General features: G+C 44.4%; 2 protein-coding genes across 4 annotated transcripts in view; one reads left to right on the plus strand and one right to left on the minus strand.

The window, feature by feature from the left end:
* Positions 1–14,148: 14,148 nt before the first annotated feature.
* LOC121569492 (G protein-activated inward rectifier potassium channel 1-like) lies at positions 14,149–40,769 on the minus strand. 3 transcript variants are annotated; one of them, XM_041880486.2, is made up of 3 exons: positions 39,776–40,769; positions 22,798–23,014; positions 14,149–15,280 (listed from the first exon to the last, which is right to left on the minus strand). In XM_041880486.2, the coding sequence occupies exons 1-3, from the start codon at positions 40,442–40,444 to the stop codon at positions 14,634–14,636; spliced, it is 1,533 nt and encodes a 510-aa protein (XP_041736420.1). In that variant the 5' UTR covers positions 40,445–40,769; the 3' UTR covers positions 14,149–14,633. The 3 variants fall into 3 exon arrangements, with proteins under 3 accessions (XP_041736420.1, XP_041736422.1, XP_041736421.1); XM_041880487.2 differs by lacking the exon at positions 14,149–15,280 and adding an exon at positions 20,230–21,312; XM_041880488.1 differs by lacking the exon at positions 22,798–23,014 and having other exon boundaries at positions 15,202–15,280.
* Positions 40,770–60,424: 19,655 nt separating this feature from the next.
* Positions 60,425–72,089, plus strand: part of LOC121569491 (zinc finger protein 281) — an 11,756-nt gene continuing 91 nt past the window's right edge. The window contains exons 1-7 of the mRNA XM_041880485.2: positions 60,425–60,584; positions 63,027–63,489; positions 66,344–66,439; positions 66,777–66,900; positions 67,309–67,392; positions 67,538–67,656; positions 67,984–72,089. The exon at positions 67,984–72,089 is cut by the window's right edge and continues 91 nt beyond it. Coding sequence (XP_041736419.2) covers positions 63,082–63,489; positions 66,344–66,439; positions 66,777–66,900; positions 67,309–67,392; positions 67,538–67,656; positions 67,984–69,588 — 2,436 coding nt within the window. The 5' untranslated portion in view covers positions 60,425–60,584; positions 63,027–63,081 and the 3' untranslated portion in view covers positions 69,589–72,089. The remainder of the gene's footprint in view (positions 60,585–63,026; positions 63,490–66,343; positions 66,440–66,776; positions 66,901–67,308; positions 67,393–67,537; positions 67,657–67,983) is intronic.

Genomic DNA, 72,089 nt, shown 5'->3' on the forward strand with positions numbered 1-72,089 from the left:
TGTCCTCTATCTATTATTCGTTCATCTTCATCTCTGATGCAATAATCACCCTCCTGGATGATCACTGGTAGCTGAGGATAAACATCCCTAAGCTCTACTTCCTTCTCATAAGGTGGGTGTCTTTTTGCTGAATCCGTGTGTGAGAAAGGTGTACTAACTTCTGCCATTCGTTTTTCTGTCGCCTTCTCTTCCTTTAGCATTTTCTCTATACCTTTGTTTATCTTATCGCTGGAATCTTTTATCCGTTTTTATTTGAGAATGAAGGGCAACTTTTGTTTCATTTGCCGGATAACCTTGCAATACTTTAGTTAAAGGATTACTATTTTGTACTATATCAACAGGTGTAATCACCTTCATAGCCTTGCTGTCCTTTCTCCCCATTGTAACTACTCTTTTATATTCCTTTATTGTGAATTATTTTATTTTAGACTATATAGCCTATGGCTTCCCCCCTTTAATTATTAATATAAACCTAAACAACAACAAAACATTTTTATTTTTTTATTTTTTTAAATCAATCAACCAAAATATGAATATTACAAATTCAATTAAAAATTTTATTCAAAAAATATTTTAAAAATTATGAATAATTAAAACCAATTTTTTATTTCTATATCCTATCTTACCAATTTATCAATTAGTGGCTATCTTACCACAACCCATCAAATGCAAGTAGTCAACTTCAGACTAATAATAATAATAATAATATGCCACTTAGCAGACGCTTTTATCCAAAGCGACTTACAGTCATGCGTGCATACATATTTTTGTGTGTGTATGGGTGGTCCCGGGGATCGAACCCACTACCTTAGCGTTACAAGCGCCGTGCTCTACCAGCTGAGCTACAAAGGTGTGTATGGGAAACCATCCCTATAAGTATCAATGTATCAGAAGGCCTTACGTTGCCTAGGCTAAGGTCATGCACCAGCAGGTTCTGGTGGTTGCCCATGGACACCTCCAGGTGCTCTGTGCTCTTCCCCGGGCCTCCAGGGTACAGCGGCAGACGGTAATCATGTTCTGTCATCTTCTCCTGCTTGATGTCCATGGCATGAGCGTAGTCCCCCACCCCTCCATACCCCCCCAGGCCGCCCACCCCGGCCATGCTGCAGTCTGGAGAGTCCCGCTCCTTCTTCAGGATCATCTCGTGGGGGCCTGGCAGGTCCTGCATAACGGACTGGGCGGCCAGCCGGGTGAAGCTGGTCACAGGGGGCAGGTGACTGAACATGATCATGCCAGGGGAGAAGTTTGAGACTACAATCCTAAAAACAAAGCCCTCTAATCCTACACTACAATTCCCATAAACCCCCTTGCTCTATAAGCACCTAATTATCTTAATTTTACAGAATAATGTCAGTACTTGATTTCCAACACAACTGCAATCAAACCCAAGTGATGCCAGAGACTCTAAAATGCAAATTTTATTCAAATTATCAGTCTGTTGCCAAGCCTCTGTGAAATTGTCATAACATCAAATATCCTGTAGGGGAAGATTTTGCAAAGAGACCAGTACCAAAACCTTTTTGACTCGATCCTCCGTCGCGTCACGTGACGTGATGTATACGTCAGCACCCCCTCTCTTTCTCTCTCTCTCTCCATCGTTCCTCTCATATGACAAAAGAACAGAGACACAGAAAAAGATTTTAGTAGTTAATGCAATACTGAGTTATTTCAACCATATTCAATATTCCCCCACTCATATTCGCTCTAAGACTTAACTCACGACTAAATAGCTCAATAACATCTTTATTTATTTTAATCCGTCATTTAATTTAATTTATTATAATCCGTCAACATATATCTAATTTATAAATTCACTACATCCTAACAAATAGTTTCATTTTCAAACCAACAGCCGATGTAACAACCAAAATACACCATTAGACTCTAAAATGTCTAATTCTTTGTTCCTTTTTGTTTGTCTCAGCCTCCCCGCAACACAGTGTAACAGAGTGTCGTAAAATTAAACGCATGCGCAAATACATTTAACGATACGATTCCCAGACAATAGAACGCTAGCATTCCGCTACAGCTTCACCATTTTATACCTTATAATCAAACAATGACACTTAACAGAGCTCACAATTGCATAGAACACTGAATTCTACACACACAAACATATTTTAAGAGGCTTTATTCCATCGCAATGGCCCCCTAAGGACACCCGTTAGCATGTAGCACGCAACACAATTAGCATTTAGCATTAGCATTTAGCATTAGCCGCTATGTACAATGTGGCATGAAACACTACCAGCATTTAGCATCAGCATTAGCAGTAGCCTGTGGCTTGCACCACGCAACAGGTACCCTGCATTGTGCCTAAATTATTTTCCATTTTCCACTAACTTTATGCTGCCGTGAGTTCATGGATATCCTATGAGAGGTTACGTCAGACAAATGCTTCGTCAACCACCAGCTGAGAGATAACATCAATAGAATATATTCCAAAAACCCCAGTCCCAGACTGACCTTCAACACCTAATGCGTTAGAGGATTTTATGGCCCATCCTATATGATGGCCCCGTTTCGAGGTCTTATCAGATTCACAATGCCCTAATGTATACGTATCTCTGCCTTTAATATCTGCCTCAATATCTGCCTTTAATATCTGCCTTCAATTGCTGTACCATTTTAGAATAATTATGACAGACCCCTAGTCGACAGCAATAACGCCACACGAGGCACATTTCGGTCGTAATGGTACATTTCTCCAGTGCACACTCACATAGCATCCAAACTAACAACCTCCAAAGCGGTAAGAAAAACTCACCCTTGTCTGGCCATGACTTCAGAACGAGTTAGCTTGGCGGCAACGAATGAAACAAAGAAGATTTGCAGACCAGCCCCACGTTGGGCGCCATTTGTCGTATCGAGTAAATGCTGGCAATTATTGCTGATAAACAAAGGAGTCCGCTCATACTGAACCTTTGATCATAAGTTTTATTCATATCACAAGCTTTCAGCATGAGTTACAGGAGTCAAGATCCCCCGGAGAGCAGTGTCCTCGAATTGTAATGGCTGCTCTAACCCCCTATCCCTCCAGCATATACTTATAAACAATGTGAAAATATGGGTTGCTCCCCCTGCTGTCCAATCACCAGTCTCCCCTGGGGCGTCACCCTACAACTGGCTACTTTTGAACTAACATAAACAACATTCTTTCAGTTCCACTTAAAAAACCATTAACAAAGACATAATCCTAATACACTACACTGCAGAACAGCTGTAAGTTGTTAACCCATTACTTGTTCCCTGTTTATAACTCTGAAATGTACAAATGAACTGCTTAAATTCCAATTAAAACTTTTGACCAGTAATGCATATAACACTGAATCCCCATAGAGATATCCAACATCGAACTAACTTTACCATGGTCGCACACTGGCTGAAGCTAATTTGCTAAAGTTTGCTAGCTTGCTAGTTACTTCCAACCACAAATGAGAGAACGCCTCACTCTGATCATTTTGCTTGCCCTAGCAGAGCTGGTTAGACTGTTTACAAGTTATCTCAAACTGGTCTCAGAGCATTTCAAATTATTCTGTATGTAAATCCGGGACACTCCATTTAGTATGATATGTTACGTTTCGTATGGTATGTATTCATTTGTGGATGTCCATCACCCATTTTGTATTATTATGTTACGAATTTGCAAAACATAGAGGTCTTGTGGATGTGGTTGCTCAGCCAGGCACACATCCCTTTGTAAACACACTGATGTGATGGCAACTCTGTGTGACAGCATCAATCTATAGGAGAAATGGAATAACTCGACTCCCTCCCACCTCCACCAAACTTGGTGACATTACAGCAGGTATACAGTGGGGGAAAAAAGTATTTAGTCAGCCACCAATTGTGCAAGTTCTCCCACTTAAAAAGATGAGAGAGGCCTGTAATTTTCATCATAGGTACACGTCAACTATGACAGACAAAATGAGGAAAAAAAATCCAGAAAATCACATTGTAGGATTTTTAATGAATTTATTGGCATATGATGGTGGAAAATAAGTATTTGGTCAATAACAAAAGTTTCTCAATACTTTGTTATATACCCTTTGTTGGCAATGACACAGGTCAAACGTTTTCTGTAAGTCTTCACAAGGTTTTCACACACTGTTGCTGGTATTTTGGCCCATTCCTCCATGCAGATCTCCTCTAGAGCAGTGATGTTTTGGGGCTGTCGCTGGGCAACACAGACTTTCAACTCCCCTCCAAAGATTTTCTATGGGGTTGAGATCTGGAGACTGGCTAGGCCACTCCAGGACCTTGAAATGCTTCTTACGAAGCCACTCCTTCGTTGCCCGGGCGGTGTGTTTGGGATCATTGTCATGCTGAAAGACCCAGCCACGTTTCATCTTCAATGCCCTTGCTGATGGAAGGAGGGTTTCACTCAAAATCTCACGATACATGGCCCCATTCATTCTTTCCTTTACACGGATCAGTCGTCCTGGTCCCTTTGCAGAAAAACAGCCCCAAAGCATGATGTTTCCAACCCCATGCTTCACAGTAGGTATGGTGTTCTTTGGATGCAACTCAGCATTCTTTGTCCTCCAAACATGACGAGTTGAGTTTTTACCAAAAAATTATATTTTGGTTCATCTGACCATATGACATTCTCCCAATCCTCTTCTGGATTATCCAAATGCACTTCAGACGGGCCTGGACATGTACTGGCTTAAGCAGGGGGACACGTCTCGCACTGCAGGATTTGAGTCCCTGGCGGCGTTTTATTTTTTTTTTATTTATTTCACCTTTATTTAACCAGGTAAACCAGTTGAGAACAAGTTCTCATTTACAACTGCGACCTGGCCAAGATAAAGCATAGCAGTGCGATAAAAACAACAACACAGAGTTACATATGGGGTAAAACAAAACAAAAATCAAAAAAATACAACAGAAATACAATTAATATACAGTGTGCAAATTTAGCAAGTTATGGAGGTAAGGCAATAAAATAGGCTATAGTGCAAAATAATTACAATTTAGTATTAACACTGGAATGATGTGCAAGAGATGATGTGCAAATAGAGATACTGGGGTACAGATGAGCAAAATAAATAACAATATAGGGATGAGGTAGTTGGGCGGGCTAATTTCAGATGGGCTGTGTACAGGTGCAGTGATCGGTAAGGTGCTCTGACAACTGATGCCTAAAGTTAGTGAGGGAGATAAGCGTCTCCAGCTTCAGAGATTTTTGCAGTTTGTTCCAGTCATTGGCAGCAGAGAACTGGAAGGAATTGCGGCCAAAGGAGGTGTTGGCTTTGGGGATGACCAGTGAGATATACCCGCTGGAGCGCAGACTACGGGTGGGTGTTGCTATGGTGACCAATGAGCTAAGATAAGGCGGGGATTTGCCTAGCAGTGATTTATAGATGGCCTGGAGCCAGTGGGTTTGGCGACGAATATGTAGTGAGGACCAGCCAACAAGAGCGTACAGGTCACAGTGGTGGGTATTATATGGGGCTTTGGAGACAAAACGGATGGCACTGTGATAGACAACATCCAATTTGCTGAGTAGAGTGTTGGAGGCTATTTTGTAAATGACATCGCCGAAGTCAAGGATCGGTAGGATAGTCAGTTTTACAAGGGCATGTTTGGCAGCATGAGTGAAGGAGGCTTTGTTGCGAAATAGGAAACCGATTCTAGATTTAACTTTGGATTGGAGATTCTTAATGTGAGTCTGGAAGGAGAGTTTACAGTCTAACCAGACACCTAGATATTTGTAGTTGTCCACGTACTCTAGGTCAGACCCGTCTAGAGTAGTGATTCTAGTCGGGTGGGCGGGTGCAAGCAGCGTTCGGTTGAAGAGCATGCATTTTGTTTTACTAGTGTTTAAGAGCAGTTGGAGGCTACTGAAGGAGTGTTGTATGGAATTGAAGCTCGTTTGGAGGTTTGTTAACACAGTGTCCAATGAAGGGCCAGATGTATACAAAAATGGTGTCGTCTGCGTAGAGGTGGATCTGAGAGTCACCAGCAGCAAGAGCGACGTCATTGATATACACAGAGAAAAGAGTTGGCCCAAGAATTGAACCCTGTGGCACCCCCATAGAGACTGCCATAGGTCCAGACAACAGGCCCTCCGATTTGACACATTGAACTCTATCTGAGAAGTAGTTGGTGAACCAGGCGAGGCAGTCATTAGAGAAACCAAGGCTATTTAGTCTGCCAATAAGAATGCGGTGGTTGACAGAGTCGAAAGCCTTGGCCAGGTCAATGAAAACGGCTGCACAGTACTGTCTATTATCGATCGCGGTTATAATATCATTTAGGACCTTGAGCGTGGCTGAAGTGCACCCATGACCAGCTCGGAAACCGGATTGCATAGCAGAGAAGGTACAGTGGGATTCGAAATGGTTGGTGATCTGTTTGTTGACTTGGCTTTCAAAAACTTTTGAAAGGCAGGGCAGGATGGATATGGGTCTGTAACAGTTTGGATCTAGAGTGTCACCCCCCTTTGAAGAGGGGGATGACCGCGGCAGCTTTCCAATCTCTGGGGATCTCAGACGTTACGAAAGAGAGGTTGAACAGGCTAGTAATAGGGGTTGCGACAATTTCGCGGCTAGTTTTAGAAAGAAAGGGTCCAGATTGTCTAGTCCAGATGATTTGTAGGGGTCCAGATTTTGCAGCTCTTTTAGAACATCAGCTGTCTGGATTTGTGTGAAGGAGAAGCGGGGGGGCATGGGCAAGTTGCAGCGGAGGGTGCAGAGCTGGTGGCCGGGGTAGTGGTAGCCAGGTGGAAAGCATGGCCAGCCGTAGCAAAATGCTTGTTGAAATTCTCGATTATTGTAGATTTATCGGTGGTGATAGTGTTTCCTAGCCTCAGTGCAGTGGGCAGCTGGGAGGAAGTGCTCTTATTTTCCATGGACTTTACAGTGTCCCAAAACTTTTTGGAGTTAGTGCTACAGGATGCAAATTTCTGTTTGAAAAAGTTAGCCTTTGCTTTCCTAACTGCTTGTGTATATTGGTTCCTAACTTCCCTGAAAAGTTGCATATCACGGGGCTATTTGATGCTAATGCAGTACGCCACAGGATGTTTTTGTGCTGGTCAAGGGCAGTCAAGTCTGAGGAGAACCAGGGGCTATATCTGTTCTTAGTTCTGTATTTTTTGAATGGGGCATGTCTATTTAAGATTGAGAGGAAATTACTTTTAAAGAACAACCAGGCATCCTCTACTGACGGAATGAGATCTATATCCATCCAGGATACCTGGGCCAGGTCAATTAGGAAGGCCTGCTCGCTGAAGTGTTTTTGGGAGCGTTTGACAGTGATGAGGGGTGGTCGTTTGACCGCGGACCCGTTACGGACGCAGGCAATAAGGCAGTGATCGCTGAGATCCTGGTTGAAGACAGCGGAGGTGTATTTAGAGGGTAAGTTAGTCAGGATGATATCTATGAGGGTACCCATGTTTACGGATTTAGGGTTGTACCTGGTAGGTTCGTTGATAATTTGCGTGAGGTTGAGGGCATCTAGCTTGGATTGTAGGATGGCTGGGGTATTAAGCATATCCCAATTTAGGTCACCAAGCAGTACGAACTCTGAGGATAGATGGGGGGCAATCAGTTCACATATGGTGTCCAGGGCACAGCTGGGGGCTGAGGGGGGTCTGTAGCAAGCGGCAACAGTGAGAGATTTATTTCTGGAAAGGTGGATTTTTAGAACTAAAAGCTCAAACTGTTTGGGCACAGACCTGGATAGTATGATGGAGCTCTGCAGGCTATCTCTACAGTAGATTGCAACTCCACCCCCTTTGGCAGTTCTATCTAGACGGAAAATGTTATAGTTGGGGATGGAAATTTCAGAATTTTTGGTGGCCTTCCTAAGCCAGGATTCAGACACTGCTAGAACATCAGGGTTGGCGGAGTGTGCTAACGCAGTGAATAACTCAAACTTAGGAAGGAGGCTTCTGATATTTATGTGCAGAAAACCAAGACTTTTACGGTTACAGAAGTCAATAAATGATAGCTCCTGGGGAGTAGGAGTGATACTGGGGGCTGCAGGGCCTGGGTTAGCCTCTACATCACCAGAGGAACAGAGGAGGAGTAGAATAAGGATACGACTAAAGGCTTTAAGAACTGGTCTTCTAGTGCGTTGGGTACATAGAATAAAGGGGGCAGTTCTCCGGGCGTTGTAGAAAAGATTCAGGGCATTATGTACAGAAAAGGATATGGAAGGATATGAGTACAGTTCAGGTAATCCTAAGTGTTGGGTAACAATGAAAGAGATAGCATCATTGGAGGCATCGATTGAGCCGGTCTCGGCGTGTATGGGGGGAACAAAGGAACTATATGAGACAGTTTGAGAGGGACTAGGGGTTCTACATTGAAATTGTATAATAAGAACTAACCCAAACAGCAATAGGCAAGGCATAATTGACATAGGAGAGAGGCATAAAGCAGTCACGTGTTATTAGAGAGAGCTAAGACACAACTGGAAATAGCGATAACGTTTGGGCTAAGACTAAACAGAAAAAACAGGACAGAGTACCGTGTAAAGGAACAGTCCAGCAGGCATCAGCTGTGCAGCTGAGTGATCATAAGGTCCAGTGAACAGCAATATGTGAGTCCGAGAGCAGTTCAAATTGGTGCTTCAGCACAGCTAGCAGGGAGCTAGCAGGCTAGCTCAAGGCTAACTGGTGCTTGCTATATGGCAATGGTATCAGCCAGCAACAGGTTGCAGCTAGCTAGCTGGTTGTGATGATCCGGCGTAGTGTGCTACTTATGGTAGGCTTTGTTACTTTGGTCCCAGCACTCTGCAGGTCATTCACTAGGTCCCCCCGTGTGGTTCTGGGATTTTTGCTCACTGTTCTTGTGATCATTTTGACCCCACGGGGTGAGATCTTGCGTGGAGCCCCAGATCGAGGGAGATTATCAGTGGTCTTGTATGTCTTCCATTTCCTAATAATTGCTCCCACAGTTGATTTCTTCAAACCAAGCTGCTTACCTATTGCAGATTCAGTCTTCCCAGCCTGGTGCAGGTCTACAATTTTGTTTTTGGTGTCCTTTGACAGCTCTTTGGTCTTGGCCATTGTGGAGTTTGGAGTGTGACTGTTTGAGGTTGTGGACAGGTGTCTTTTATACTGATAACAAGTTCAAACAGGTGCCATTAATACAGGTAACGAGTGGAGGACAGAGGAGCCTCTTAAAGAAGAAGTTACAGGTCTGTGAGAGCCAGAAATCTTGCTTGTTTGTAGGTGACCAAATACTTATTTTCCACCATAATTTGCAAATAAATTCATTAAAAATCCTACAATGGGATTTTCTGGATTTTTTTTTCTCAATTTGTCTGTCATAGTTGACGTGTACCTATGATGAAAATTACAGGCCTCTCTCATCTTTTTAAGTGGGAGAACTTGCACAATTGGTGGCTGACTAAATACTTTTTTTCCCCACTGTATATATCTCACTGGTCATCCCCAAAGCCAACACCTCCTTTGGCCGCCATTCCTTCCAGTTCTCTGCTGCCAATGACTGGAACGAACTGCAAAAATCTCTTAAGCTGGAGACTCTTATCTCCCTCACTAACTTTAAGCATCAGTTGTCAGAGCACCTTACCGATCACTGCACCTGTACACATCCCATCTGAAATTAGTCCACCCAACTACCTCATCCCCATATTGTTATTTATTTTGCTCATTTGCACCCCAGTATCTCTATTTGCACATCATCTCTTGCACATCTATCATTCCAGTGTTAATACTAAATTGTAATTATTTTGCACTATGACCTATTTATTGCCTTACCTCCATAACTTGTTACATTTGCACACACTGTATATATATTTTCTGTTGTATTTTTGACTTTATGTTTTGTTTACCCCATATGTAACTCTGTGTTGTTGTTTTTGTCGCACTGCTTTGCTTTATCTTGGCCAGGTCGCTGTTGTAAATGAGAACTTGTTCTCAACTGGCTTACCTGGTTAAATAAAGGTAAAAAAATAAAAAAATAAAGTGTGTGTGTGTGTGTTTCTGTGTCTGTGTGTAGTGTATGGATGTGTTGAGAAGTTGCTTAACTAACTATAATTCCAGTACAGCTACGTAAAAAAAAATCATTATTGTTATTAAAGTACATAATGTGCCTAGTGAAAGTGTACACATCCCTTCGACAGTCTTCACATTTTGCTGCCTTAAAATGTTGTGCAAGGTTTGTAGAATCGTATTAAAAATTATTCACAGCTGGAATGGCTGCCAAAGGTGCTTCCACCAAGTATTAACTCTGGGGTGTGAAGATATACACAATCAATACATCCTAATTGTCATGGATCCCCCTGGTACTGTTGCTCATTCCGTTCACCAGTTCTGGAGGTCTACGTCACCAGCTTTCTAGGCGTCACTGACATGGATCATTACCACCAACCCCGGACTTGTCTCATTACGCACACCTGTTTCCCATTCCCCCTGATTAGTATGTGTATATATGTGCCCTCTGTTCCCCATTGTCCTTGTTGATTATTGTCCCATGTCCGTTGGTCTCGTGAGTACTGTGTATTGTGCTCTGGTTGTTTACGGGTCTCGTCCCGTGTATTGTGTCGAGGTTACACCTTGCTCTTTGTTTGGGTTACATCCCTTTTGTATATATACTGTATACGTGTTTGTGTTGGGTGGAGTAATAAAACCCCTAATACGTATTTCTGCGCCTGTCTTCAAATCATTATACAATGTGACAGAATAATCAACCCATAAAAATGGAGACAGCGGGAAAGGCTGAGCTGGCAACCATCATAGAGACAGTCCAGCATCACGAGGTCCACAGAATACCCCTGTCCCTCCCGGAGCGCTTTGACGGACTGTACCTCGCTCGCTACACCGAGGCTGTCTCCGGGAGAGACAGGGTTGCCACAGTCATCTCGGCACTGACCGGACGGGCCCTGGACTGGGGTGACGCGGTTTGGGAAACGGGCGGACCCGAGGTCGAGTCCTACGAGCGCTTCACCCTCCTCTTCTGCTCGGTGTTTGATCATCCTGTGGAGGACCGAGAGGGGGGTGAGCGTCTACTCCGACTACGCCAGGGATCTAGGACTGCCTCGGAGTTCGCCCTGGAGTTCCGGACCATCGCGGCCTCCTCCGGATGGAACGAGTCGGCTCTGGTCACCGTGTTCCGCAGCGGACTGTAGGAGGAGGTACAGATGGAGTTAGCCTGCCGTGATGACAACCTGTCACTCGCTGTCACTCGACCAGCTCATCAGCATGGCGATCCGGTTGGCGAACCTTCTGCGGTCCGGACAAAGACCTGCACAAAATCCGATGGAGGTTTGCTCTGCACGTTTGCCAGAGGCAGGGTGTAGGAGAAGGAGGAATCTGGGCCTCTGCTCCTATGGTGGAGAAAGGGGTCATTTCTCCCCGACCTGCCCTCTATCCACTAATAGGCGAGGAGGTGACAAGCCAGGGAATTCCCATGCTCCAACCCAGGCAGAGGAGAGGCAGGAAGAGGAGACCCCCATCATCCCTCCGTTCCGTATCATCGCGCCAGTGGTGTGGGACGTGGACACCGACATACGGCAGGCCCTGCGTACGGAACCCGCACCTGCACAGTGCCATCGGGTGTGCGGGACCGCCTCCTTTCCTGGGCGCACACGCCGCCTGTGTCGGGTCATCCTGGTATAGGCCGTACCATCGCCTGCCTGACTGAGAAGTACTGGTTCCACCTTGGCTAGGGACGTCCGGCTTTACGTCTCTTCCTGCTCCATCTGTGCCCAGTCTAAGACACCCAGACACCTCCCTTATTGAAAGCTCCTTCCCCTTCCACAATGACCCTGGTCTCACCTCTCGGTGGACTTTGTCACTGACCTTCCCCCCTCCCAGGGGAACACCACCGTTCTCGTTGTTGTGGACCGGTTTTCCAAAGCTTGTCACCTCCTAATGATGCATTCCAAATGGCAGCCTATTCCCTATGGGCCCTGGTCAAAAGTAGTGTACTAAATAGGGAATAGGGTGCCATTTGGGACACATCCCAAGTATTCATGCTCCTGGTATTTTTACCCAGTGGAGGTGTTATCTCTGAGACAGATCTTTACCTAAATCACCTCTGACACTCCTGAATAAGATATCAAAATAAGGAGCAGGAAATGATGGAGCACAGGACAGGTCTTCAATATCCTTATTTTTAGCACATAGCGAGTTTCGACAGACCTTTGTATCAGTCTTTTGAGGACTGATAAGAATGTGTAATGTCCATAGGTCCAGAGTATCTTCTAGCTTGATTTCCAGTCTGCTCGCGCTATCGCTGCTAACTCCATGTCACTCATTGTCATGCCAACCATGTATCTCCAGTCAGAGCGTTTACATCAGTCTCTAATAGTGAGATTGACTAAGTGATGTACAGATGAAGGATCTTAATTTCAGCCAGTTTGTCACAGCAGGATAATAATCCTGCTTCAACAGGAAATGTGAATCACAATATTATGTGGATTATAATTAATGGACATTTTTGTAGGGGTTGATACATTTTTCATAAGGGAAAATTAAGTCTGACATTTTCAAAGTGATAATTATTTCAGAAGCCTTTTAAAATCTCAAATACACTACAAGTTCAACATTTTCTTTACTGCAGGAAAGTTCTCCTGCAACAGGGTGATCAAATGAAGAGCCTGCATCTGTATATGAGAGTAATGCGCTCTTGTGTGGTGCATCGATTCGTTCACACAGTATGTCATCTTTGTTAAGTGCATATGGTCTGTGAACATAATATTAGAGTGTATTGTAATCATCTTCTGAAGAGGTGTAGATTGAGCTCAGTCCCGGTCACTCGGCCCCTTCCTCTTATTGTAATGAGGCTATTTCTATTCATTGTTGTAGTGTGATTGGGTGACTTATCCTCTGCTGAGCCAGTGGAAGGAGTGTAGTGTTTAAGTGTGTAAGCGCTGAGATACACACACACACACACACACACACACACACACACACACACACTTACAGACTCTTTATGCTGCTAAATGAAAAGGTTGGATCGTGTGGATCAGGTTAGGCTCTAGCATAAACTCTGAGTGGGCGAACGCAGTGAGGAATTCATTACCAGAGGCTAGAGATCGCTCCACGCATGTCCCTTCAGGCGTGCCACTCAAGCAGGGAAAATCAAATTCCCCTGATCGATTCTCCTCCCTTTGTGGCGTTGGTGGAGAAATTAGGGCTTGGTGGGTGGGTGGGTGTAACTATCATACATCCATTGGTCTGACCCCTCTACTCATAGGAGTGCTAAATCCCACTGAGGCCTGTATTGGTTGCGTGCCAAATAGCACCTCATTCCCCTTTATAGTGCAATATATTTAAACAGAGCCCTATGGGCCATTTGGTAAGCAGACATGGACTAATCCTCCCAAAGCCTACGCTGCTCTCTGTCCCTGAGCTCAGGTGACCAGCTCCACTCTTTCTTTTCTCTCTGTCCTCCTCCCTTGCTCTCTCCCTTTCCACTTTTTCCTCTCCATTTGTTCGGAGGAGTAAAAGGTTGTGCCCATTTCAAAGCTTCTGTCCTTAAAGTCTGCCGTTGGACTTTATCATGGAGACTTCATTGTGAGAGAAGTCTTGTGACTAATGTATATCCTATTCTATATAATAATCATTATTCCCTTCAGCTACCATGGGTTAAAAGACAATTGAAAGAGTGTGTGTGTTTGTGTGTGTCTGTATGTCTGTTTGTGTTTGTTTAGCCATGCTGCTTGTCTCTGCCCGTCTGAAGGGAACGGACACTTCCTCCACTGTATCACTCCCCATCCTCCACTCCCAAACACCAGCCAATCACCACCAAGGATAAGCCTCTGTCTGCATCTCAAATGGCACCCTATTCCCTATGGGCCCTGGTCAAAAGTAGTGCACTCCACTATATATGGAATAGGGTGCCATTTGGGATGAAGACTCTGTGTTTCTCTCTGGTATCAGCAAAGCCCATAATCCACTGTGTCTGACTCACTCTGTTCAAAGGAGTTATGGAACTGTTATGGAAAGTGTTTCTCTCCAGCAGCTAAGATTAGGCCATCAACAACCTATTGAATGTAAAAACAAAGGTATTATATAAACTAACGAGTAACAGATTACTATAACATACTGCCCCAATGATGAATAATAACAAAATAGTTAGATTGCATTTTGACTGTATTTCTTAGCTAAGTAGATGTTCCCGTTGATGGAAACTAGAATATAGACAAAGGAAGTATTATCATCTTAAATATATTTTATTTGTTTAAAACTAAGAGAGGGGGTATGCAGTGCATTCAGATGGATTGATTGTATACATGCACAATTGTGTAGAGTGTGTGGGTGATGACGGAAAGATGAGCGTGTGAGCATGTGTGCGTGTGTGTGTTTGTGTGTGTGACCAGTATGAACACTGTTGCTATAAAACACCCAAAAATCACAGTAATTCCAGTAAAGGTTGTGTTTGAAAAACCAGAAAATAGTGACACAACGCCCATCATATATATTTTTCCTTCCATGTCATTGTCTTTCAGTATATTCAGTCACATTCCATTTTCTGTCTCTCCATAGTTCAAAGAGAAGTTAGACTCTGGGGATGCGTCCCAAATGACACCCTATTCCCTACATAGTGCATTACTTTTGACCAGAGCCTCCTATGGGCCCTTGTCAAAAGTAGTGCACTATATAGGGAATAGGGTTCCATTTGGGATGCAACCAAAGTCTGGTCATGATGACCTCAGCGGTCAGCATTCATCCTGCGTAATTTGGCCGGCAGGTTGTCCTCTGGTCGGCCCCCTCCTGAGGGCAGAGGGGTGTGGATGCGGGCTGGGACGGGGGCTGGGGTGTGGGGCAGCTGCAGGTCTCCAGTGGACTGGGTCATGGGTTCAAAGCCCACCTTCAAGGCCTTGAGCTGCAGCTGAGCTGCAGCCTCTGGGCCGGGGGAGGAGCTGAGACGCTGCAGCTTGAGAGGCAGGTCTCCAGTACTGCAGGCCTTCTCAGAGTGCTGGGAGCTCAGCATCAGAACCTTCCTCTGTAGGTCCTCCTTCCCAGACGAGCTCATCCTCTGAAGCTTACTGGGCAACCTGGACTGCCCTGCCCGCTCCTCCCGGTCCGTAGTGTTGATGCAGTCCACAGAGAAGACACGGGCACGTCGGGCGGCACCGTGGCTCTCACCCAGCGTGGGGGTGGAGAGGGGCGAAGGCAGGGAGGACTTCTCATCATGCTCCTTGACGCTGTAGGGTGGGGTGTTGACCTCGAAAGTGCTGTGGAACTGGGAGTAGTCCACCCTGAAGAATCCCTCCTCCAGAGACATGACGGGCAGGAAGCGGTGGCCCCACAACACCTCATCCTCAGTGTACGACGTCCGCGCCTGACACGTCATACCTGAGAGACAGGGAGAAAGAGTGAAACTCAGCCTCTAGCATTGACTAGGCAGCACAAACACAGGTGTTAAATAGCCCTGTAATAACTGTCATTTTTGATAAATAGGATGAAAATACTGTGGAGTTTAGTTACCATCCAACAATAAGGTGCGAGAGAAAGGAGAAAATGAAGTAGCAAACCAACCTCCTCCCACTTATCTCGTCCTCTCCCTCCATCCCCCTTCTCTTTCCCTCTCTTCTACTCTTAGCATGTGTGTAAACAATTCAGTCTTTGAATTGTCTGACAGCATGAGAAAAAAGCAATTTCCCCGACACAGACCTGCTTTGGCACAGACCTCCCTCACTCTAGCCATACAGGAGAGATTTAAATACTGCTGCGCCCGTAAATCTAGCCGGAAGACATTTGCCGTTCCTCTGATCGTAAAAATGGCCACAGCACTGTTACTCATCGATCCGTTTCCACTTATAGGTTTGGCTGAGGCTGTCCCTGAGACAAACAGACAGATATATTGCACTCACTGTTTACCTCCCTCTGCCTCTGCAGAGTGTGGGGCCATTGGCTCAAATGAGCTTGATGGAAACAGCATACTAAAGGACATTGGCTGCAGGTCTCATAGCTAGATACTTTTCTTTTCTATTTCTATATCTAGCTCTGTCTCAATGAAACCTCATCCTACATGATTCTACAGCTGTTCTTTTGTATCCATGGCAATCACTAGAGGCCAAAGGTTACTCATCCCTTTGATCAGTGTTGAAATGCATTTAGTGATAATTACCTGTTGTTTTTTTCTGCTCAGGCTAATAAGGAATCTCCTAACACCACCTTTACCAGATCCATACCTTTGATGCTGCAGGAGCCTTGGGTGCTCTCCTCACATCACTCCTATCAATGGCACTTATAGCCATATTCATAGAAATTAGTTTAATCTAGTCTACCATAAACAAAATATGATAATCCTAAGTAAAGAGCAGTAACATTGTAGCAGAAATTGCAGCATCCATGCAGCAATAAAAGGAAAACATGTAGCACCCGTAGCCGAGGAAAGGGTAGTCTGGTATTGCTGTTTGCATGATGTCGTATAGTCCTATATGAAAAGGTCCCTATACCAGTGGTTGGTTACATTACGTCCTGGTCCTATTTGAAAAGGAGTCAGTCAGATAATGACCGGCGCATCATCCTGAGCACAGCCTTCTCTGGGTGCTTCATTAATGAATGCATTGGCGACATCATCCCAACAGTGACCGTACGTACATATCCCAACAGTGACCGTACGTACATATCCCAACCAGAAACCATGGATTACAGGCAACATCCGCACTGAGCTAAAGGCTAGAGCTTCCGTTTTCAAGGAGCGGGACACTAACCCGAACGCTTATAATAAATCCCATTACGCCCTCCGACTAACCATCAAACAGGCAAATCGTCAATACAAGACTAAGATCGAATCCTACTACATCGGCTCAGACGCTCATCGGATGTGGTAGGGCTTGCAAACTATCACGGATTACAATGGAAAACTCAGCCACGAGCTGCCCATTGACATGACCAGACGAGCTAAATGCCTTCTATGCTCGCTTCGAGGCAAGCAAAACTGAACCATGCGTGAGAGAACCAGCTCTTCTGGACAACTGTGTGATCACACTCTCCGTCAGGGACGGCCTGTTCAATAGGGCGATATGGGCGACGCACTGCCAAACGGGAAAAGGAAGGGATTTTTTTTCTAATCAATTATATCACGGCAACAGTAGTTATCAGTGTTCACGTCTGATCTGCCAGCCACTAAATGTCAAATCAGGCTAAAGTCGTGCTTCAAATGGCCCCGCCCGTTTTTGGGGCGATTTCAGTCAAGTTGAAAATCGCCCAGAAGTCTCTCATAGCCTGTCATGTAAAATCTATTTTTTCAAATTTCAAAGCTTTCAATACATTCTCTATGGGTGTCTGTGGGCTTGCACTTACGCGCTTTCGTCATACGTGACGTAACCATGAACGTAACTAAGACAATAGCGGCTAGCAGCGTCTCTGTTGCGACCTGCAGTGTGGCGTTATTTTATGTTTTTAATTTGTAGACTTAGTTTACAAACATTCTGCCAACCATGGATTTCCAGTGGTTGGTTTTGGACTGATCTTGTTGATCGTGTACATACCCGCTACGAACGGACTAAATAATGAAAACGCTGCTGGCAGCGGAATCCCAATACAGCTGGGAGACTTGGCTGGATGACAGAGTCCCGGACAGAGAAGTGGAGCCGGCCGGCTTCACCCTGGTCAGAGCGGACCGCGATCCTGGTAAGAGAGCGACTCTGTACCCCGACATTGAACTGCTTTCTGTGTCATTGCGACCTTACTATCTGCCCCGTGAGTTCCCCCAATTGTTTGTTACCATTGTGTACTGTTGATAATCACAAGTTTACTGGAGAACTGAGACCAAGTAGAGACTTTGGACAGGGTGGATATGGTATAATAAAGGCAGTTTATTCAGAGGTAAAGATATCTGGAATCGCGTGCACGGACTCGTTCGTCAAACTCTTAGGGAGAAGAGAGCCCCGAAAACATTGTTTGCAGACATTTTATACAATAAATGATGTAGGTTGAATCTAGTACTTCTGATCTTCTGATTGGTCCTGATGAGTTGGGCGAGGTCCCCTCCACTGTTGCATTGGCTCTGAGTCGGGTTCTCTGTCTTCAAATGTTCAGCCTAAAGAGAGGGGATTTTTGTGTGTGTGTGTGTGTGTGTTTAACAGTGATGATGTGTGTGTGTGTGTGTGTTATCAGTGATGATTGTGTGTGTGTGTGTGTGTGTGTGTGTGTGTGTGTGTGTGTCCTCAGAGCAAGAACTCGTGAGTTGGAAGAACTGAGAGACCAATGGCGTGGGTGTTGTCCTTGGCCACCTGCTGACAAGGCTGACAAGATAGGACTCTTTTGTCCATTGTTATAGGATAGGAACAGCATTGATTGAAAACAAACGCCCAACACAAAATGGGTCATGCACAAGATTTTAGTCAGACCAAGCTATAACATTATATATGACAGTACATTCAACCAAAAGCTAATATAACAAAGGCATCAGAGATTATTTATAATCTGTCACAGAAACTGGAATCCATCTCCCCAGATCAGTCAATAAATGCTTCTGGTATTGACTTATATGCTGCCCCTGTCTTCATGTTGTTGCTGGACATATCTTTTTTAAAATGTGTGTAGGTCACCTAAATCATCAGAAAAATTGCCCCTCCTGAGAATTTTTTCAGGAGCCGCCACTGCTCTCCGTAGTCGATGTGAGTAGGACCTTTAAAGAGGTTAACATTCACAAGGCCGCAGGGCCAGACGGATTACCAGGACACATACTCAGAGCATGTGCTGACCATCAGGTAAGTGTCTTCACTGACATTTTCAACCTCTCCCTGACCCAGTCTGTAATACCTACATGTTTTAACCAGATCACCATAGTCCCTGTGCCCAAGAACGCCAAGGTAATCTCTCTAAATGATTATCGCCCTGTAGCACTCAAATCTGTAGCCATGAAATGCTTTGAAAAGATGGTCATGGTTCACATCAACATCATCATCCCAGACACCCTGGACCCACTCCAATTTTGCAATCCGTCCCAACAGATCCTCAGATGGCGCAATCTCTACTGCACTCCACACTGCCCTTTCCCACTTGGACAAAAGGAACACCTACATGAGAATGCTGTTCATTGACTACAGCTCAGCATTCAACACCATAGTGCCCTTGAAGCACATCACTATGCTAAGTTCCCTGGGACTGAACACCTCCCTCTGCAACTGGATCCTGGACTTCCTGATGGGCCGCCCCAAGGTGGTGAGGGTAGGCAACAACACATCTGCTACGCTGACCTGCAACACAGGGGCCCTTCACGGGTGCGTGCTTAGTCCCCTCCTGTACTCCCTGTTCTCCTACAACTGCGTGGCTGTGCACAACTCCAACACCATTATTACATTTGCCGATGACACAACGGTGGTAGGCCTGATCACTGATGACGAGGAGACAGCCTATAGGGAGGAGGTCAGAGACTTGGCAGTGTGGTGCCAGGACAACAACCTCTCCCTCAACATCAGTAAGACAAATTAGCTGATTGTGGACTACAGGAAACAGAGGGCCTAGCACGCCCCTATTCACATCGACAGGGCTGTAGTGGAGCAGGTTGAGAGCTTCAAGTTCCTCTGTGTCCACATCACTAAAGGATCTATCATGGTCCAAACACAGTCGTGAAGAGGGCATGACAATGCCTCTTCCCCTTCAGGAGGCTGAAAAGATTTGGCATGGGCCTTCAGATCCTCAAAAAGTTACACAGCTGCAACACCACTTGGTATGGCAACTGCTTGGCATCCGACCGCAAGGCACTACAGATGGTAGTGTGTACGGCCCAGTATATCACTGGGTCCAAGCTCCCTGCCATCCAGGACCTCTATACCAGGCGGTGTCAGAGGAAGGCCCAAAGAATTGTCAAAGCCTCCAGCCACCCAAGCCACAGACTGTTCTCTCTGCTACCGCACGGCAAGCGGTACCAATGCACCAATTTTGGAACCAACAGGACCCTGAACAGCTTTTACCCCTAAGCCATAAGACTTCTAAACAAGACTGCTAAATAGCTAATCAAATGGCTACCTGCATTGACCCTTTTTTGCACAAACTATTTTGCACTGACTCTATGCACACACACTGAACTCTACCCACACACTCACACATTCTTACACCCCAACACACACACACACACACACTGGCGCCACACGCACACACACACTTTCATACTCACCATATACGCTGCTGCTACTGTCTATTATCTATCCTGTTGCCTAGTAACTTTATCCCTACCTATGTGTGCAGTACATAGCTACCTCAATTACCTCGTACCTCTGCACATCGACTCAGTACTGGTACTCCCTGTAAATAGCCATGTTATTTTCTACTTCCTATATATAGCCATGTTATTTTTACTAATTCTTTTTATTCGTTATCCACTGTGTATTATTTGGATTTTATCTTTAACTCTGCATCGTTGGAAAAGGACCCGTAAGTAAGCATTTCACTGTTAGTCTACACCTGTTGTCTACGAAGCATGTGACAAATAAAATTGTAGGTTTTTATTTGACCTCAGCTCTTGTAAAATTATTTCCTTGACAATTATATCTGTATCGAGGGCCCTCACCAATCAATAAGCCCTGTATTGCTCTGTTAAACAGAGCTGGCTGACTGCAGAAAGAGAAACTGATCCTTTCCCTGACATTTGACTGACACAGTAATATCACTACCAAGGGGTTTACCCAAACCCTTGACTATCCTCAACCCTAAGCTGAAATTAATTAAAGTTATTTTCTATTCTTTCATATAGAATTTGGTGATAATTAGCTATAATTTGCCCATTGATGGTGACTGGAAAGGTATACAGTTGCAGCAGGAAATGATGTGGCGTCAGAGCCCAACGTTCCTGCCAGGTACACTGACAGTCTGTTATGTTTTGTGGGCCTTGAATGAAAATCAAAGCAGCTGAGCAAGTGAGAAAACAGCTGGTGGACAGAGAGAGAGACGCGTCCCTGAAGAGAGCTTTATGTAAAGCCTCCACTGGCACTACTCAAATGGTGCATTTCCATAATACAATGACTTTTCTTCTCCTAGCCTCTTTTTCAATCCTACTACTGGCTCTCTTCATCTAGCACACACACACACACCTATCAGAAAGCTGTGACAATTAGGCCTACATACCACACATCTCTAGTGGAACAGGAGCTGATGTACAATCATAGTGTGATAGTAGAGAGACCCCATAATCATCTAATCAGACACCAGAAAGATGCAAAGGCTATCAGTTGGTGACAGAAGGTTTCTCAAATGGCAGGACAATGCTCTGCCTGTCTCTCAGTGGATGATATGGATTTCTTTCTCTGGGGAGTAAGGGATGTCTGCACACTGTGCACAGGACCACACAGGTGACTCCAAGGCCACCTCATTCATACAGAGTAGAACCCCTCCTCAGCCCCCTGCTTTGCTCCTCAGCTCAGAGAACCACAGTGCTGCTGAGAGAGAGAGAGAGAGAGAGAGAGAGAGAGAGAGAGAGAGAGAGAGAGAGAGAGAGAGAGAGAGAGAGAGAGAGAGAGAGAGAGAGAGAGAGAGAGAGAGAGAGAGAGAGAGAGAGAGAGAGGCGGTTGGCTGCAGCATGCCTTAATGACATTATCAACAGAGCACAGAGCGTGCTGCCTGCCTGCCCATCCCTCCCTCTATTCAGCTTCATGCTTCTGCCCAGGACAACGAGAAAGAGGGAGGAGGGGAGAAGAACAAAGGAGAGATGAAAGGAAAAAGAGAAGGGAGCAGAGAAATAAATAAATAACGCCAGAGCAGACAAAGACTTTGTTATTTATGTATGAGTATTAGGATGAGGAATCGTATTGTTCGATGTAGAAGACAGAAAAACACTTTTGTTGCCATAGGCGACCCAGCACACCTGCAGCCTGCCTGTAGTTCAGTACAGCTGTTGTGTTCAACTTCTCTTACTGTTTCACAATTAACCCTGCATTCTGCCCAGTGAGAAATAGAGTAAAACTTCAGCTGAACCCCAAGCTTATTTATCTAAGTGACATTTGCATCTATGACCCTATCTATTTTACATGGGGTAGGGATAAAAAAACATCCTGCAGTAATAAAATGTCCCTCATAATTCAATCAGGAAGCCATTCCCTGGTGCTGTCCCCAATACCCAACGTCCACCTCTCCACTGTTCGTTCTGTTTACCACTGAACACTTACTAAGATCTATTAGATTCTTACAGGGTTTTCGAGATTAAGAGAGATCTGTTAGTCTGACTATCTCCAGAATCTGGATGGAAATATTACATGGGGATATGTGGCAGGTTGAAATGGAGAAGTAAGACTGATAAGCATATGAGAATATACAGTAGTTTAATTCGACGAGTTCAGATAATGGAGAGGAGAGAGGAATACCAGAATTGCAAGCTAAACGGTGGAGATAGGGAAAGAACAACCCACTGAACGGACGGAGATAATGGTTGGGGTGAAGAAGAAAAGGACCAGGAAAGGATCATCAATTAAAGGCCCAGTGCAGTCAAATGTCCTGTGTTTTATATCATGCTGATGAAACTACCACTGTAAATACGTGATTTTTTTTTATCAGTGTTATTTCCTGATAGTTGCTGGTTGAAATACAATCTACACAGGACCTTCTGATCAGCAGGTTTGCATGGGCGAGAGTTTTGGCTTTCCATCGTGAAACTTGCTTGAGAAATAGTTTTTTGGGCAAGAAATATTTCTGCCAATTTTAATGGAAATTAGGTACTTAATTGTTACCCAGAAATGATTTGATATTGACATCAAAACGGCTGCATTGAGCCTTTGAAAAGGAGGAGCCTCTTTAGGAAGAAGAGAGTAAGGAGTTAAAAGGAGGAGAAAGGGTAGTGAAAGAATAATCAATTAAAGAGGAGGAGAGAAGGGTAGGAAGAAGAGAGTAAAGGGTTAACAGGAGGAGAGAGGGTAGTGGTTCTTCACCTGTGGTCTCCACAATGCCCTCCAGGATGACAACGATCTCAAACTGCTCGTTCATGAGGGAACGCTGGGACAGGTCAAAGAAAGGGCTCTTAGGATTGATCTCGTGGCAGATGGTGAGAGGTGACACTAGGAAGAGCTGGTCCGCACCCGTCCCAAAACCCACATCCAGCTCACACTGGTCCAGGGGTAGGAACTCTCCCTCCGGGGTCTGACGAGACTGGGAGAGAGGGAGGGGGAGGAGAGAAGGAGAGAGAGAAATGAGAAATAGGGGGAGAGAGAGAGAGAGAGAGAGAGAGAGAGAGAGAGAGAGAGAGAGAGAGAGAGAGACTTTAAACTGTAGACTTGCATTTTTTCACTTTACCATGGCCTCTGTTGGAGTCACTCTGCAGTGCTACCAAGATGATTGTAGATAACAGTGTGACAGGACAGAGTAGCATGGAGCCTATCACTCTTCTCTACACTACCACATGCTGTTTGTCTTGTTGTTCATTTCCTATTTTTCTCCCCTTCCGGAGGTGGGTGAGTGGACAGCACATCAACCAACACAAAGTAGGTGCAGACAAAAGTAATATAGGAACATTTCAGGACATGGGGGCGCAACTCTCTCTTGTTTAGAAACATATTTGTATATTGATATGTATGATTAACAATTCATGTTTCAGGTGCCTTCAGCACAATGTACCTATTTTCTCTTATAGCCCAGCACACCATCCCATCCCCCTCCTCTTATCTCCAACCCAGGGAAGTACCATACATCTGTGCAAGGAAACATCCACTAAACTCCTCTAGTGTTACACACATACACACAATGTCTCTCTCTCCTGCCCCGTACCACGTGGCAGCGCCAGAGGGCATTCCTTCCTCTGAATATTCGAGGCTGCTTTGTTTGCGGCGGTGCGGTGGCAGGCCTTTCATATTAATTAGTAGTAGGCCTGGCGAGCATTAGATGAGGAGGTGGAGGAGAAAACCCTGTTTAGACAGACCCAGCTTACGGTATTCTAACTGGTGCGAAAGCATTTCATTGCCCAGATGAAGACAGGGCACAGCGCTGAGCTCTCAGCTCTGAGCTAAGCTGAGCTGGGCTCCTCTCTTTAACTCTCTCTGTTTCTTTCGCTTTCTCTCACTCTTTCTGATGCCCTCTCTAATAGTTATCTCTCTCTGTGTCTACCTCCGCCTCCCCTCTCTCTTTTCCTTCTACCCCTCTCTGTATCTCTCTCTATCTGTAAGTCTGTGCACAATGCAGCTGCTGGTATTTTCCGTAAGGAAAATAAGAGGGTTAATGAACATGAATGGGCTAATCAGCAGAAACAATAGCAAAGCCGGCTCCCAACCACTGTTTCTGTAAAAAGCTGAGGGATTGAGGTGGATGAATGGAATCACTCTCAAATTCATAGACAGAGATATTGATGCAGGGACTGACCATCCATGATATCAAAATTATAGTTTTAACCATGTACAGTGTTTGTTTACATTTACTTTGTTTACAAACATTAGAGTAAAACAAGCTTATATTTTAGGTTCTGACGGGGTACGGCAGTTAAACTAAGCTCATAAGTTATATTCTTCAAGAAACAATGGGAAATATAATTAATTTATGTCCAAAAATGGATGTAGCAACTGCTGATTGGCCATTTAAGACATGCTTTTTGTCCGAAATTGAGGTTTTGTGGTTCAAACTGAAGGACAACTGAGTGTGGAGAGTCGCAGAATTGTTTAAATTCCCACTGTTTTGGAGTGTTGTTATTCACATTGAAGGACACAGTCTTGATTTTCTTTTATGTTCTTCTCTGTACCGTAAGTCTCCAAAACTGAGGGAAAGATTGTTACTGCAGTTCTCATCTCTGTTTCTTATCTCAACCTTGCTGATAATTGGGATGATGTGTCAGCCTCACCGCCTACACACACCTCACCTCTAACTCTTCTCTACCGCACGCACACACGCACACACACACACACACACACCCTTCACATTGCACCCCCACACAGTCCCACTCCTCCACTCAACACACTGCTGTTGCTGTTTTAGGATCCTCTTATCCTGCCTCCTACCTGCTATATGAAACTCAAGAGCATTTCCAGTACTTCCAGAACAAACCATAGAACCTGTAGTGGGAAGTAATGTTTGACATGTGTATATACATTATATTATACATACCTCACTTCTAGTCCTTGGGCCCATGACACCAGGAGTGTCTTCCATTGGAGCGTTGACAATGTGCTTTTGACATGCCAATGTCCCTAAGTACAAATTCCTTCAACTAAGCTCAATAAAACATCATTCTTTGTTACATCAGTTCAATCAGTTCTCAACATTTGATGAAACATTATTACAGTCAAGAGTTACTAGTCACTGTTTGGCTTTGCATGTTGTCAGATTGGTTGGTCTGGTCAATGGTATCCTCAAAGTTTATCAAGCATGAATCTGATGGATATAAAATGGAATGAAAGGACATTAAATGCAGAATTAAAGTTACACTATCATAAGTGTCAAATCTTGAGAAAGACAGAAAGTTCAATTGAAAAAGCCTCTCCACTATGGGAGGAAGTTTGCCTTGAAAATATTAAATAAAATCACCCCAAGATCAATTCTTGAGTTTAAATAAATAGAAATAGATCATAATAATAAAATAATACATCATGTCAAAAACAAAAAACAAAAAAATGTTATGTAAAACAGTTGAATAACAACAAAGGTAGTAACACATGTCTATGTCTAGTAAGAATTAGCATCAATATTAGAATTGTAAAAAACGAATGTATTTGGTTGCTAAATTATCTCAATGTTCTCTGCCGACAGGTCATAAAAGCAATTTCGAACTGGTTTCTCAACCACCAGAGGATCTTCAAAGTAAATGTTTTTAAATGTTTTTAGACACAATCAGGAAGTAGAGACTTACCTGCATCTTTAAACATTGTTTAAATGGTATGTGACTAACTCACTGTTCTGTCTCTGGAGACAGAGCTGTCGTATGCAACACAATTTATTTAAAACCTGACAAAATCACATTCAAAGATACATTTAAAAACGATGCTATCTTTAGCAAGTAACCTATAAGATGAGGACGATAGCAAAATTCTAAGTAAATGTAAATACAACTTGGGAGTGAGATCCAAAGCTCACCAACTGCTTGTGCAAATCAAATATGAATAATTCAGTAGTTTGTAAACCCAATCTGAGCCCCCCCTTGAACACAAACACATCCATAGAGGTGGGTGTGGTCAACAGGAAGATTTAACCATATGTGCCACATCAACATTAATCTGATCCCTTGAACAACCACATAAGCCATGGTGTCTAGCATTGTGTGTGACAACAAAGGGAGAACAGTTCAATCTAATGTGGTCACCACACAAGGGTTGGAATTGTTTCGGGATAACCTAAAACATATCATTCTTGTGCAAAACATTGGGTTATTCTCCAGACAGATGAGAAACATTCAACAAGTAAGACATGGAACATACATATAACATACATGGAACATACATATAACATACATGGAACATACATATCACATACATGGAACATACATAGAACATACATAGAACATACATAGAACATACATGGAACATACATATAACATACATAGAACATACATATAACATACATGGAACATACATAGAACATACATGGAACATACATATAACATACATGGAACATACATAAAACATACATGGAACATTCATATAACATACATATAACATAGAGAAACGTAGGCCTATATGGAACAAAGGACAGGAGTTGCCTGGGACCAAGGACTTCTATCAGAGTCAGTTCAAAAGTGGGATAATCATAATCTTCCATTAAAAATGCAATAAAATCTCCTGTTTCACATTGAGAGCTGAGTTTGGTATATAAAACTAGCCATGCCAATGTGATTCCCTTTTATAGTGCACATAAAAGGAACGTCGAGCCGAAGCTAAGAAATTCATCCAAGGAATCAGCTTTCCATTGTGTCAGTGATTAGCTAAAATGGTAGGAAAATAATCAACATCCATAGGTTGAATCATAAAAAGTTAAAATCGGAAATTAAATAAGTCGGACATGTCATATTTGCTCTGTAAGGGAAAAGAGTCAATCATCATTATAATAACAAGCAAATAAATGTAAACATAGGAAACTCCTATCAATACCTTAGACCAGCGTTTCCCAAAATCGGTCCTCGGGACCCCAAGGGGTGCACATTTTGGTTTTTGCCCTAACACTACACAGCTGATTCAAATGATCAAAGATGGATGATTAGTTGATTATTTTAATCAGCTGTGTAGTGCTAGGGCAAAACCCAAAACATGCACCCTTTGGGGTCCAGAGAACCGAGTTTGGGAAACCCTGCCTTAGACCATCCTGTGTAGCCTATCAACAAACAGCCACTCAGCCAGCCACTGGCTAGCAGAGGGGTGGGACAAAACTCATAACTCACACACACATCGTCACATATCAGATGGACTCAGCCATATGCACAATACGCATAAGAATAGAAATCACACTCAGAAATCTAACACAACTGATTACCACACAAGATTAAAAGTGTTCAATGTTATAAACATATGTTTGAGACTACATTGTCTCAGCCTACCGGTTATGTTAGAATTACAGTTAGTCTGAGCCTCTGAGCTCCAGGCAACAATGTTTAAAACATTGGGGTAGAGTCTGCAGTCGTTTCTCAAACAAGTCAGGATATTTATCAAAGAGGGTTTGCTGAAGAATTTGCTCTACAATTACCCGCTTACACTCTACATTGAGAGAATGTCTATACCTTGTAATCGCTAAAGTTGAAACCTGTCCTATGCGCAACCAAGACAACCGCAGCATAATAAACTCCCACGTTTCCAAAAAACACTGCGGTCTGTCCAATGATCACGTTGTCGGTTAAAACTTGCTATTCATGTTCAAAAACAAGGAACGCTTCACGAATTACATTTTCAATGAATAGAAAAAATGACTGAGCTCTGTAGCTTGGCCTATGTGGTTGTTAGAGAGAGGCACGGATGTGGCCGCCACCAGGTAGGCTACAGACGAGTGCTATTCAAGTCCGAAACATTTGCTCTGTGTCTAGTTTAAGACGCATAAAGAAAGGTGGATTCCCAAATCCAAGGTTCCAACACTTTGATGCTAGATGACCCATCCTACACCTTGGTTGAAATGCCTGGGGGGACGACCCCTCCACAGATCCAAACAAGTTTTCACTACATGTCCTGTTCGTTTGCAGTGAGTACACTGTTTAGTGTGCTGTTTAGGGATAACATAGTTAGATGCAACGGAACATGCCTGGTTAGGACATCCTGTCCTAGATTCCGTATTAGTGGCCCATGTAACAATTCTTTGGAATGTGTTATCTGCAGGACCCCCCAAATCTAACGCTTTACTCAGTCGCTCTGCGTACTGTTCGAAAGGTTACCTTGTGCCCTGCTTACAGGCCATGAACCTAGTCCAGTCTGCATGAGATGGACCCGGAAGAGCGATCAAGTTTGCTTTAAGCCACTCTAAGATGTCTGCATTGCTTGACAATTGTGCCATCCTTAAAATCTTCTGTGGCTCTGTGGGCAATTTCACTTGGAGTTGAGAGCAAAAGTACTCGCCATACATCTCGCATTTCAAGAATATACGAGTTGTACTGGGTCTTCACCCGTTCCCACAATGGTGTGAATGGAGATTTCACTGGGAATGGTCCAATTTCATTTAAGTGAGAGGTGGCCTCACTGCATGTTAACCTGTGCAAAATGACAGACTCTGGCCTGCATTGTTTGTAAATGTCCTAATGACATTAACATGAGCTGCTACTGCCCTGAATGGACTCGCTAGTCTATGAGGAGTGCGACAGCGGCCAGGAGTTTGAATATGCGGGCGGCATAACATGCGTTTTGGAGTGCGGCTGCACTCTCCACAGTCATCTGTAAAGCCAACACCACTATCGGTGTCTGAAACGCCACCAGTGCCTGAATGCTCCAGTGTCTTGACACTTTTTTTCTAGCACTTTACATTGCAGCTTCAAAAGCATCAGTTCTCACTCTAAATGTTTTCTCGTCAGAAAATAATTCAGTATTTAATCGCTTGTCGAATTAATATTAAGACTATTCTTATCTTTCTTGATCAGCTTTTGAGGTCTATAGCTTGCACCTTATCCATTGCGTAGGCTACGTGTTCGTTATATACTGAACAAAAATATAAATGCAACATGTAAAGTGTTGGTCCCATGTTTCATGAGCTGAAATAAAAGATCCCAGAAACGTTCCATACAAACAAAAAGCGTATTTCTCTCAAATTTTGCAAACCAAATTTTTTTTTCAGCCCTGTTAGTGAACATTTCTCCTTTGCCAAGATAATCCATCCACCTGACACGTGTGGCATATGAAGAAGCTGATTAAACAGCATGATCATTACACAGGTGAACCTTGTGCTGCGGACAATAAAATGCCACTCTAAAATGTGCAGTTTTCTCACACAACACAATGCCACAGATGTCTCAAGTTTTGAGGGAGCATGCAATTGGCATGCTGACTGCAGGAATGTTCAACAGAGCTGTTGTCAGATCATTTTATGTTAATTTCTCTACCATAAGCCGCCTCCAACATCGTTTTAAAGAATTTGGCAGTACATCCAACCGGCATCACAACCGCAGACCACGGGTAACCACGCCAGCCTAGGACATCCACATCTGGCTTCTTCACCTGCGGGATCGTCTGAGGAAGGGGAGGAGGGGTGCTGAGGAGTATTTATGTCTGTAATAAATCACTTTTGTGGGGAAAACCTCAAACTGACCCTGCCAAGTCATGTGAAATCCATAGATTAGGGCCTAATGAAATTATTTCAATTGACTGATTTCCTTCTATGAACTGTAACTCAGTGAAATCTTAGAAATTGTTGTATGTTGCGTTTATATTTTTGTTCAGTACATATCAGGGAATCTAATGGAATAAATAATCAAAACTTCCTATGGACCCGTGGGTGCAACACTGAAGGATATGACAATCTTCTGCATAAACTCACCCGACTGGACCTTCAAAGTAATCAATAATATTTCAAATTATCCAGTCGCCATTTACCGTACTTCTAAAGTCATCAACATAATCCACAAGTTCCTAATGATATATCATGTCGGGGTCACCATTTACTGTAGTGGGCAGTAATATTTGACGTGTGTATATACAGTATATTATATATATTTACATTTTAGTCATTTAGCAGACGCTCTTATCCAGAGCAACTTACAGTTAGTGAGTGCATACATTTTCATACTGGCCCCCGTGGGAATCGAACCCACAACCCTGGCGTTGCAAGCGCCATGCTCTACCAACTGCGCTACACACTGAATCTCAATGAGTGGCACGGTGGGGTTTGTGTTATGATAAACTCATCTCTTTCTGTGTTTAGAGGGACTATTGTTCATGTCTACTGTCAGGTGTTTTCAGCCCGGTGAATACTGTACATGTGTTGGCCATTGTTCTTCTGTGTGTGGGTTAGACCAAATTGGGCACTACCGCTTTTTACTTGCTGTCTGTGTCAGTTAAGATTAAAAAGACGGATGACTGTATCGCAAACGCTGACAAGCAAATCTTCCTGTGCCTGTGGCACTCTCCTCCACTCTCTTTGTAAAGCGTAAAAATCTGAGATAGCTGTTGGTGCACAGTCTTTCTCTCTACATTACTGTCTCTGTTCAAACAAAATTGACATAACCAGACAGACAGGCAATTTTAACTTATCAATTCTAGATGCTTTTGAAAAGAAGGCAGCACCAAACTGCTGGGATGATACAGTTGAAGTCGGAAGTTTACATACACCTTATACAAATACATATAAACTCAGTTTTTCACAATTCCTGACATTTAATCGTAGTAAAAATTCCCTGTTTCAGGTCAGTTAGGATCACCACTTTATTTTAAGAATGTGAAATGTCAGAATAATAGTAGAGAGAATGATTTATTTCAGCTTTTATTTCTTTCATCACATCCCCAGTGGGTCAGAAGTTTACATACACTCAATTAGTATTTGGGAGCATTGCCTTTAAATTGTTTAACTTGGGTCAAACGTTTCGGGTAGCCTTTCACAAGCTTCCCACAATAAGTTGGGTGAATTTTGGCCCATTCCTCCTGACAGAGCTGGTGTAACTGAGTCAGGTTTTTAGGCTTCCTTGCTCGCACACGCTTTTTCAGTTCTGCCCACAAATACTCTATAGGATTGAGGTCAGGGCTTTGTGATGGCCACTCCAATACCTTGACTTTGTTGTCCTTAAGCCATTTTACCACAACTTTGGAAGTATGCTTGGGGTCATTGTCCATTTGGAAGACCCATTTGCGACCAAGCTTTAACTTCCTGACTGATGTCTTGAGATGTTGCTTCAATATATCCACATAATTTTCCTTCCTCATGACGCCATCTATTTTGTGAAGTGCACCAGTCCCTCCTGCGGCAAAGCACCCCCACAGCATGATGCTGCCACCCCCGTGCTTCACGGTTGGGATGGTGTTCTTCGGCTTGCAAGCACCCCCCTTTTTCCTCCAAACATAACGATGGTCATTATGGCCAAACAGTTCTATTTTCGTTTCATCAGACCAGAGGACATTTCTCCAAAAAGTACGATCTTTGTCCCCATGTGCAGTTGCAAACCGTAGTCTGGCTTTTTTATGGCAGTTTCGGAGCAGTGGCTTCTTCCTTGCTGAGCGGCCTTTCAGGTTATGTCGATATAGGACTCGTTTTACTGTGGATATAGATACTTTTGTACCTGTTTCCTCCAGCATCTTCACAAGGATCTTGATTTGCACTTTTCGCACCAAAGTACGTTCATCTCTAGGAGACAGAACGTGTCTCCTTCCTGAGCGGTATGACGGCTGCGTGCTCCCATGGTGTTTATACTTGCATACTATTGTTTGTACAGATAAACGTGGTACCTTCAGGCGTTTAGAAATTGCTCCCAAGGATGAACCAGACTTGTGGAGGTCTACAATTTTTTGGTCTTGGCTGATATCTTTTGAGTTTGAAGGTAGGCCTTGAAATACATCCATGGGTACACCTCCAGTTGACTCAAATGATGTCATTTAGCCTATCAGAAGCTTCTAATGCCATGACATCATTTTCTGGAATTTTCTAAGCTGTTTAAAGGCACAGTCAACTTAGTGTATGTAAACTTCTGACCCACTGGAATTGTGATACAGTGAATTATAAGTGAAATAATCTGTCTGTAAACAATTGTTGGAAAAATTACTTGTGTCATGCACAAAGTAGATGTCCTAACCGACTTGCCAAAACTATAGTTTGTTAACAAGAAATTTGTGGAGTGGTTGAAAAACTAGTTTTAATGACACCAACCTAAGTGTATGTAAACTTCCGACTTCAACAGTACATAACGTTCTGAGAACCATATGTTTCTTAGAGCTTGGTGAGGGTGTGGTTGTCCTACAGTGTATGGTTATTTTGCATACAACTTTCCAACAACTTTCTGGGAATGGTGCACGATAGTTGTTTGGCTTGGAACATTCTCAGCACATTTAATGAACTTGACCAAAAAACTAAATTGTCTTGGTATTTCATTACTTTAATAGAAAGTTTCCTAAAAGTTCAAACATGGTTACATTTCATTTCAATTTTGGCAATGTTATAGCAACTGGTTTGACATTGGGAATGTTCTCCATTAGTTCAGAGAACATTAAGAAACAATGTTCTTCTGTGGTAATTTCAGTACTTCAATATAATGTTTCCTACAGGTTTCCTCGTGGTTCTATTTAAAGTCATGTTCTCAAATTGTTCCGAGAACGTTAAGAAAATGTTCCATAAAAACCACAAGAAAACGTTAGTAACATTCAGAGAACGTTCTAAGAATGTTACTTAAAAACATATACATTCCGTTCTCAGCATCAACAAAACTCTCTCTTATCCGCTACCTTGTTAAGTGTTTTTAGGTGTGTTGGCCGCGCCTGCTAATTGGCCACACCTGATCTTAATGAGTGCTTGTTTCCTTTGAGATGTGGTCTGTTTGAATAGACTAAAATGAACAGCTTTGTATGCGTAAAAAGAACATGGCATGCTTGCTCCATCCTGGTGGTGCAGTGGACTAATTCCATGGATTGAGAAGAGAAGATTATAGGTTTGAATCTCATTGATGCCGTGTCACAATAAAAAAAATCTGTGTTTGCATGATTAATGCCTGTGCTTTGAGTTTAAAATAGTTAACCAAAAATAAGCTAGCAGTCTTACTGAAACAATTTCCATTCTCAGAGCGTTAATAAGGGCTTTGAGATTCTTTATGTAATGAACAGTGCTATAAAACCTCAGGGAACCATAGTAAAACATTCTCAGAACCTCCCTGCAACCGAAAAATTTACGTTCCCAGAAATGGCAACATTTTCACTCCCATTCTCAGAACATTAAAAAACGTTCAGTTTTACCAGTCAGGAAACGTATGGCTTTATTCCCAGAACCAATGGAAAACCAAAAATGTATGTTCCCACAACTTCCAAGGAACCAAATGTGCTAGCTGGGATGTGTGTGTGTCTGGCAGGTTGACGTTTATTGTCTTGAGTCTTGTCCTGGAGGCAGAACTGAGCTATTTCCCCAGCTCAAAATTGGCTATATTGTAAAAATTCATGAAAATGAACATTTGCTTTCTGGTCTTAATTTAAGATTAGGGTTAGGAATAAGGGTAAGCAATGTGGTTAAGGTTAGGGTTAAACATTTTTTTTAAGGTTAGGTTTAAAATGAGATTTTATGACTTTGTCGTTGTGGCAGCTAGCCTCCAGAACAAGATTCATGATGAAAAACGCTAACCTATGTGTGTCTGTGTGTTTGTGTGTGTTTTTGTGTGTCTGTTTTTTGTGTGTCTGTTTTTTTTGTGTGTGTGTCTGTTTTTGGTTCTACTATCCTTGTGGGGACCAGAAATCCTCACAAGGATAGTAAAACAAGGAACATTCGGACAAGTAGGGACATTTCGCCAGTCCCCACAAGGAAAAAGGCTATTTTAGGCGTAGTGGTTAGGTTTAGGGTTAGGGTTACAATTAGGGTTAGGGTTAGAGGTTAGGTTTAGCATTAGGGTTAGGAGTTAGGGTTAGGTTGAGGGGTTAAGGTTAGTGTTAGGTTATGGGTAAGCGTTACGGAAAATAGGATTTTGAATGGGAATCAATTGTTTGGTCCCCAAAAGGATAGTAAAACAAACGGGTGTATGTGTGTGTGTTTTTCCAGTAACTACTCTAAACAACCACCCATTAATAAAGATTTGAAAAAGCCTTTCAGTCCTTTTTTGTCCACACAGTGAATTTTCCTCTTTGGAGCCATGTCTTCTGAGTCTTATCTCTGCAGTGAGTGACTCATGGCTGAGGACAGGCGCTAAATGAAATTGATTGGGCCTAAAGAGGCCTGGTCATCCGAGTCATCCCCACATTCCATGCCTGGGCCTCTCCAAAGCCCTCATCAATCAGGGGCAGGCCGAGCGGCAGGCAGGTGATGGTGCATGTGTTGATTAGGTGACTGGAGTGGTCCCTGATTCACTGGCTGCTGAGGAAATTTAAGAAGTTGGTTGGAAGCGCTTCACACAAGGAGGTGACGCAGGGAAAACGGAAATCGCTGTTTAATTGGAAATAATATAACCCACTCTGAAATGCAAATAGGCTGTTCTGTAATGCTAAACTGGAGGATAGCTAGCTTTCTCTGTCGCTTATCTTGAACCGTGTTTTAATGTGCTGTCTGATACTCATGGACTGTGCGGTTGAAAAGGACTGCCATGGCCAAAATAGGGCTTAATGTAACAGTGCTGCCAGGGCCCACCCACTAGTTCCCTAAAACCCTGAGAGGGATTCACATTGGAGCACCAGGAACAAGAGTCTAATGTGGCTCTGTGAGCACACTGTACTATAACCTACATTTGTTGAGTAACATAATGGTTTACAGTCAAATGCTCTTGCTTTATTTTTGTCTCCAGGGTATCTCCGCCAACACACCGTGTCCATCCGCGTTCCACTTCTATATCACTCACGGGTCACGTGACCTCTGGCAGTGATATAAGAAATAACACACACTCCGCCACACACTTCACGCCTGGCTTCCTTTAATGCCTCAGATAACAATGTGGGATGAGAGGCCAGGTGGTAGTGTTAACCCTTCCACTGCCTTGGATCGGATGACGTAGTGGTGTGTGTGTGTGTCTGTGTGTGTGTGTGTGTGTGTGTGTGTGTCTGTGTGTGTGTGTGTCTGTGTGTGTGTGTGTGTGTGCACCCACATAAATATATACTCTTCAGAACCCCAGCAACCCTAAAGAAGCTCACAAGTATAGATCAGACGTCTCAGGCTCTGAGGATCAATGTCTGCAAGGCCAACTTTAAGACCTCTGTAGCTTTCACAGCTTTCCACAGCCCACACTTAGAATTGCATCTCTTCTCTTATTAGAAAGGAGGAATGGAAATCAAGTAGCTGCCTGCCTGGCTAGTCTATACCACATCTCCCACCTTGAGCCAGTTTGCTACAACAGGAAAATTATCCTGCAGCAACAAGAAATGTGTATTATTATGTGGATTATAATTAATGGACATTTTTGTAGAGGTTGACAATTCCTTTGTAAGGGAAAATCAAGTCTGAAATTTCAAAGTGGAAATTACAAATGCCTTTTTAAACCTCAAATACACTACAAATTAAGATCCTACATCTGTATACCTGTCACCCATTCTCTCTCGCTCTCTCTCTCTCTCGCTCTCTCTCTCTGTATTTTCTATTATAGCCTTTTGTCTTTTCCTTCTCCATTCAGCTATGCCTCTCTCATATTTTGGTGTGAGAGCGAGGAGCGTTCCAGCAGGATGCACTCAGAGGCTTACTGAGTCTGCCTGGCCCTGCCAGCACCAGCTCTGGGTTTGGACGGCTGTTGGCTGTGACAGTTCTGATTGGTCAGTTTCTGTGCCCTGTAAAATGGAGCTGGGCCCTTCTGCTGCCTGCTCCCCTCTACTGATCAGCCACTTCAGCAGCGCTGCATTACGCGAGGCTACACCACACTAGCCAACACAACACTTGCCCCCAAACAACAAACAAGCAGCCTAGCTACCAGCAATCAGGCCCGCATTCGACAAGGACTGGACTGTCGCTTGGCTCAGCCAGCTCACAGTGCCAGTCAAATCATCCAGCAAAAGTCTTTTAAAGTAAATCTTTGCATAGGCCTATTTTCACGGTTACTGCCTGCAGAATTGGCCCCGCTGCTTTTTGGATGTGGGTTCTGTGGTTGGCTGTGTGATTGGTGGGTTTGATTGAAGTGAGCGGTCCTGGCTGGAATGAGATGTGGACTGTGACTGACAGACGTGGGCACAAGGAGCAGATGCCTCAACTACACCATACTATAAACCCAAACAGGAGTCATGCCAATGCTGCCTGCCCATCCACTCCTCTGTCTTTTATGAGCCTCTGAATAAGCAGCTGTCACTGCCACACACACACACACACCTGTGTACACACATTCTGCACAGTCATAAAGTATGTATGTATGTATGTATGAATGAATGATAGGACTTAACTGAAGAATGAATACAGGAGTTCATCAGGACTTTGCTTTTCTCCAACCGATATGTGCTCTATTTGTCTGATTGGTGTTATGTGGTTCTAGCACCTTGTTCAATATGCCAGGTCATGTTACAGTCTATATTTATGAACATATGGCAAGTCAATACCTAAATGGAAGATGGAGAGGACTATTTAAAAACCTGTACAGATTTGTGAGTAGCAGTGGGGATTGGGGGAACAGGTGAAAGAGGGGCATGATTCAACAGCGCCACCATCATCTCTCTACTAGTACTGCACTGACAAAATAGACAAATTCATTTACTTACAAAATAGTATGATTCCTGTGAATCCATTTTTCATTTTTCGTGACTATAATTCATGTTAACTTTTACAACTGTTTCAATATAATTAATTTCGGAGTAATTTGTTTTCAGATATGTTTTCCCAAAACTAGGAGGCTTATTTGTACATTTATGACAAACACTTGAAATATTTTTGTGCTGGCTAAAGGTTATTTGAAGTGAAAGGGCTGTGCTGTGAATCCTGAGAGCAGAGCAACAATACTAAAGAGCCCACAGCACAGTGTGGGCTGCATGGATTGTACCTCAAAAACAGAAAGAGAGAGCAGGAGAGGAGGATGGGGATGGTGTTTATTCTTTCATTTTTCCTTTGTAGTCAGAGAGAAAAGGGGAGGGGTTTCTTACTTGTGCTCAAAGTGCCTGCCTGCGCTTCACGTATTTCATGACGCAATCTCTGTGTGTTCCTCTCATAGCCTACCCACTGGGCACACACTGGGCACACACTGGTTGAATCAAAGTTGTTTCCACGTCCTTCCACTGGGCACAGACGTTGAATGGACGTCCCTGTGCGTACTTCCTTTCTCGCCCTTTTTCCTCTGAAAATACACCCACTGTAGGGGAGCTTTATATTGTGAAGACGCCTGGGTCTGTGCTTGAGCCCTATTCAATTATTGCACAGGCTAAATCAATCAACAGACTAGCCCTGAGTAAATGACCAGCCATTTGGAGCAACGTGCACCCTGTCAAAGGTGTGGTGCACCCCTCCAGCTGCTGTAAATGGTCTGCCTGGGAGGCTGAGAGAGAGGATGGGGTTTATCCCAGAGAAACACCCTGCTTGGGGCTATCTATTGTGGCTGTTCTGACTGTGTGCCTAGGAGGCTGTTCGCTTTGGGGACTGCCTGGCTGTGACTGTAGAGAGGTGGTTCTCCCTGCCTCTCTCTCTCTCCCAGCCACACTGGATGTATGTGTTATTAAGTTGACCCACACTCTGCTCAATGTGCTGTGCTGATGTTTTCGCAGTGGGGGAACACATACATAAACAAGCTCAAAGCGCCTCACTGTGTTTTGTGTGTGTGTGTGTGTGTGTGTGTGCGTAATCCCAGAAACCAATGTTTTTGCCTCTCTTTGGTTTCATATTGGAGTGTCTCTACAAAGTCCTATTCAAACATCACATTGTGATGTAAACCAGACCTTACAACATGAGAGTGAAGATGAAAGATGTATTCACATGCCCTATGAATATGATTTATTCCTTTACTGCAAGGTGTTAAGTCCAGGGCCACTTCTGACTTAACATCATGCTTGATCGGGGTGAGCTGCATGTATACTGCTCCATGGCTGATGATGATTTGATTCTGTGTGTTTCATGGCTGGAGTTTTAACTGTCAAACCCCAACCTGAGAGCCCCGCTCTCTGTCAGAGCAGCTCACTGATACATTACCGTGTCCCGCAGTTAAACCACCTGCTACTCTAAATGTCACTGGCTGAAGGGTGTTGGACATGCTGTGGCTGGTAGCCTGGCGGGTAGGAGCTTTGGGCCAGTAACCAAAAGGTTGGTGTGATTATTCGCAAATGGAAGAAACACAAAATAACTGTCAATCTCCCTCGGCCTGGGGCTCCATGCAAGATCTCACCTCGTGGAGTTGCAATGATCATGAGAACGGTGAGGAATAAGCCCAGAACTACACGGGAGGATCTTGTCAATGATCTCAAGGCAGCTGGGACCATAGTCACCAAGAAAACAATTGGTAACACACTACGCCGTGAAGGACTGAAATCCTGCTCAAGAAAGCACATATACAGGCCCCTCTGAAGTTTGCCAATGAACATCTGAATGATTCAGAGGAGAACTGGGTGAAAGTGTTGTGGTCAGATGAGACCAAAATTGAGCTCTTTGGCATCAACTCAACTCGCCGTGTTTGGAGGAGGAGGAATGCTGCCTATGACCCCAAGAACACCATCCCCACCGTCAAACATGGAGGTGGAAACATTATGCTTTGGGGGTGTTTTTCTGCTAAGGGGACAGGACAACTTCACCGCATCAAAGGGACGATGGATAGGGCCATGTACCGTCAAATCTTGGGTGAGAACCTCCTTCCCTCAGCCAGGGCATTGAAAATGGGTCGTGGATGGGTATTCCAGCATGACAATGACCCAAAACACACGGCCAAGGCAACAAAGGAGTGGCTCAAGAAGAGGCACATTAAGGTCCTGGAGTGGCCTAGCCAGTCTCCAGACCTTAATCCCATAGAAAATCTGTGGAGGGAGCTGAAGGTTCGAGTTGCCAAACGTCAGCCTCGAAACCTTAATGACTTGGAAAAGATCTGCAAAGAGTGGGACAAAATCCCTCCTGAGATGTGTGCAAACCTGGTGGCCAACTACAAGAAACGTCTGACCTCTGTGATTGCCAACAAGGGTTTTGCCACCAAGTACTAAGTCATGTTTTGCAGAGGGGTCAAATACTTATTTCCCTCATTAAAATGCAAATACATTTATAACATTTTTTACATGTGTTTTTCTGGATTTTTTTTTTGTTATTCTGTCTCTCACTGTTCAAATAAACCTACCATTAAAATTATAGACTGATCATTTCTTTGTCAGTGGGCAAATGTACAAAATCAGCAGGGGATCAAATACTTTTTTCCCTCACTGTATCTCTCTCTTCCTCCCAGCTACCCTGTCTCAGCCACAATACAATCTCACTACTAAGGATTATGGTAATACAATCGTAAGACTTTTTTGTTTAACAAGGCACTCACTGTGGACTAAGACCTGCTTATAATTAAGCTTAGAAAAAGAAGATTAATTAATATCTCTGATATGCAACTGCTATCATTGTGCAGATGGACTCCTATAGGTTTATTCTATTCAATTTGATTACATTTATTACATTTTCTTGTGCTGTCTGTTTGCCACTTTCAGGTTGATTTGATTGTTTTCCACAGCATTTTAGGACCCCAAATGCAGACGGGGCGATGGAGAAGCACATACTGTATAGGCTATGTGAAATAACGAATGCGAATATAATACATGATAATTAGTTACGCACATTAAATATGACATTAGCACACAACATCTTGGCATTTTATGCTCGAGAGTTTCATTCCCCCTTACGTCTAAATAATTTTAGTAGATAATTATCACTGTGGGTCATGTTATGATCAGTTGCCTAAATACCCCGGTGTCACAGAGCGCAGCTGGCGCCTGTTTACCTTACCTTTATGAGTTTGCACCTGATCTGCGCGGACACCATATGGCTGTTTCGCAGGTTGCCCACGCGGAACATGAGGCACAGTTTTCCGTCGCGCTGCGAGATCACTGAGTCCTGGCTAAACATAAGCGTCTCTGCGCGCTTCTTGGGCTGGGACATTTTAATGAACATGCAGCCGATCAGAAAGGCGTCCACGATGGACCCCAGCAGCGACTGGAATAAGAAGAGAATGATGCCCTCCGGACATTTCTCCGTGATGTAGCGGTAACCGTAGCCGATGGTGGCCTCGGTCTCTATGAAGAATAGGAAAGCGGAGGGGAAGTTGTAAACGTTGGCAACGCAGGGGGTGTAGGATGAGTCGTGGCCATGGTTTATGTCCCCTCTGATGTAGGCGATGATCCACCACATAGAAGCCATGACCAGCCACGCTACTGTATAGGTCAGAACAAAGATAAGCAAGTTCCATCGCCACTTGAGGTCCACCAAGGTGGTGAAGAGGTCGGAGATGTATCGGCTGGTCTCCCCGCCGAGGTTCCCGTGCTGCACGTTGCAGCGGCCGTTCTTCTCCACGAACCGCTGGCGTTTCTTTTTGACAGGTGCTGAAAAAGCGGTGGTGTCACGGTTTGTATTCACAACCTGATAGTCCTCCCCAAATTTCCTCCGTAGCGCGGCCATAACTTTACCAGAGTGTGAAAAAATCACTTGCACTTTTGATCCATTACTTTGTTTTCTTAATTTCACAAAGACTTGTTATCTGCAGTGCGTAAAGGACTCCATGGCCAATAACGCGCTGCGCAAGGATCTGGGTATCCTCCCCAAAACAGTGCACTCTTTACAAAAGCTTTTAACCTACTCTCACCGGCTTTAGTTGAACATTTTTCCACAAAAAATATATGATGGATTGGTGTGCCATAAGGAGGTGATGGTTGTTCGCTCGCTGTCCCTCTGCTTTCGATTCAAGTGAGAGTGAGCTCCAAGTAGCCTATACAGTCTCCTGAACAGACATGCCCACACTGAGAGCTGAGAGACTGTGTGCGTGTGTGTGTGTGTGAGAGAGAGAGAGGGGGGGGGGGGGGGTTATTCAATTTAATTTGTCATCAGATTTTTAAACAATTAAAAGAAATAACAAATATATATGTCATTTAAAAACAGTATTCCTTGAGGAGAGGTAGGCCTGTCTACGAGTAGCCCTGCCGATAGGATAATTACAAAAAACAACCACTTGATTAGGCTACCGTAGCCTAATGAAACTCGGGATGGTTGGTCCCCATGCATCACTCTCCGCTGCCCCTCTCAAGTCAGACACTGCCACCTTGCGGACAGAAAACGCACGTACAATCGTATGAGCGTGGCGCAGGGGTCAGTGATATAGTGAGCCTATACTTTTCTATGAGGCCCTCTATGAAAACAGTCAAATAAAAACAGTGTTTATTAATTTACTCCAATTTGCTTTGCAGCAACTTTCCCGTACATTCTATTGCCACAGCTCCATATTCAAATCCCTTGCTAATGTAATAGCTCTCCTCTAGTTTCCTATGGAGAGGCTGTTATTGATTCAAACATACTCCAGGCCCTTTTCAGACATGTCCCAGAGGACGTCTTCAAAACGGTGGGTAGGTTCGACCTTGGCACTCGGTGCAAATCAGCCCGGCACAAAGGAGTGTATTGTAGCGGTAGAAGTTGTCTCAATCCCCTGCATAGATATGCTATAATGTTGAATCCCTGTTAGTCCGATTCTGCATTGATTGAACTTCATAACCATCTGTATGTCTACTAGACCTGTCTGTCTGTCTGTCCATTTCACATGATCACTGATGTCCAGGTCATTTTATCTACACTGAGTATACAAAACACCTCCGGCCTCCTGTAGCTCAGTTGGTAGAGCATGGCACTTGCAATGCTAGGGTTGTGGGTTCGATTCCCATGGGGGGCCAGTATGAAAAAATAATTGGAGTCAACGTGGGACAGCATCCCTGTGGAACGCTTTCGACACCCTGTGAAGTCCATGCCTCGACAAATTGAGGCTGTTCTGAGGGCAAGGGGGGGGTGTTAATGTTTTGTACAATCAGTGTATATGAAAACAATTATATACTGCATCACACATGGGGCTGTGTCATAATTTTTTTTAGGCTAATTATAGGCCCTACTTATTTTAAATAATGAAGTTGAAAGCCAAAATACTGTTATGCAAAATAGGCGTACAATAGGTTATAAATCCTCAAACTCAACTTTGTACCTCCAAGCCAGTTCCACTGCTTTGTTTCATTGTTCCCCTCTAATCAGGGACTGATTTAGATATGGGACACCAGGTGGGTGTAATTAATTATCAGGACCTTGTAGGGTAAGAGTTTAATAACCCTGGACTAGATTAAGCACACCTATAAAATGAGGAAGCAAAATGTTACGGAGTCTAGTTGATAGGTAATCGACTAGTTGGACTGTTCCCCAGACTCCACGCGTAGGGATTTGTACAAGGCTTAACAAGGCTATTGAACTGAACATTGGTGTCTGTCTTTATTCCTTAATCCAACATATCATACAGAAACATGGTATCAGAAGTGGCTCGGAAAACACACGTTTGTTATTTTTGTAGCTAAGTACAGTATAGGCGCAGTTACGTTCCATATGCGAACACAAGCCGTTTCCTACTCACAACACTGATCAACTCGTGTTAGCTGGCTAGCTAGCATCACTACCTACCTCCATGACTGAAGACAAAGAAATCTCCTATTCCATTGCTATGGCAGCGAACATTCCGCCACCAAATCACATGGTTCTCACAGGGGACTGGAATACTAATTGGGACAACTTCAGGGATGAATTCGAGGACTATGCGCTGGCGACCGGTCTACATGAGAAACCCAACGAGGTACAAGCGGCAACTCTGAGGAGTTTAATGGGCAGCGAATGCAGGCATATCTACCGGCACAATCTCACCCTCACGGCACGACAACAGTGTGATGCAAAGGCTATATTGGATGCATTGGGGAATTACTTCAAACCCGCCAGAAACGTAATTTACGAGCGGTTCGTTTTCGGAAGCTGCAAACAGGAAGAGGGTGAGTCAGTACACAACTTTGTAACCCGTTTGAGAGAGAAATCCGCCACTTGTGAATACGGGGGATTGAAAGATGAACTGATTCGTGACAAAATAGTACTGGGAATTGCAAATGAGAATACGCGCCGGCGTCTACTGAGAGAGAGGCTTAACATTAGTAACTGCCATCGAAATGTGCCGCACTGCTGAAGTCACTGACATGAGAATGAGAGCAATGGAAACGGAAACCCCACGCTCCGACGTTGATACTGTTCACGCTGTTGCTAGGCAGACATTCAGACAAAACCAATCGAGGCAGAGTAATTCACCACGAACGGTGAACACAGAGAGCCCCGTAGCATGTAAATACTGTGGGAATACACACACACGTGGCAAAGAGCACTGCCCGGCCTATGGAAAACCATGCAGAGCTTGTGGAACTAATAATCACTTTGCAAAAGTGTGTCTCAAAAGCAAAAGAAGGGTGAGTGAGGGCAAGATTCACTGTGTTGATGATGTTACTCAATGTTCAGAGCTGAACAGTGAAAGTGACATTTACATGCATGAATCCATTGGGGCTGTACACTCAAGAGGGAAGAAATGGTTTGTGACACTACGATTACACAACAAGCAACAACAATGTCAACTGGATTCGGGTGCTACATGCAACGTAATGAGCTACAAAGACAAAATCAATCTGGCACCTGACACACATCTATTTCCCAGCGATACTAGACTAAAGCTGTACTCAGGAGAACTAATGAGCTCTATGGGCACCTTTGAGACCGAATGTGTTATTCGGGGACGCAAACACAAGCTGGAGTTCGAGATTGTGAAAACCAGTCAAAATCCTCTCCTCTCAGGCTCTACATGCGAACGCCTGGGACTGATGCAGTTCACTGTACCAAATGACCTGCACATTGTGGATCATGTCCAGCATGGACCCCTGTCCAAAGAACAACTACTCAGCAGATATGACGATGTATTCAACATGCCCGTTGAATCAGTGCCTGGGGAGGTACACTTTGAAGTGGATGAGAGCATTACTCCAGTCCAGTGTGCTCCTCGCAATGTGCCCATTGCAATGAAAGTGGCTGTGAAGGCCCAGCTGGACAAGTACGAGGCCGATGGCCACATGACATCTGTGACTGAACCAACTGACTGGATCAGCAATATGGTCATAGTGAAAAAACCAGAGAAGCTGAGGGTCTGCATCGACCCAAAGCATCTGAACCAAGCACTGAAACGATCCCACTACATCATGCCGACACTAGAGGATGTCCTCTATAAGCTTCCCAAGGCCAGGATTTTCACCTTGGTGGATGCCCGAGATGCATTCCTTCAATGCAAGCTGGACGAAGAAAGCAGCTTCATGACTACCTTCTGGACCCCCTGGGGTCGGAAACGCTGGCTCAAGCTCCCGTTTGGTGTCTCAGTGGCGCCTGAGGTATACCAACGCAAGCAGCACGAGTTACTGGCTGGGCTCAAGGGCATTGAACCCATCGCCGATGATATCCTGATCGTAGGCTGTGGTGAAACAGACGAAGAAGCAGAACGCGACCACGATGTGAAGCTCCTGGCACTGATGGAGCGCTGCCGATCAGTTAAGCTTCGTCTTGGCCTGAAGAAGCTGCAGTTCAAGGTGAAAGACGTCCACTTCCATGGCCACATTCTCTCGGCAAAAGGCCTGAAGCCGGACCCAGACAAGGTCCAAGCGATCCTCGACATGCCAAACCCGTCTGATGCAAAAGGAGTACAGCGTCTCATCGGCCTTGCAAACTATCTTGCAAAGTTCATGCCACACCTATCAGCAGTCTGTGAGCCTCTGCGCCGGTTGCTGGACAAAGACACACCATGGCACTGGCTACCCAAGCACGAGGCCGCAGTGCAGGAGATGAAATCTCTGGCTTCATCCATGCCAGTGTTGCGCTACTACGACGTCACGAAGCCTGTCACAATCCAGAGCGACTCTAGCCAAAGGGGGACTTGGATGCTGCCTTATGCAGGAAGGCCAGCCCGTTGCGTTTGCCTCGAGAGCGCTCACCCCCACCGAACAAAACTATGCACAAATTGAGAAAGAGTGCCTCAGCATCGTCTTCTCCTGCCAGCGATTCCATCACTTATATGGTCGAGAGCTGGTCACCGCTGAAACTGACCACAAACCACTCATTGCCATATTCAGTAAACCTCTCCTCAACGCGCCCAAGAGGCTTCAAAGTATGCTCCTGACTCTGCAAAACTACAGCCTGAAGGTCATTTACAAGCCAGGACCTGAGATGTACATCAGCGACACACTGAGCAGGGCAACAGCACAATGTACAGGTAGAGGCACTGCCTATCAGCGGCAGGCCATCTGCTCGCTACAGCAGGAACAACAAGATGTTCAACAGATCAATCAGGCAGACTACTTAAACGTGACAGATCACCGCCTAGCCCAGATCAGGCAACATACTGACAAGGACGAACACCTACAGTCACTGAAGTCCATGGCTCTAGCAGGTTGGCCATATCTGAAAGAGGAGACACCTTTCACAGTGAGAGAATACTGGACCTTTCGAGATGAGATCAGTGTGCAAAATGGCGTCTTGTTCAGAGGTCAGAAGGTCATTATTCCCAAATCACTACGTCCAGAGATGCTTACCCGCATACACTCCAGTCACGTCGGAGGTGACGCATGCTACCGTCAGGCTCGTGAAACATTATACTGGCCAAACATGCAAGCAGAAATTAAAGACTTTGTCAGCAACTGTACCACATGCAACGAGTACGCTCATGAACAGCAAAAGGAAACCATGATGTCACACGAACTGCCCACAAGGGCCTGGCAAATCATCAGCATGGACTTATTCAGCCACAGACAAAAGGACTATCTTCTCCTCGTTGATCATTACTCTGACTTTTGGGAAATTGAACTGCTCCCTGACTTGTCCGCAGAGACGGTCATAAAGCGCTGCAAGGCGCAGTTTGCAAGGCAAGGTCAGCCTGACAAGGTAATCACGGACAATGGCCCACAATTCACTGCACAGTTCAAGCGTTTCGCCTCAGAATGGGAGTTTGACCACGTGACCTCCTCTCCAAGACACCCAAAAGCAAATGGCAAGGCAGAATCAGCTGTCAAGATTGCAAAAAACCTGTTAAGCAGGGCCTTGCGCGACAGCAACGACCCATGGAAAGCGATCTTACAGTGGAGGAACACACCCACCGAAAACATGGACAGCAGCCCAGCACAACGCCTTCTGTCCAGACGTCTGAAGACTACTATCCCCGTAGCTAACAAGCTACTTGAGCCCCTGCGTCATGGTTGGCGTCACGGACAAACTGCGTCACAGAAAGCAGCTCGCTAAGTGCTTCTACGACCGGACTGCTCGAGACCTACCAGAGCTGGAGGTGGGTGAAACTATAAGGATGAAACCGCTGCCGGGAGACCACACAGGACTTTGGAGGCTGGGCACATGCCTACAGAGAGTTGCACCACGTTCTTACCTGGTGGATGTTGGTGGCTCCCTCTATCGTCGCAATCGGGTGGATCTGCGCGTAGCAGAGCAGACAAACCAGAACATGCCATACACTCACTTAGATGAGCTGGATCACAGTCCAGGCCTAAGGGTAAGGGGTGCAGAATTGAGACATGAGCCAACTGAAGGTGAAGCTTCTACCCCACCAAACTCTCCAGCTCGTGGCCCTAATCCTACCCCCTGTCAGAGCCAATACTTACTCACGGGTGGGTCGGCTGTGCAAGCCACCGGACAGGCTTACTCTGTAAGCAAGAGACTTAACTTGTTGTCTGTTAATTAAAAAAAAATATTTCTAAAAAAAATAAAAAAAAAAAAAAAAAGGAAGATGACAGCTGAAGTAAAAAGAAAATGTCATGCTTTTCAATTGTTATGACTTGACTGTTAAGAACGCAATGTTATGCCGTTATGTTTGCACTTTCTATTGAAAAGGATGATGTTACGGAGTCTAGTTGATAGGTAATCGACTAGTTGGACTGTTCCCCAGACTCCACGCGTAGGGATTTGTACAAGGCTTAACAAGGCTATTGAACTGAACATTGGTGTCTGTCTTTATTCCTTAATCCAACATATCATACAGAAACACAAAACTTCTACGCAGCATAAGTGGTCCTTTTTGTCCCTTTGCTTGTTGATAGGCTCTACTACACTCTAACAAGATCTACTACACTCTAGAACCTCCACTCTGGCAGCACCCTGTGTTGAGAGAGAGAGAGAGAGAGAGAGAGAGAGAGAAAGAGAGAGAGAGAGAGAGAGAGAGAGAGAGAGAGAGAGAGAGAGAGAGAGAGAGAGAGAGAGAGAGAGAGAGAGAGAGAGAGAGAGAGAGAGAGAGAGAGAGAGAGAGAGAGAGAACCTTGGGGAAATCCTCTGCATTATCATTGACAGCAGACTAGTTCATTTCCTCAGTGAAAACAATGTACTGAGCAAATGTCAAATTGGCTTTTTACCAAATTAAAGTACGACCAACCATGTATTCACCCTGCACACTCTAACTGACAAACAAACAAACCAAAACAAAGGCAAAGTCTTCTCATGCTTTGTTGATTTCAAAAAAGCTTGTGACTCAATTTGGCATGAGGGTCTGCTATACAAATTGATGGAAAGTGGCGTTGGGGGGAAAACATACAACATTTTAAAATCCATGTTCACAAACACAAACAGATCCCACAGAGCCCCAGGACAACAACACAATTAGACCCAACCAAATCATGAGAAAACAAAAAGAGAATTACTTGACACATTGGAAAGAATGAACAAAAAAAACAGAGTAAACTAGAATGCTATTTGGCCCTAAACAGAGAGTACACAGTGGCAGAATACCTGACCACTGTGACTGACCCAAACTTAAGGAAAGCTTTGACTATGTACAGACTCAGTGAGCATAGCCTTGCTATTGAGAAAGGCCGCCGTAGGCAGACCTGGCTCTCAAGAGAAGACAGGCTATGTGCACACTGCCCACAAAATGAGGTGGAAACTGAGCTGCATTTCCTAACCTCCTGCCAAATTGATGACCATATTAGAGACACATATTTCCCTCAGATTACACAGATCCACAAAGAATTTGAAAACAAACCCAATTTTGAAAACTCCCTTATCTACTGGGTGAAATATCACAGTGTGCAGTCACAGCAGCAAGATTTGTGACCTGTTGCCACAAGAAAAGGCCAACCAGTGAAGAACAAACACCATTGTAAATACAACCCATATTTATGTTTATTTATTTTCCCATTTGTACTTGAACTATTTGCACATTGTTACAACACTGTACATATACATAATATGACATTTTAAATGTCTTTATTCTTTTGAAAGTTCTGAGTGTAATGTTTACTGTTAATTTTTATTGTTTATTTCACTTTTGTTTACTATCTACTTCACTTGCTTTGGCAATGTTAACATACGTTTCCCATGCCAATAAAGCCCTTAAATTGAAATTGAATTGAGAGAGAGAGATTTGTAAAGACATTAGCCAGAAGTAGTCAGCCAGAGAGTAGGAGACTGTCTGTAGGGAGAGGCTGGATTCAATACAATCTAATTAGACCCAATCAAGTAGAACAAAATGCACAAACACAGAGATGGAATTAGTGGAAGCATTTGGGATATTTGAAATGGTGTATATCCGTCCCAGTAACATATTCTTATCAGGGATTTTGTGGTAAAATATTAGGTGGGTGAACTCTGAAAAGTAAAGCTTCCTATACTTTCAATGCATTTTTCCGCAAAGTTTGGGGGAAACTGTTGGGCAAAAAAAGTTTGGGTAAACTGCGTTTACATGTGGTTGTCCTCCACTAGACCACTGCTCTTAATCCCAATATAATATTATAGTGTAGAAGCAGAACTACCGCAGCACCACAGTAATGTAGACACACAACTAAGATGGTTAATGATGTAATACTTGAACGGATTTCTATTTTTTTCATCGTCATGGCAATCATAATTTCTGAAATATCAAGACAAAAAGATCAAAGCCTTTCAAAATGCCTTTCCAGCCATGTTGAGATTTCCTATGCTGTTGTTTGACTGGCAGGGTTTTTCCTCAATGAGGAGCTTAGTTCTGCACATCAATGCCAGCCACTCAGCCTGGCCTGTCAATCATCCCTCGCTCCTTGGCTTCCAATAATAGACAAAGAATGTAATGTGATATTCAGAAATTCAATTTTGTGCGGATCGTCTCACATGTTGGGTGGATCTGGGGGGAGGAGAGACAAAGGAACAGAGGAAGGGAGACAGAGGAAAGACATAGTAATGCAATGCACTGAATTATAGATGAGTAAAGAGAATTGATAACCATCTATGAGCAGTTTGTGACGTGACCCAGCAAGTTGCCTTAAATACCAGACGAGGTAATGATGTCCCAAAATGGCACCCTATTCCATATTTAGTGCACTAGAGCTCTGGTCAGAAGTAATGTATTATAAAGGGATTAGGGTGTCATTTGGGATTTAGATGATGTGAGATTTGTTTTCCTGCTGTCTCAGTCGGACCTGTTGTGGGGTACACACACACACATACGTATGTATACATACATATACAGTGGGGAGAACAAGTATTTGATACACTGCCGATTTTGCAGGTTTTCCTACTTACAAAGCATGTAGAGGTCTGTAATTTTTTATCATACAGTGAGGGAAAAAAGTATTTGATCCCCTGCTGATTTTGTAAGTTTGCCCACTGACAAAGACATGATCAGTCTATAATTTTAATGGTAGGTTTATTTGAACAGTGAGAGACAGAATAACAACAAAAAAATCTAGAACAATGCATGTCAAAAATGTTAAAAATTGATTTGCATTTTAATGAGGGAAATAAGTATTTGACCCCTCTGCAAAACATGACTTAGTACTTGGTGGCAAAACCCTTGTTGGCAATCACAGAGGTCAAACGTTTCTTGTAGTTGGCCACCAGGTTTGCACACATCTCAGGAGGGATTTTGTCCCACTCCTCTTTGCAGATCTTCTCTAAGTCATTAAGGTTTCGAGGCTGACGTTTGGCAACTCGAACCTTCAGCTCCCTCCACAGATGTTCTATGGGATTAAGGTCTGGAGACTGGCTAGGCCACTCCAGGACCTTAATGTGCTTCTTCTTGAGCCACTCCTTTGTTGCCTTGGCCGTGTGTTTTGGGTCATTGTCATGCTGGAATACCCATCCACGACCCATTTTCAATGCCCTGGATGAGGGAAGGAGGTTCTCACCCAAGATTTGACGGTGCATGGCCGTCCATCGTCCCTTTGATGCGGTGAAGTTGTCCTGTCCCCTTAGCAGAAAAACACCCCCAAAGCATAATGTTTCCACCTCCATGTTTGACGGTGGGGATGGTGTTCTTGGGGTCATAGGCAGCATTCCTCCTCCTCCAAACACGGCGATGGCAAAGAGCTCGATTTTGGTCTCATCTGACCACAACACTTTCACCCAGTTCTCCTCTGAATCATTCAGATGTTCATTGGCAAACTTCAGACGGGTCTGTATATATGTTTTCTTGAGCAGGGGGACCTTGCGGGCACTGCAGGATTTCAGTCCTTCACAGCGTAGTGTGTTACCAATTGTTTTCTTGGTGACTATGGTCCCAGCTGCCTTGAGATCATTGACAAGATCCTCCCATGTAGTTCTGGGCTGATTCCTCACCGTTCTCATGATCATTGCAACTCCACGATATGAGATCTTGCATTGAGCCCCAGGCCGAGGGAGATTGACAGTCTTTTGTGTTTCTTCCATTTGCGGATTTTCGCACCAACTGTTGGTCTTGTAGCCCATTCCAGCCTTGTGTAGGTCTACAATCTTGTCCCTGACACCCTTGAAGAGCTCTTTGGTCTTGGCCATGGTGGAGAGTTTGGAATCTGATTGATTGATTGATTCTGTGGACAGGTGTCTTTTATACAAGTAACAAGCTGAGATTAGGAGCACTCCCTTTAAGAGTGTGCTCCTAATCTCAGCTCGTTACCTGTATAAAAGACACCTGGGAGCCAGAAATCTTTCTGATTGAGAGGGGGTCAAATACTTATTTCCCTCATTAAAATGCAAATCAATTTATAACATTTTTGACATGCGTTTTTCTGGATTTTTTTGTTGTTATTCTGTCTCTCACTGTTCAAATACACCTATCATTAAAATTATAGACTGATCATGTCTTTGCCAGTGGGAAAACGTACAAAATCAGTAGGGGATCAAATACTTTTTTCCCTCACTGTAGGTACACTTCAACTGTGAGAGACGGAATCTAAAACAAAAATCCAGAAAATCACATTGTATGATTTTTAAGTAATTCATTTGCATTTTATTGCATGACATAAGTATTTGATACATCAGAAAAGCAGAACTTAATATTTGGTACAGAAACCTTTGTTTGCAATTACAGAGATCATACGTTTCCTCTAGGTCTTGACCAGGTTTGCACACACTGCAGCAGGGATTTTGGCCCACTCCTCCAAACAGACCTTCTCCAGATCCTTCAGGTTTCGGGGTTGTCGCTGGGCAATACAGACTTTCAGCTCCCTCCAAAGATTTTCTATTGGGTTCAGGTCTGGAGACTGGCTAGGCCACTCCAGTACCTTGAGATGCTCCTTAGTTGCCCTGGCTGTGTATTTCGGGTCGTTGTCATGCTGGAAGACCCAGCCACGACCCATCTTCAATGCTCTTACTGAGGGAAGGAGGTTGTTGGCCAAGATCTCGCGATACAATGCCCCATCCATCCTCCCCTCAATACGGTGCAGTCGTCCTGTCCCCTTTGGAGAAAAGCATCCCCAAAGAATGATGTTTCCACCTCCTTGCTTCACGGTTGGGGTGGTGTTCTTGGGGTTGTACTCATCCTTCTTCTTCCTCCAAACACGGCGAGTGGAGTTTAGACCAAAAAGCTCTATTTTTGTCTCATCAGACCCCATGACCTTCTCCCATTCCTCCTCTGGATCATCCAGATGGTCATTGGCAAACTTCAGACGGGCCTGGACATGCGCTGGCTTGAGCAGGGGGACCTTGCGTGCGCTGCGGGATTTTAATCCATGACGGCGTAGTGTGTTACTAATGGTTTTCTTTGAGACTGTGGTCCCAGCTCTCTTCAGGTCATTGACCAGGTCCTGCCGTGTAGTTCTGGGCTGATCCCTCACCTTCCTCATGATCATTGATGCCCCACGAGGTGAGATCTTGCTTGGAGCCCCAGACCGAGGGTGATTGACCGTCATCTTGAACTTCTTCCATTTTCGAATAATTGCGCCAACAGTTGTTGCCTTCTCACCAAGCTGCTTGCCTATTGTCCTGTAGCCCATCCCAGCCTTGTGCAGGTCTACAATTTTATCCCTGATGTCCTTACACAGCTCTCTGGTCTTGGCCATTGTGGAGAGGTTGGAGTCTGTTTGATTGAGTGTGTGGACAGGTGTCTTTTATACAGGTAACAAGTTCAAACAGGTGCAGTTAATACAGGTAATGAGTGGAGAACAGGAGGGCTTCTTAAAGAAAAACTAACAGGTCTGTGAGAGACGGAATTCTTACTGGTTGGTAGGTGATCAAATACTTATGTCATGCAATAAAATGCAAATTAATTACTTAAAAATCATACAATGTGATTTTCTGGATTTTTGTTTTAGATTCCGTCTCTCACAGTTGAAGTGAACCTATGATAAAAATTACAGACCTCTACATGCTTTGTAAGTAGGAAAACCTGCAAAATCGGCAGTGTATCAAATACTTGTTCTCCCCACTGTACATACACACACACACACACACACACACACACACCTCACAAGCGACCTGTGATAAAATTATGTCATTTGTATGTTAACAAAGTCTATTAAACTGAATATCTGACTCCATAAAGATGATTTAGCAATGTGCAAGAGACTATTGATGAGGTACAGTAATAGAAAGGTCAAGAAAGGTCTGAGAATGGAATTCTAAAGGCAAATACATATATATGTAGGCCTCCTGTAGCTCAGTTGGTATTGCATGGTGCTTGCAACGCCAGGGTTGTGGGTTCGATTCCCACGGGGGGCCAGTATGAACAAATGTATGCACTCACTAACTGTAAGTCGCTCTGGATAAGAGCGTCTGCTAAATGACTAAAATGTAAGTAGATGTAATATAATTGTAAAATGAACGATACATTATACAAGGCATGAAGCTTAAGTTACAAAGCATTAACAACCATGACAAGGCATATTCTAGGCATGATCAGAGACAGAGAGAAGTCATAGCCTGAAAGAGTCCCTGGGGAGGAAAGAGAGTATCTCACCAGCGCAGGTCAGGAACAAAGAGACAATTAATCAGAGTCCCCTTTATAACATCTGAGTTGATTGGATTCAAAATCTGAGTTGTTGACCAATAGTATTACTGTAAAGTTGACCTCCAATCAGATATTAGACCTCCAGAATGTAAAGACAACTGAACCTCTGCTTCACAGAGGTGTGACAGAATGGGGGATGTCAATAGCAACACAAAGAAGGATGAATTCCTAAGACAACACAAAGGAAATCCTTGCATACTGTGTAAAGACTCACTTGGGGGGGCTAGGCCACCCTACAGACCTATTCATCCTTGGTAGTCAAGGATAGCTTGCAGGTACAGACTAGCTCTCTCCTCAGTCTCCTCTGCACAGAGAGAGGATTGGTTTACCTGGGTGTGCGGTGGTGGTGAAGCCTCTGACGCCTTTCTGTCCCATCCACAACCTTAATTTAACCGCTGGGCTGGAAGGAGACAGTGATGGAAAGCTGATCTTTATTTATCCTTGAACTGACAATACAATGATAAAATACCTGCAACTGCACTCTTAGAAAAGAAGGTGCTTTCTAGAACCTGAAAGGGTTCTTCGCCTGTCCCCATTGGATAACCCTTTTTGGTTCCAGGTATAACCCTCAGTGGTGGAAAAAGTATCCAATTGTCATATTTGAGTAAAAGTAAAGATACCTCAATAGAAAATGACTCAAGTAAAAGTAAAAGTCACCTAGTGAAATTCTAAAAGTATTTGGTTAAAAATATACTTAAGTATCAAAAGTAAAAGTATAAATAATTTCAAATTCCTTATATTTGTGATGGGTGATTTGAAGGAGTCAGGCGCAGGAGGGTAAATCACAGAATAACAGGATTTATTCCGGAATACAGAGTTACGCAGTAATGCGTCAAAACAGTCCAGTGCGCAAAACAGGCGCACTGGAACCAACAAGGCACACGGGGAAAATAACCCGGCGATACAAAATACAAGGAGCTCAACCGAGCTTCACTATCCTCACAATAAACAATCACACACAAAGACAAGGGGGCAGAGGGAACACTTATACAGGTACTGATGAGGGGATATGAACCAGGTGTGTGTAATGAACGCAACAAAACCAATGTAATGATGAAATGAGGAGTGACAGTGGCTAGAAGGCCGGTGACAACGAACGCCGAAGACTAACCGAACAAGGAGAGGTGGCAGCTTCGGAGGGAGTCGTGACAGTACCCCTCCCCCCACCCCCGAACTGGTAAGGGCTGTAACTTACCCGCTGGGGGGTGCCTAGGTGCCTTACTCTGGGCGCACACCGAGCAGGAGGAGACATACACCCTCACGTCCTTAGCCAAGGTAGACCACCAGTACTTTCCGGTCAGGCAGCGCACTGTACGACCGATACCTGGGTGACCAGAGGAGGGTGATGTGTGTGCCCAATAGATTAGACGGTCACGGACCAGAGAAGGCACATACTGCAGCCCAGCTGGACACTGAGGTGGAGATGGCTCTGTGCGTAATGCCCGCTCTATGTCCGCGTCGATCGCCCATACTACCGGCGCCACAATACAGGAGGCCGGGAGTATGGGGGTGTTGTCTATGGGCCTCTCCTCTTTGTCGTACAGCCATGACAGTGTGTCTGCCTTCCCGTTCTTCGTACCTGGGATGTATGATAGAGTCAAATCAAACCGGGTGAAGAATAGGGCGCACCTGGCCTGGCGAGGTTTCAGCCTCCTCGCTGCCCGGATGTACTCCAGGTTACGGTGGTCCGTCCAGACGAGGAAAGGGTGTTTCTCCCCCTCGAGCCAGTGCCTCCACACGGTCAGGGCTCGGACAACAGCCAACAGCTCCCGATCACCAACGTCGTAGTTCTGCTCCGCCGGGCTGAGCTTCTTGGAGAAGAAGGCACAGGGGCGGAGCTTGGGTGGTGTACCCGAGCGTTAAGATAGGAAAGCACCTATCCCTACCTCGGATGCATCCACTTACACTACGAATGGTAGTGATGGATCGGGATGGGCCAGTACCGGGGCTGAGGTGAACAGAACCCTCAGGTTACTGAGGGCCCTGTCAGCCTCAGCAGACCAGCAGAGCCGGGACGGCCCACCCTTCAACAGAGATGTGATTGTAGCTGCGACTTTGCCAAAGCCCCGGATAAACTTCCGATAGTAGTTGGCAAAGCCAATAAAGCACTGCACCTCCTTAACCGTGGTTGGAGTCGGCCAATTACGCACAGCTGAAATGCGATCTCCCTCCATCTCCACACCTGAGGTGGTAATGCGGTATCCGAGGAAGGAGACGGACTGTTGGAAAAACAGACACTTTTCTGACTTGGCATAAAGGTCATGTTCCAACAGTCGGGCCTGCACTTTGCGAACCAGGGACACATGCTCGACGCGTGTAGCGGAATACACCAGAATTTAATCGATGTAGACCACTACACAGCGACCAAGCATGTCCCAAAACACCTTGTTCACAAAGAACTGGAAGACTGATGGAGCATTCATCAAACGTACGGCATCACCAGGTATTCGTAATGCCCCGTGGTTGTGCTGAATGCTGTCTTCCACTCGTCCCCCTCTCGGACACGCACTAGGTTGTACGCACTCTGGAGATCACATTTTGTGAAGAAGCGCGCCCCAAGCCTTGACTCGATCACAGATGGAATGAGGGGTAGAGGATAACTATAACGTATTGTTCCCTTGTTCAGTGCTTGGTAATCAATGCAAGGGTGCAGACCTCAGTCTTTCTTCTTCACAAAAAAGAAACTTGAGGAGGCGGGCGAAGTGGAGAGACGTATGAACCCCTGACGCAGGGACTCAGAGACGTATGTCTCCATCGCCTACGTTTCAGCCTGCGACAGGGGATATACATGACTCCTGGGAGGCACAGCGTCTACCCGGAGGTTTATTGTGCAATCCCCCGCCCGATGAGGTGGTAATTTGGTCGCCTGCGTTTTGGTAAACGCATGCGCCAAATCAAGGTATTCGGGGGAATGCGCACGGTGGAGGTAGTGTCTGGACTTTCCACCGTGGTTGCACCAACAGAAACACCTAGACACTTACCCTGACACTCTCGCGACAATCCCGTGAGAACCCCTCTGCGGCCATGAAAAGGTGGAGTTGTGTAGTGCTAACCAGGGATGACCTAACACAACAGGGAAATCAGGAGACTTAATAATAAAAAAGGTGACTTGCTCTCTATGAGTCTTGTGCGTAACCATATTGACTTGTGCTGTAACTTCCCTAACAAACCCGGACCCTAGCGGTCGACTGTCAAGTTCTCTGATGGGGAGTGGAATGGATAGGGGAATCAATGTAATGCCTATACTATGTGCAAATGACCTGTCCATAAAGTTCCCAGCTGCGCCTGAATCGACTAGCACCTTACACTGGGGAACTACTGTGTAATCAGGAAAGTGGGTAGGGTACAGTGCGCAGCAGAGGGCTCTGAACGAGTGTGGGTTTTCAATACCTGGGGTGACGTGAGAGTGCCCTGCCTGCTGCCTCCAGACCCAAAAGAATGCCGACGACAGCGTCCAGGAGAAAGTCCTCTCGTGCCACTAGAGTGACACTGGCGCTGTCGTCCTCCGCTCTCTCGGATTGCCGCTCCACCCAGCTCCATCAGCTCGTGATCCGGGTTGGGGGGAGGTGGAACGGGCAGGCCACTTCCAGGACGTCCTCTAGCAGCCAGTAGGTTGTCTAACCGGATGGCCATGTCCACCAGTTGATTAAAGGACAATATGGTGTCCCGGCAGGTTAGCTCCCTTTGGACGTCCTCTCGTAGATTGCACCGGAAGTGGTCGATGAGGGCCCGCTCATTCCACCCGGACCCAGCCGCTAGAGTCCGAAACTCCAGGACGAAGTCAGAAACTCCAGCGCAAAGTCCTGCGCGGTCGTCGTCCCCTGCCTCAGGTGGACCAGCCACTCGTCCGCCTCTTCAGGCGGGTGATCGAAGACGGCCCAAAAGAGGCGAACAAACTCCCTGTAGTTGTCCAACGCGGCTCCTCCTTCACTCCAGACCGCGTTGGCCCACTCCAGGGCTTTCCCCAAGAGGCAGGAGACGAGGGCGGACACCTTCTCCCGCTCCGATGGAGCCGGGCTGATGTTCGAATAATATAACTCCAGTTGTAGGAGGAATCCCTGGCAGAGAGCAGCTGTCCCGTCTAAATCCCGTGGTCGGGATATATGGATCCCTCTGGGTGCTGGGGTGTGGGTGGCTGGATCCGGTCGCCCAGCTGGTCCCGACAGATTGGGTCCTCTCCTCTCCAGGCGTTGGACGACCTGAAGAACCCGATCCATCGCTTCTCCCAAGCTGGCTAGCATCGTCGAATGCTCCCGGACCCGTGCCACGACTCCAGGCATGTGCTCCTCTCCTGCTGACTCCATGGCGGGTGTGTGATTCTGTGATGGGTGATTTGAAGGAGTCAGGCGCAGGAGGGTAAATCACAGGATTTATTCCAGAATACAGAGTTATGCAGTAATGCGTCAAAACAGTCCAGTGCGCAAAACAGGCGCACTGGAACCAACAAGGCACACAGGGAAAATAACCCGGCAATACAAAATACAAGGAGCTCAACTTCACTATCCTCACAATAAACAATCACACACAAAGACAAGGGGGCAGAGGGAACACTTATACAGGTACTGATGAGGGGATATGAGCCAGGTGTGTGTAATGAACAAGACAAAACCAATGGAATGATGAAATGAGGAACGGCAGTGGCTAGAAGGCCAGTGACGACGAACGCCGAAGCCTGCCCGAACAAGGAGAGGTGGCAGCTTCGGAGGGAGTCGTGACAATATTAGGCAAACCAGACGGCAACATCTTAATTTACGGATAGCCAGAGGCACACTCCAACATTCAGACATCATTTACAAGCGAAGCATGTGTGCCGCCAGATCAGAGGCAGTAGGGATGACCAGGGATGTTCTGTTGATAAGTGCGTGAATTTGATCATATTCCTGTCCTGCTAAGCATTCAAAATGTAACGAGTACTTTTGGGTGTCAACGAAAATGTATGGAGTAATTTTCTTAAGGAATGTAGTGAAGTAAACGTAAAAGTAGTCAAAAATATGAATAGAAAAGTACAGATACCCAAAAAAACTACTTAAGTAGTACTTTAAAGTATTTTTACTTAAATGCTTTACACCATTGATAACCCTTTTGGGTTCCATGTAGAACCCTTTCCACAGAGGGTTCAACTTGGAGCCAAAAAGCTGAAGGACCCTTTTTCTTAGAGTGTGTGTGTGTGTGTGTGTGTGTGTGCGAGAGAGAGAGAGAGAGAGAGAGAGAGAGAGAGCGAGGGTGTTGGTCCCAGAGTGTGTTTCACAGTATGTGGTAGTATGGTAGTATGGTAGTACTGTTAAAGAGGTGTCTTGCTATGCATACTGATTATAAAAATCAACCAAACGTCCACATTGATCACCTTAGTCTCCTGTATATCTTCAAGCAGTGGCCCTGATGAACTTTCTGTTTAATGGAGGGGAATGTTTAATGTATGACCATAACTTTACATTGTCACCATCTAATCTCTGATCATCCCATAGATCTCTGCACAACAGCCATATGCACCCCAGCCTAGCATTGTGTCACATTGCTGAATTTGATGATTAGAGAAGTCCTAATGCATATTTAAACACTTTGAGATGAGAAGTGAATTCAAATATACAGCTGCTGTCAGCAATATGGGTTGTTATCAGGAATATTTTAAGAAGACGGGGGAGGGCAGTGGGGCACACATCAAAAGGCAACCCACTGACCCTCTGCATTAACTCATACCGTCTCCATTTCATTGATGCTCTCCTCTGAATTAATTGGGTTGTTAACACAGGCAATTAGGAGTCAGGCTGAGGCCAGAGGAAAAGGGGGATAGAGTCTGATGAGTGGTGGTTAGATATATACACATTAATTCACACAGCCAGTAGATCTACTGGCTTCCAGTTGAAGCTCGCATCTACTACAAAACCATGGTGCTTGCCTACGGAGCTGTGAGGGGAACTGCACCTCCTTACCTTCAGGCTCTGATCAGACCCTACACCCAAACGAGAGCACTACGTTCATCCACCTCTGGCCTGCTAGCTCCCCTACCTCTACGGAAGCACAGTTCCCGCTCAGCCCAGTCAAAGCTATTCGCTGCTCTGGCACCCCAATGGTGGAACAAGCTCCCCCACGACGCCAGGACAGCGGAGTCACTGACCACCTTCCGGAGACACTTGAAACCCTACCTCATTAAGGAATACCTGGAATAGTATAACAGTAATCCTTCTACCCCACCATAAAAGAAAAAAAAACGGTGGTTGTCCCACTGGCTAACCTAAGTTGAATGCACCAATTTGTAAGTTGCTCTGGATAAGAGCGTCTGCTAAATGACTTAAATGTAAATCTATGGGGCACTTATTCATATCCAATTCAGAGATGCTGCATCACTTCAGAGAACGTCTCTAATGATTGTTCCTCCCTTAGCTAGTTTGATGTTTGTTGTTAGTAGGCTATTCTTGTTCCCTCTCTCTTTCATTCTCTTTTCATATTTTCAGGACCACTACTTGTTTTTAAGGGTCGCTCTGTTCACAGGAGACCAGACCACTGTGACTAATTAGTCTGAAGCTATTTCAGGAATTGATTTATTTTGTGCTAAATATGCCACAATATCCATGCAGCACAGTAGCATTGAATAGCAGAGCTCTATCAATGTACACTTTTGAGAAATGGTGAGGTGTCCTATTTTTTTCAGGAATTGGGACCCAGGTGGACAGTCACCGTTTTGAAACATGTACACAATGAGGAAGGCGAAATATCCTCAAGGCTGGAACATAGTTTTAAGAAACCATTATTCACACTGTCAATAGTTTATTATTATTTTTACCTAGGTTTCAGTAAATAACTAATTAGATATTGTGGATGCATAGTCTACCCTAAATGTTAAATACCCAATCTGTAATTTCAATAGCCTGACCCTACCATTTTGTTAGGTAGAACATAGGCTAAATAACGAATGGAGTAATGCGACCTTAGATGTTGGTTCTTCAACAATCAATGGGTATCCTGGAACATTGCACATTATTATTTATGTTTCTTGCATATTTGATTTCCACATAGGCAACTACAACCAATCACAAACCCTTTTATAAACTGATGACAGCGTTTTCATAAAATTCATTTTTTTAAATAATAATTTTAATCTGATTATTCATCTGGTTTAGGTAGTTAAAAGACATTAGGGCTATCAGTTATGCTAACACACATAAAATGAATGAAATGGCACAGCACCTTCAGTTATCCAAATTACACTTATATTTCTGTTGAATTTGGTGTACGTAGGCAACATTGTTGTTCAAAATGATAAAGCATATGTCCCCGCACTGCGTGTTTATTCCGGCCCAGTGCTCTCCTGCCTGCAGATCAAAGCGTCCGTCTGTGACTCTTCGCAGGACCCGTCCGCTATACCCATAATTCCCCGCGCTGAGACAAAATGAAGGAATACAGCCGCTGTGGGAGAACAATATTTGGGCTCTAAAGATTGAAACGGACGACCAAACGTGAAATAAACCAGCCGAAAGAGCTATTGGTGGTCATGCACTGGTAAGATAAAAGGAAATATACATTTTGGGAGAGTTTAAATATGTGAAACTCCGGCAAGAGTGTGGAACAGACAACAAAGCGCAACGCTAGCTAGCATACCGTTGTTGGAGCCGAGCATCAATTGTTCGCTTGAGTTACATGGGCCATTTGTTATGGGTACGTCGCACATTATGCTCAGTTATGTTTTCGTTCAGTCCTCACCCAATGTATGTTAGAGGTTCAAGTAGTATATATTAACCTCATCAACTGTTTTAATTAGTTAGCCAGGTATTATGTATTTCATAACCGAAAAATTAAAATGAAGTGCTCGAAATATGTTGACGAATGACGACACACGGTGTTGTCTGAAATCGCTTGCGCGTGCAAAGGCCGACTCGCATATTTGTCAATCAAAATTATTTTAGAATTAATTCCATAACTTGGAATCGATGTAGCATTACGTCAGGCGAGAACGTCAGATCCTCACATGTTTGGTGTAATGTTAAATTCAGTGTATGGTCTAATTTATTTTACCGAGTATTACTGTTATGCTGATGGCCATATTAGCTAATAATTGCATGATCCTGCATCACAAAGGGCCTGGCAGGCTGGTTAGCCAAATGGCTAATTGCTTGGTGGCTAGCCAGACGTTAGCAGTAGTTAGCTAGATAGCGGTCTTTCTAGCCCCAGTGAGTGACACTCGATGAATAAATCACAGCTTAGCGCTGGGAACCGATTTGTCGCGCATTTCATAATTTTTTTACACTGAAGACATTTAAATTTTCAACTAACGCTTGCTTACAATACGTACCATTATGCTATAGTATGTTCCCTCTGCATCTGTTAGCTAGCTGTTAGCTTTATTTGATATCAGCATGCTAGCAAGTTGCATCCAATGCAATGGATGCATAGGTAACATGCTAGCTAGCAATGCTGGTGGAGACAATGAAGTTCAGAGACACGATTAAGTTATTTGTGATAAATGTGAAGCTATTCAAATTAACGGTGTTTTGTGAATGAAAACACACTATTGAAAAGCCATTCAACTGAATAAAAGAAATTGGCTAGGTAATGGTAGTCTGGACAATGTTACAATTATGAAATTGCTGCTTGAAATAATATTTATTTATAGCTATTTCACCCGAGTTAGGCTACATCAGTGCCTCTGATGTTTTCCTCAAGGTGTGATGCACTGGTTTTTGGATGCTGTTGTTCCTCTCATTCCAAAAACTCCATTTTGATTTTGCATTTTGGAATCCTCTGTTATTCCTCGTGGCATTATAAAGTAGCACAGCAGCCGAGACATGACTAACCTCAGTCATCTCAAATTTCATGGTATGATGGTAGCTAGCTAGCTTAGAAAAGTGTTAATTTTGAACAGTATGAGTTGTATCTTGTGAGATCTACCTAAACTTCCTGTAGATATACACAAGTATATTACAGAGCCAACGTTTTGCATTATACCCATGGTATCATTTTGCTTCTTGGTAGAGTATTTCAGTGGCTAGTACAGGCTACTCTGTCTCTTATCTTTGTTTAACTTTAGCCCTTGTTCAATGGGTGTCCTATGATGATGATGACCCATAGTCACAGAATAAAATGCTGACATTGACCTTCCCACTACCTGTAGAACCTAACTGGGCTCTCGCCTTTTTTTAGTTAATTAGCCTAGTCCTCAAATAGGATGACAGATTAACACGCAGCTTCAGGTTCATTCCGCTCTCTCCTCGTAGGATGTCAAGGTTTAACATATTATAGGCTATACCTTTTGCCCAGGTTAATTTAGCTGCATCTGAGGTTGACTGAATACTTTCTAAAAGTAGCCTTCTACAGCACCCTGTTGATTTTAGGATGCCATAATTCACACAAGTCAGACTCCGGACCGTAGCTGTGTTGTTGACCCACAGACCCTCATTATTAATCCGGCTAAGCACTTCATGGGGAGATCAGAGGGCATGAGACTGATTCCTCAGGGACGGCCCATCGTAACAATGCCGCTCTTCCAGGCACTGTCTGTCTGGACAGAATTTATTTAATTTTAATTGGTGTCAGCAGCACATGTAAACAAAAACAAACCATCGTAGATCACTGATGGAAAGGCCACACAGATGTTAATGTTCCGTCCCACTTCACCCTGTGCTCCTCTCAACTGTGTCTATGCGATGTATGCTATCTGGGAAGATAAACACATTTGCTCCCGAGTGGTGCAGCGGTCTAAGGCACTGCATCTCAGTGCTAGAGGTGTCACTACAGACCCTGGTTCGATTCCAGGCTGTATGGGAGTCCCATAGGGCGGCGCACAATTGGCCCAGCGTCATTGTAAATAAGAACTTGTTCTTAACTGACTTGCCTAGTTAAATAAAGGTTAAATAAAAGAGCAAAAGACACATTTCCGTTCGCAGTAACATATGGACAATAACGTTGTATTGCATTGTACTTCAGCTCCTGCTCTTTCTTTCCCAGGATGGTTCTGGTTGGCTCCCTGTAGTTGAACACGCCCACCACCACCAAGTTCATCATGAGCCTCATTCAAGACAAACTAGGCAATGACTTCCTGCGCTCCAATGGGAGCATGGACTCCAACTTCTCCCCTGGCATGATCATGTTCAGTCACCTGCCCCCTGTGACCAGCTTCACACGGCTGGCCGCCCAGTCTGTTATGCAGGACCTGCCAGGCCCCCACGAGATGATCCTGAAGAAGGAGCGGGACTCTCCAGACTGCAGCATGGCCGGGGTGGGCGTCCTGGGGGGGTATGGAGGGGTGGGGGACTACGTTCATGCCATGGACATCAAGCAGGAGAAGATGACAGAACATGACTACCGTCTGCCGCTGTACCCTGGAGGCCCGGGGAAGAGCACAGAGCACCTGGAGGTGTCCATGGGCAACCACCAGAACCTGCTGGTGCATGACCTTAGCCTAGGCAACGTAAGGCCTTCTGATACATTGATACTTATAGGGATTGTTTCCCATACACACATTAAGCCTAGTCGTGGACTAAAAAGCATTCTCCATTGGAAGAGCTTTTCAGTCCAAGACTAAGCTTAATCTGTGTCCGGGAAACCAGACCGTAATGTTGTTCTTCACACCAGAGAATTTAAGGCCAGGCACCACACCCTAATAGGGATTTAAAAAAATCATAATTGTAATACAATCAACTTTTACCAGTTGAATGTAGACACAAATGACTTTTTTGTATTACACATTTTCAGACATTTAATTAAAATATGAAAATTGGGCAATAGATAATTAAATATGCACATGATTGCATATCACGCAAATCCATTTATCTGGACACTGGATGAAGTCAGCCTAAATATTTTGGTTTCATTTTAAGACACTCCAGGACCGGACTTGTCAAGAGCAGATTGTGGGTAAATACTTTTTTTCATTTTTCTATCTGTAAAATACTAAAGAAATAGACATATGTAAAAAGTATTTTTGGCACATTTTTCCAAACTAGATCTTACCTAGAAGAAAAAATAGACAAGATGTCAACAATTTCCTCTGGGCATGTCTGGCGAATGTTTCTAAGCATAACCATACAGAATTTGGTGAAGGCAGATGCTTCTGAAGCTGAGGAAAATGTGTTGGCTAGTGGGAAGAGTGACTTTCGGTGAATGGTAGTTAGACAAGTACAGTGAAATTAGGCTACCAAATGCCTATTTAGACCCAATCACCATCTCTTCAAGTAAGTTACTAAATAGTCCAGTTTGTAGTATTCTCTATGAAATAGGCTTTTAAATTGTGCAATTCAATGTAGTGAACTTTGAAATGATTGATGTGCATTTTAAAGTGGTTAAAATGAATGAAAATGTTGATGACTAGTATGATAAACTAAAGAAAATATACATTTTCATCTAGTTCTTGACATTTTTATGTAGATTTCTGGGAAATACTAATATTAATGGACCAAAATACCAGCAAATCTCAAAATGGATAGGTAAATGTTCTCCTGAGTGGCGCAGTGGTCTAAGGCACTGCATCGCAGTGCTAACTGTGCCACTAGAGATCCTGGTTCGAATCCAGGCGCTGTCGCAGCCGGCCGCGACCGGGAGACTCATGGGCGGCGCACAATTGGCCCAGCGTCGTCCAGGGTAGACGAGGGAATGGCCGGCAGGGATGTAGCTCAGTTGATAGAGCATGGCGTTTGCAACGCCAGGGTTGTGAGTTCGATTCCCACGGGGGGCCAGTATAAAATTTTTTTATTCACTAACTAAGTCGCTCTGGATAAGAGCGTCTGCTAAATTACTTAAATGTAAATGCAAAAATGTCATTTCAGCCTATGGTGCCTGGCCTTAACCCACACCAAATCTCCCTCTTGTTATGTAAAAAAATTATGATATTTATATTTACAAGGAGGAACATGGGTAAACAAAGGTAAATCTTCTCTATTGAAATGTCTAATAATAAAAAAAGTTTCTCCGGAGGTTTGGTTGATCAGATGTCCACCTGCCTTTTGGGGTGCGGGCTTGTAAAATAGCCAATCTCACCAAAGACTGATGGATATGGGGGGGGGGGGTGTAGAGAAGGAGGATTTAGTAATGGTGACCTAAATCTAGGGCATCAGATGCAGAATATGTCCCTCCCAAAATGATTGTCATTGGCCCTCTCAGTATGAATGGAAACGTCTTGGCAAGGACACAGTCGTCTTGTTTGAGCTTGCACTCACACATTGTCTTCTACACACACACGCTCTCTCTCTGTCTAACAATAGCCAGGCTCCAGAGTTTACTAGGCAGCACTTGGCATGCTCATTGAAAAGCTAGACATAATTTCCTGTTCACTAAATATGGTTTAATAGTTTATCCAAGGACATCTTAGAGAATGCATTACATTAACTTTGAGATGATCAGCAGCAGGTATGGCGGCAGACTACAGTAGTCAGAAAAACCTTTTGTGTAAGGATTTTTTTGTTATTATCCATACACATTTATGATCATATCACTGAGGAGAATGGAAGACAAACATTTTTCTCCCCTCAAAAAGGTGATTCCCTACTAAAGTTATGAGTAGTTTCATTTGGAGTGCAGTCAGGATAATGGCATGCATGTGAGCTTGCAGCCATTTTGAGCCCACTGGGCCTGCGCTCGTTTGTTTGAGGAAATGAGACAGGGGCTTGTTTTGGCTAGCCTCACCCCTGATCTAATACAACAATTGGTTGATATAGGAAACAGGATGCCATTTCAGACAAAGCCATGCTCTTAGTATCCATATGGTGTTGGGAAGCTTCCGACTCCAGTAATAAAGTATAATTGTAATTGAAATGGGGGGGGGGGGGTAATCAATGAATCCCAGTGCCCCTCCCCTTTCGTAAACCACAGACCCTTTTGTTTGAAGATGGCTCTTCATAGTGGGTGAACAACATGCTGATGATTGATGAGTCTGTATTTAGACTTCAGCCGCTAGTTAATCAACAGTAGGCCTTTTCTGTAGGATATTAAGTGTGTCTCAAATGACACCCTATTCCCTTTTATATAGGCCATTTGGCATGCATCCTAAATGAACAGCAGCTCTCCCTTTTGAATGACAGCTTAACTGTGTCAGGAGAGATGAACAGAGGGAGCCATAAATATGTGGTTTATTACTCTACCTTCTGGCACCTCACCAAGGCAGCCCTCTGCAATGGCTCAAATGAGCTTTCACTAGATGCTGCATGAGTCTGTGTTTTTGTGAATGTGTTACTGAACTAGGCTCTTCACATTCTCGCAAGTGCTCATTTATTTGTCCGTCTTCTCTCCTCCCTCTCTCGCTCTGCGCCTCCCTTTTGTCATCCTCCCAGCTGCCGAGTCGGTTAGGAAAGGAGTCCTCAGGAAGGAGAGGTCGAAGGTCAAATGGTGAGGAGGGCAAGCCCAGGAGAAAACGTGGAGATCCTAAGGTGTGTGAACTGTCCTTTCTATTCAAGTTGTATGTGTTTGATATGCATCCTAAGTTATCTTGGTTTAGATAAGATGAAATCACTGAAATTTGCATTAGAATCAATTGTATGAAAAATGTATGCACTCACTAACTGTAAATCGCTCTGGATAAGAGCGTCTGCTAAATGACTAAAATGTAAAAGTTTCATTTTTCAATAGTTGAGCATCCATTACATCTAAGTATTTATTTTCCTGAACTTAGTTTCTATCTTCAATGAAATGATCATGCATTAAATGAATGAGTTAAATTGAATTTGGTAGTTGAATTGACCCCCTCTTCCTCCTTTTGTACAACAGCAATCAATGCTTGATGCAGATGGAGGCAGCCTGTGGCCCAACGGGAAGCTCCACATCTGTGAGCACTGCAGCGCATCCTTCAGGAGTTCCTACCACCTGCGCAGACATGTCCTCATCCACACAGGTACCCAGGCCCCTACTGACTGATCAACTATGCTCATTTTTTATCTGGTATTTTTTTTTATCTCTTGAGGAAAATTTCCCTTTCACTAATGAAAGAAGTGCAGTATTTGTGTTGATTTGAATAGACAGACAAGATGTTTGTTATGGGAGGTCCTTTTTCACACAGGTACCTAGGCCACTGATAAAAATGTCTGTTAATTTCTAGCATTCTGTATGGTCTCGGTTAGTTTCTCACTAGATTATAAAACCAAAAAGATCTCCAGAAATGTTTGGAATAGATCTTGTGCGTTAGAAAAACTAGTTTTTCACAAAGTCACTGTAGGAAACGTTGAAATTAAACCAGTGCAGTATTACTTTTGAATGGAGTAGGCAGACGCAGAGGATTTAACTTAAAGTGGTGTTGCCTTAGGTGAAAGGCCGTTCAGGTGCAGCCAGTGTAACATGAGTTTCATCCAGAAGTACCTACTACAGCGGCACGAGAAGATCCACAGCGGTGAGTGGAATGTGTCATCCCACACACACGTCAAGCACACTAATGACGTGTGAGCGACACACACATTCAAGGACCTTTGTGCACCAATAGTTGGATGACACAATGAGACAAATCTTTAGATTTTCTGTGATGTTTCCCATGACAGGAGAGAAGCCTTTTTGCTGTGACCAGTGTAACATGCGCTTCATTCAGAAATACCACATGGAGAGACACAAGAGGACCCACAGTGGAGAAAAGCCATATAGATGTGAGACCTGCCAACAGGTTAGTGACCTCCTCATGGAAACCCTACTGAAATATGATGGTGTGTGTGTGTGTTGGGAGGACGGTGGTTATGATGCATGTATGCTTTTAACCTGTGAAATTCTATGTGGAAGCAGCAGCACTTTTGAATGGCCAAGACAAATTTCCCCTCAGAGACAATAAAGTAAATCCTAATATGCCCACTTCCATTATGGCATGAGGCATGACCTGACAAGTTATATTTCTCAGGATTTATTAGTGTTAAATGTTAGTGCAGTTTGAATGAAATGTCTATCCCATTCTGCGGTTTACAATCTGTACCCTACTTGTGGTCTCCCTGCCCTGCAGTTTTTTTCCAGGACAGACCGATTACTCAAGCACAAGCGAACCTGTGGAGAAGCCATAAAGAAGGGTCTGGAGCCCGGGATGTTGGACCTGGGCTGTGAGGACATGGGGCAGGGCAGCTACGGAATCACTCAGGGAAACGCTGGGGCCTCGGGCCGGAAGAGGGGCAAGTCCAAAAACTCTGGTGAGGGAGGGGAGCGCAAGAGGAAGAAAGCGGCGGGGCCGACGGCAGCAGGAGGGCTGAGCGGAGCACACATCCACGGGGCGCCGTCGGAAGGCTATAGTCTCAATGACTACAGCGTGGAGAATCACACAGTCTCCTCGTCCACTCCGCCAGGGCCCAGTATGCACCACGAGCATCACGGCCGAGCCCCTAAGATGGCCTTCAAGAAGGCCAACCGCAAGGCCCTAGACCAGGAGGGCTTGGGGCAGGCCAAGCAGAGCCCTATGGAGCAGGGTGGGGGTGTGGGGATGGTCGGGATGGGCCTCATGCAGGGCTCTGGGGCCAAATCGGGCCCCACCAGCAGCAACTATGACGACGCCATGCAGTTCCTCAAGAAGAGACGCTACCTGAACACGACCAACAGTGCAGCATCAGGGGCCGGGCTGGCAGGGGGCAGCACCAACGATTATGAGGTCAACGTTGGTCACCTGTCGTCCCAGCAGTCGGTTATACAGGGGGTAGTCTCAGGCGTGATGGACAGCGACACGCCCCTCAGTCTGCTAGACTCCTCCCCCATGGGCGTGGACAAGCAGGACAGGTCAGGGATCCCTGACGAGGTGCTGCAGAGCCTGCTGGACCACTACACCCAGAAACCAGACGGCTCGCACCACGACGTGCACTTTGACCTCAGTGACCAGCACGTGGCGCTGCACCCTGTTTCAGCAGACGGCTCTGACCTGAGCCACGATGCAGACTCCCCCAGCCCGTCTGGAGACAAGACGGTCATCATGCACGAGTACTCCCGCTTCCTGCTGCAGGCCCTGGAGCGCACCAGCCACAACACAGGCTTCCCCTTGGGCCCCGGGCCCCCAGCTACAGGGCCCTTCACTGGCACCCACCAACGCAACCCGCTTTTTTCAGACAAGCACGTGTACACTACGTCCCCTCTAGAGTGTGGCTTTGGCCAGCCTGTGGCCTCTCCCACCCTGCCCTCCTCCGTGCCAAAGTCTCACTTTGCAATGCTGTCGGGCTCCTCTCCGCAGCACGGCTTCCACCTAAACAGCCTGGAGCCTGCCACCCACCAGCAGCTTACCCCTTCTCAGGAGCTCACTGACCAGATGGAGAAGCAACACTCCTCTTCTTCCCCCTCCTCCTACCAGATCAGCCCGTCTGACCTGGGCAGCCAGAAGGACTCGCAGGACCTGACTTCTCTGGACCCCTCTAAGGGCTCCTACACGATCGAGAACTTTGCCCAGGCCTTTGGATCCCAGTTCAAGTCGGCTGGCCGCGGCCCCCTGTCGTACGGCACTGACTCTAGCGGGGAGGTGGACCACAGGATAAGGACGCCACTCTCCGAATTCTCAGGGTATACTAGTTTGTTAGCCGACGTCAATGAGGCAGTAAGTACAGGTTCCAAAACCCCAACAAGCCAAAGCTACAGATAAGGACCTGGGAGCGGACAGCATTCTGTTGGAGGTTCATGTTTTGTCCTCAGTTTTCTTTAGTGCTCCTATTTTATTCTTATTTTTATTAAGTGAATTTTTAATTATTATTATTATTACTCTGCCGCTATGTTTATGTGCCCCACCCCTCTCCCCAGGACTGGTCTTCAAGGCCTATTCAAATGCAATTTTTTAAGATATATTTTTTAAGCAAATATCTATGTATTTAGTCTGTTCATTTTTTTTGGTGTCATTTTTGGTCTGCTCGTTAATCGTTAGAATGAAAAGTACCTTTTTAAAGCAAACAACACAGAGTAGCAATGAACTTGTTTTTTTCTCCCATGAGCTTAAGGGTTTTAGCAATCAACCTTACAACTGTAGCTAGCATAATAATAAGAATAACAATGATGGCGGCAGGGAATAGCCCAGAACTGAAATAGCAAAAAATTAATAATGATATTGTCTGTTACAAGGATAAAAGTATTACTCAGGAAAAAGTGTAGACGAAGGAAATTGTGTAGTGCAATGAACACTCATTTTAGAGGTGTAAATTTGCAACTACAAAGAGGATGCTTTGTGTGGTTATTTCTTGTGTTTTATACCTTGGTTAATGAGTGCAACAAATAATGGGGAGACTGCTGCCAGCTCACTTACACTGAGAACACTTTCCACTTAGGTATATAGAGATAATGGTACTTTCTTGTCAATGTGAAACCCATGTTTTCTTTCAATAAGGGCCATATATATTTATAACAATATATATACATGTATAATAACAGCTATAATCATTCTGGGGAACTGCCAGGTGAGGTAGAGGAAGTGTGAGGGGGGGTGGGTTTGGGAGTAAATCGTTTTCCTTGTTAGTTTAAGGAGAACATAGTGATGCTATTCTTTGGCCAATAGAGGCTGCTGTTGGACAGCTGTGGAATGGCCTTCCTCATCTTTCTCCCCTCTTCTTCCTCCTCAATTATTTTATTTCCTTAAAAGAATCCGATTAGCACTTTGAGCCATTTATTTCACTGAATAAACTAAACTACCCCATAGGATCATGGAAGATATTTGAAACAAACTGACTTGCTTTCTAAAGAGATGTGTTGTGTTGATCAGGTTGGGTTGGGGATACTACCGTATGCAGATGTGGGTTGGTGGGATTGAATGCATCTTGAGCAATGGGTTGTTGTGGGAAGGGGAAGGTGGGCTTTGGTTGGGATGCCCTATGTTTGGATGGCATGGTCTCGTTTGGGAGGGGATGGGGGTGGTTTGGGCCTGGGGAGTTTTTTAAAATTAGCATTATCTCCTGGATGTTATCACGTGTAGGACATGGGGAGGGAGGGGGGGGTTGTTTTAAGGAGATGTATTAACAGTTAAATTGGGAATAAACGTGTTAAGTAATTCTCCACCCTGTTTAGCATCTTTGCTTTACTATTTACATTTGAAGTTAAGTGTATTAAAGTGGCTGAATATTTCTTCCCGTTACTGAAACAGCCTGGAAACCATGTAAGGAAGTGATCATGTGATTTAAATTGAACCCATATACCTATAACAAACCCAAAGCATTAGACATTTCTGGTGTGCTGGCAGTACCACAACGGTATTTTATGAGGAATGGTGTGCCTAGTCCTGGAAAATGTTGTCTGCAAAGAAATTGTTTGCGTCCCCAAATGGCTCCCTATAAAGTGCACTACTTTTGACCAGGGCCCGTAGAAGAATAGGGTGCCATTGTGGACGTACACATTGTCTAAATGAAATATAAATTTATCTGTGCATGTGTCTAATGCATCGTTTGATTGTTATTTCTTGCAGTCCTGCAATTTATCTTTTAATTTATTTATGATGTACTTTTTTTGTAAATCAAACAATTGCATTTTCTTCCATAGCCACGACTGGCATTTTGTGCTAGAAATGCTATCACTCTTTTTTATTTTTATTTTTTTATTTATCCTTTTATTTCCTGATGCCCCTTTTTGTCTTTAAGAATCATGAAACACGGCTGAATGACTGCAATGTTGCAATATCATAGGGAACAATGACTGACCACTACAACCATGCTCTGTTTTTATTGGATAGGAGGCTGAGGGGTGAACAATAAAGACATTGACCTTTTATATACCTCGTTATCACTGTAAACACACAAGCAGGGACAACGGACAAAAGGTTGGATGTATGGAGCAGAGATGCTGTCTGTTGTATGTGGCTATTTTTAAACCTTGTGTTAATGACATTTATGGGACCTGTCAAGGAGGGTATGTTATTGCTTTAGGGTTCTGTAAATGCCTAATCATGCCAACCAGTGTTGCAGTCTACAGTTCAATTCCTTGTCTCAAAGGTAACATTTGTTACTTCCTATATTGTTTTAATGTATGCCTATTGTTTACAAGACAATTTACAAAACACTACATCCAAAATCTGGCCCCTGATATGATTCGCATCATACATTTTTTTTGGTTCCTTTTTTTTTTTGTCAGCACACCAAATTTGTAGCTGACGTTATTTTGTTCCAGATT

Source organism: Coregonus clupeaformis, unplaced genomic scaffold (assembly GCF_020615455.1).
Source record: "Coregonus clupeaformis isolate EN_2021a unplaced genomic scaffold, ASM2061545v1 scaf0136, whole genome shotgun sequence".
Lineage (NCBI taxonomy): Eukaryota > Metazoa > Chordata > Actinopteri > Salmoniformes > Salmonidae > Coregonus > Coregonus clupeaformis.

Coding starts and splice junctions, on each gene's coding strand:
- LOC121569492 (XM_041880486.2), bottom strand. CDS start 40,444: ATGGCCGCGCTACGGAGGAAATTTGGGGAGGACTATCAGGTTGTGAAT. Junction 23,015..39,775: donor TCAGGTGCAAACTCATAAAG/GTAAGGTAAACA, acceptor CCTCTCTCCCAG/TCTCGTCAGACCCCGGAGGG. Junction 15,281..22,797: donor GGGCATTGTGGAGACCACAG/GTGAAGAACCAC, acceptor CCTGTCTCTCAG/GTATGACGTGTCAGGCGCGG.